Source organism: Chanodichthys erythropterus, chromosome 14, assembly GCF_024489055.1.
Source record: "Chanodichthys erythropterus isolate Z2021 chromosome 14, ASM2448905v1, whole genome shotgun sequence".
Lineage (NCBI taxonomy): Eukaryota > Metazoa > Chordata > Actinopteri > Cypriniformes > Xenocyprididae > Chanodichthys > Chanodichthys erythropterus.
In genome coordinates this window covers 15,602,051-15,674,139 of record NC_090234.1, presented here as the reverse complement: position 1 = coordinate 15,674,139, position 72,089 = coordinate 15,602,051, and positions in this window count along the sequence as shown.

Genomic DNA, 72,089 nt, shown 5'->3' with positions numbered 1-72,089 from the left:
TTTTCCAAATAGTGACAGTATACATCGGTCAAGCTCTTAAAATGACAGAGAAATACTGTAAAAGTAGTTTATGCAACACTATAAGTCTTCTGAGTGAATTATTTTAAACCTACCCAGCAGGTTGGGCAGACATTTAACCCAACCACTGGGTTAAAACAACCCAATTGCTGGATTTGTCCATTTTCAACCCAACTTGGGTCGTTTTTAACCAAACATTTTTTAGAGTGTACATAAAGACAATTGTTTTGTATTACAAGTTTTCAGAAATGTAATGTTTAAATATGCAAATTAGTAATTGTCTAATTAAATATGCACTCATTTACACCAATTTACAGAACAGAAATCAGAACATTGCATAAAGCCACACTCTAAAAAATGCTGGGTTGAAAATGGACAAACCCAGCAATTGACCTTTCGCCGGGAGTTTGATTGACAAGCGATCTAACCAATCAGAACGCCGCATCCGCCATTTTGTCCGTCAAAGCAGCCAGTAGTTAAAAGATTAACCTCGGTGGAGTAAAACTTGAAAAATGGTGTATATTGACGTCTTTCCGTGTTTGAAACAACATTGATTCTCATGTTCATGGACTAATAGGAAGAGATGGTCGTTTTTTACGAGCGGTTGAGCTGAGGATCTACAGCAATCTGTCACGACCATGGTCACGACACATTAAAGAGCAACAAAACGGTTTTTATTGTTTGAATTTCTTTAATAACTACACGGTTTGAAAGCTGGGACTTTGTTTAATATCATAAGTAACCTACTCTGTCTTGTCTGTCGATGTGTGTTCAGTATCCTCTTTGTTCCGCGATGTATTTTTCACTGCGTGTGGAGTGACAGCGCCACGGCTTGTCGGACAAAGCAACAGTAACTAAGGGGGGCGGGGCTCGGCAAAGGCTAATTGGGTTAAATGTTTGCCTAACCTGCTGGGCAGTTTTATTTAACCCAACTATTGTTTAAAAATTACTGTAGGTCTGGCTTAAAATGAACTCAAAATATGTTGGAAATTAAAAATCAGACACATAATTACTAGAGGCAACAATAATAATCAAAGGGTGATTTATTAATAAGCAATTTAATAAATGTTTATTGTTTAATTATTATTCATTAAACATGTTAATAAATGTTAATTTCCAACATACTTTTGGTTCATTTTAAGCAAGTAATACAGTCATTTTTAAACAATAGTTGAGTTAAATAAAAACTACCCAGGTTAGGCAAACATTTAACCCAACCGCTGGGTTAAAACAACCCAATTGCTGGGTTTGTCCATTTTCAAACCAACTTGGGTTGTTTTTAACCCAGCAGTTTTAGAGTGTAGGTTTTGCAACCTTTTTGTTGACATATTAGATATAAAGGTTTTACAGAAGGGATTTTCATCTCATTTTATCACTCCATAAATCAGAAAATACAGTTGACAGCCAGAAAAAAAAATAAATCAGGTAAATGATATATTTAAAAAAAAAAAAAAAAACCCCATCCAATTCTAGATAGGGATAAAATTGCAAAAGTTTGTAAGTGGAGATTTCTGGCTCAGTACAGATGAAGAAAGTTTTAAAGATATTTATTGTAATTGAAATCTACACATGCAAAAAAAAAAAAAAAAGTGTAATAAAACTAAAATAAACACTTAAATGCTTTTTTTGGATGTGGGTTTTTTTTTCCACTGGTCTAAAAAAATACAAGTTGGAAGCAAATTAGTTAATTAGTAAATTAAATAATGCCTGGGAAAAACAAAACAAAAAAAACAATGGTTTTGTCTGTATTGTTTCACCTTACTGCTTTAGCATCAGTTTTAGGGCTGGGCGATATGACAATATATGCTGATGATTTAAATGATGCACCATTTGAGACTTAGCTATATTGCATTTTGCAATGGAGAGAAGCTTGGCAATACACCCAAAAAAATTGCTGGGTTAAAAACACCCCAAGTTGGGTTGAAAATGAACAAACCCAGCGATTGGGTTAAATGTTTGCCTAACCTGCTAGGTAGTTTTATTTAACTCAACTGTTGTTTAAAAATGACTTGCTTAAAATGAACCCAAAATATGATGGAAATGAACATTTATTAATATCTTTAATAAATGGACATTTATTAATAAGTTTAATTAATAAAACAATTAACATTTATTACATTTTTTTATTAATAAATGTTCATCTTTTGATTATTATTGTTGCCTCCCTGTAATTATGTGTCTGAATTTTAATTTCCAACCTATTTTGGGTTAATTTTAAGCCAGACATATAGTCATTTTTAAACAATAGTTGAGTTAATAAAAATACCCAGCACATTGGGCAAACATTTAACCCAACCGCTGGGTTTGTCCATTTTCAACCCAACTTGGGTTGTTTTTAACCCAGCATGTTTTAGAGTGTTCAGTGCAAGATTTATAATGGACTACTTCTATTTGTCATTTTGGAGCTTGATACTATTTTGTAAATTAGGGGAAAAACATAATTTTGGAAGAACATAAAGGTAAGTAAATATAATTTCATATTATTTTATTTTTAGGTGAGCTATGCCTTTAAAACCTCTCGTACTCTGTCTTCAGGACATCTGATGACAGATACTAATAAGATTCGTTTCTCCTTGCGAAGATTCAAAGAGAAAGATTCCCTCGATCCATTCCAGGCACATTCAAAGGCAGGAGACTCTGCCCAAACTCTCTGCTCTTCATTATCATTCTCAGGTTATCCGCCGCCAAGCGAATCTGGAGCGCAAATGAATTAGTGAGAATTAAGGAGCCTCTGTGGTGTGAACCCTCTCCAAATCTCTGCTAAGATGAAAGGTACACAGCTACCGTCTCATGCACCTAAGCTCCGAGGGATCAAGCACCTTCACGAGTCTCCTACTCTTCTCTTGCCCTCTTTCTCTGAAATAGCAACAGCGCAGGCAGTTAATGTAGCCTAACGTCTGCTGACCGTGGGCTGGGCCGCTTGGGAGACGAGCGGCTTTTCATACCGGGTATCGGAGGACCGCACCTCCGATCACTGGCGATTAATTACAGACTGAGAGCTGTGCGGTGACGATCTTCTTTCTCCAGGCTGGCCTTCCGCTCATCTGAGCCCCTCACAGGAAATCAAAGACCACAACGTCACCCGGAGAGCTCAACGGCGGTCTGTTCGGCCCTGCTGCCCTGTCGTCATGGAAGAAAGCTCAATGGTGGCATTTAGCAGCAAAGATTGAGCGGACATTCACACAAAGCTTCTGTTTCCTCCTACTTAACACAAACACAAAAGAATTTAGGAGCGCTACAATACGATACACCAGTGGTTCTCAACCAGGGGGCCTCAACAAACTTCCAAGGAGGCCTCAAGATGACTTAAAATTACACAAAACAAGCATGAAAATAAGCTAAAACCACACAAAAATCAAGAGATTTATTATTATTATTCAATTATTTTTTAGAACAAATATACATCTTTCTAGTTATGCCAAGCTCAAAAATATTTTATCAGGTAGAAATAGTGTATTTGTGGAAAATGAGGAGCCTTGAAGTCAAAAAGGTTCACTGTGATACACCATGTAACTGATGGTGTCAAGCAGCGTCAACTTTACATTTTATATTAAAGCGGGCCTTGATTATGATTTCTCTTTTTTAACTTTAGTTAGTGTGTAATGTTGCTGTTTGATCATAAACAACATCTGCAAAATTACGACACTCAAAGTTCAATGCAAAGGGAGATATTTGCTTTTACAGAAATTGCTTTTTAAGGACTACAACAAACGGCTGGTAGGGACTACAACGAGCTTCTTCCCGGGTTGGTGACATCACAAACCCCAAAATTTACATAAACCCTGATGTCCAGTTTCATTTTAAAAGTTGTAACTTCTTCCTGAGTCTCTCCATCAGTGTCGACTCCGGTTTGAACAATGTAAGGCTGAACACCGTTACTGACAATCCTCATTTTGGCTGCATGAGATTCTCCAGCTTTGTTGTTGTTGAGCTGTTAAAGCTCCGCCCCTTTCTGGAAAGGGGCCGGGAGCAGCAGCTCATTTACATTTAAAGGGACACACACAAAAACAGTGTGTTTTTGCTCACACCCATATAGGGGCAAATTTGACAAGCTATAATAAATGATCTGTGGGGGATTTTGAGCTGAAACTTCACACACACATTCTGGAGACACCAGAGACTTATATTACATCTTGTGAAAGGGGCATTATAGGACCCCTTTAAAGGAGTGTTTATAATACCTACTGACTACTACATTGAGGTAGAAGTAACACACTTGTAAATGGACCTTCTAAAGGATTTAAAAGTATAGTATGTGAAGCTTATACTAAAGAAATTACATGCATTCAAACCCAGATATCCAAATTGTCTCTTTAAAATAGCATATTGTAAATGCGTTTGTCTACAATCCGTAATTGGTTTTTGCACTGAAATACACTGTTAGTTGTAAAATAAAATGCATTGTGTATTTTTCGAAGTTGTAAATAAAATTGAGGTATGTCTTTCTACTTCAAAGTTTCACGTTTAACTTCAAAAAAATGTTTCTTTGTAATTAATTGTGAAATGTACTACCAATTGAAAATGTTTTTTACACCAATTTATTTACAGTGTACTACTGACCCATAGGGGGCTGTGGAGGAGAAAAAAAAGATTGGACTAAATATATTTTAAGAGTCAGGGGGAAAAACAATATGCCATTTATGTTTTGTGGGGGGAAAAAATCTCTCCTTGCATTTGTTTTAGTGTTGTAAAGCTTCTTTGGACCAATATATCCTATACACATAAATTTGAATTAGGTTGAAAATGTCTTATATTGGGTTAAAAAAATGTTCTGTTATTTTAAAAACCATGCAAAATATTACAGATGATATTTTTTATATAAATAAATGGGATATACATATAATACCTATATTTTATGATCCTTCGAAGAAAGGCCTTAAGCATTAAACAGTCTGAAAGAGTGAATTCACTCGTGTGCGTTGCTGTCAGAATAAAAAAGACCAAAAGTAAATAAATAAATAAAACAACCCCAAACATGCAATGAAGTCTGTCTGTGTTTTGCTCTATGCCCCCCGTCCATCTCGCCCTCCTGCCAGCCCAGTTTTACAGCAGACTGCGAGTTCTGCCTTTCTCTACACCCGGCTCTTTCTCCATCACACGCTGCCCTTGTGCCGGACATCAAATGACCACTCAACCCCCCGAGGAGCGCTCAAGTTCCCACCTCCTCATTTGAGCAGCCGCCCGCTCTCCCCCGGCTCGCTCCGCACGGGGACGCACGACATCTGCCTGTCTGAGAGAGGGAGGCGTTCGCGGACCCCTCTGCCCGTCTGTCAGTGGATCATATTGGCCTGTCACGCCATCCAGCACTTATTATTCAGTACAGGGAGAGCGGAGGAAAGAAAAAAAAAAGAGTCAGGGGAAAATGAGAGAGAGAGAGAGAAGTGCGGAAAACATTTTCATGGATTTCAGATGCTTTATTGTTTGTGCCAGATTGCCCCACAGATACATGTAACCGGTTTTATCCACCAATGTTTACGCTGTAATCATTATCACATAATCTAATTACTGCTGCTTTCCACAAACCCCCAGTCCGTCAATGAGAGGCGCTGCAATCGATAGAGAGGAATTTGCATAAAAATCTATTTGGCAGCCTGAGCGAATGGCGGCCAGGATCAAGATGTGAGCTGTGGGGATGAAGACGCCGCTGGCCCGCCGAACACCTCCACAGCAGACAGAGGTGAACAGCAATGTCTTTACAAAGAGTCGGGCTGGAATTAATCATGTGCTATACATCATTTCTGTTAATGCTTTTTAGGGCTGAACCATTCTGAGTATATTCATGCTTATGATTTAATGCGCTTTTTATTCGACCATTAAGTTTCCTAAAGGCTGAATCATTAAACTAATTTCCTGATTCTTTCTCGTCTTGCCACGCACAAAAGGGGATGGGAGTGTTTAAACATGTAGCAAATGAATTCGGTTCATTTCTGTGAGTCAGTTCAAATGGTCAGTTTCAATCATTCGGATCACACCACAGCAACATCGGCTCAAGCGAATTCTTCCATACTATATAGTAGGACAAAAACAGTATGTGAGCTGAGTAGTATGTCCGAATTCATAATATTCATAAAACAATAGGTGAAAAGTACACAGATGACCTACTACTTCCGGTGAAATTCTGCATGAGGCCATGGTAGAGGATTTGTGAATAGAAGTGAAGCGACGCAACTGACAAGGTAAGTCACAATGACAAAATGGCCGATGCAGTATGTCTGAATTGTATTCATACTACATAACATACTTTCTAACGGTCACAAAGTAAGTTTCAAACTAAATGTTGAACCAAATATGCAATTTTGGATGGAGCTTTTGTTTTATCGAACCAACCAACGGCAGACGGGGAAGTATTTGGGAAACCTGTTCAAAAATAGTAATTTAGCATCTAAATCAATCAGTATATATATATATATATATATATATATATATATATATATATATATATATATATATATATAATTTTTTTTTTTTTAAGAAATTGATTAAATGTATTTCAACAGTTATATATATATATATATATATATAAAAAAAATAAAAAAAAAAACTAAATTTGCCAAATATGTTTTGTGAAAAAAATTCCCAGGCCAAGTTCTAACTCCTTTGCATTTTTACATAAATTTGAAAAAGTCTTTAACATATGTTGTAAAGCTTCTTAAGAACAATATTTATTGTGGAAAAATATGAATAAAGCTGAAAATTTGGTTTTAATATTACACTCAAAATGACCCAAGTTGGATTGAAAATGGACAAACCCAGTTTTATTAACCCAACTATTGTTTAAAAATGACTGTATGTCTTAAAATGAATCCAAAATAGGTTTGAAATTAAAAAAAAAAAAAAAATCAGACACACAATTACTAAAGGCAACAATAATAATCTAAAGGTGAACATTTATTAATAAGCAATTTAATAAATGTTTATTGTTTAATTATTATTTATTAAACTAATTAATAAATGCTCATTTATTAAACATATTAATTAATGTTAATTTCCAATTTAGGGTTCATTTTAATCAATACAGTCATTTTTAAACAATAGTCGAGTTCAATAAAACTACCCAGCAGTTTGGTCAAACATTTAACCCAACCACTGAGTTAAAACAACCCATTCGCTGGGTTTGTCCATTTTTAACCCAACTTGGGTTGTTTTAACCCAGCATTTTTTTAGAGTGCAAGTAAAAAAGATATATATATAAGATTATAAATAATATTTTAATTTATTGTGGTTTTAGTGACAATATAAAAGCCAATTATTTATTTTTGGAAGCATGTCTTCTTAATTATATCATGCTTTAGTTTTTTTTTTTTTTTTTTTTTTATTCACACAGTACACTCTAAAAAATGCTGGGTTAAAAACAACCCAAGTTGGGTTGAAAATGGACAAACCCAGCAATTGGGTTGTTTTAACCCAGCGGTAGGTTTTTTTAATCAATAGTTGGTTTAAATAAAACTACCCAGCAGGTTAGGCAAACATTTAACCCAACCGCTGGGTTTGTCCATTTTCAACCCAACCTGGGTTGTTTTTAACCCAGCATTTTTTAGAGTGTATAAATGGCATATATAAATATTTAAATAATGTCATGTCGCCAAGCCCAAATGGTCATTTAGGGACAGCCGGAAACAGCCCACTTGATTCATTAATATTTATACAATCACAGGAAAATAAGAATTCAAGCTAGTACTGCTGTGCTGTTCACTCACAACACACATTCTCAGCACAAAGCTACCGCCCATATCTTGGGCTCTGGTTGGTCTCTGTTCCCGGCTGTGGTAAGTCAAGTGATCTTGCAGGACTGGCTTTTGGCTCAGATCCATGTGTATGTTTCACTGCCTGGGACCTCAGCCTCCTGCTCAGGGTGCAGGGTGAAGGAGAAACTATCACACTCTCCTTGTCAGCTGCAAGGGTAATTACTGCTGGCTGAAATTACTCAACATTTGTTTATTAGTTCCCCAGAGCACCCTGTAAATAGATTGTCCGTTACAGTCCGATCGCATTAGAGACCGCGTAGCCCCTCAGAAGCCCCCCAGCCTCCTGTTGGCGGTGCGTCTGCTTCCTCACAGAGCGAACCGTGTTCCAGCAGAGCGTTTTCCATTAGCGACGCCGTGCTATGTCTAAAACGACACTATGGCCGATGTAATTGCTGAATTCTGTCACATAGCCTCAGCTTCATTACCAGCGCCGAAGGGATGAAGAAAAGGAGCAGAGACATCAAAAAAAGAACTACATTTGCACTTCCTATATTAAGTTTTAAGACATTTTTGTAAGTTTATGATTTAGGCTTCAGTTCTGTGGATAATAAAAAACCAACATCAGAGCCACTGTCATGATTCTAAGCATGCATCTTGTTTGCTGTCGGCGGCACATAAGAATCAACGTATAGTGTAAACGTGGCTACAAATGATTAATATTTGCAAGGAAGAAAACCAATCACAACTGAATATGCAAATATTATGTCATCACTTGTGATAACAGCACTCCTACATTTTCACTGTTTGTATCACTCTGCTTGAAGGGACTGTCATTGTGGTCGAGCAAATCCGCCGTTTTTTTTGTTTTGTTTGTTTGTTTTTTAACAAATACTACACTTGTACCACAAACTGAAGTTTTAAGAGTTTTTTAGGTGAGAATGTAGTTGTTTAGACCTGAAATATGTGATTCATATTTAATCATAGCACGTATTTTACAATTTGTTTAGACGTTTTCGGAGATGTGAGCTCCAGGCCGTCAGCGTCCGTTCAGTGCTCGTGTACCCGCCGAGAACAGCTTCATCTCGGCCAGTGCTTCAGGGATTTGCTGCGGTCTCTTATAATGGTTAGAGATATAATTCATTTTGGGTATAAAATGGGCAATGTTTGGTCTTATTAATCTATTACTTGTCCCTGAGCAAATCAAATTGGTCTATGTTTAATTTAATAATTTCATATTAAGGCTATATTTAACTTGCTAGAGCACTGCTTTTGTACATTTGACTGAATCGTACACTTGTGTTTATTTCCTATTGTCATTTATAATGGCTATTGCTGTTAATTTAAATGTTGTTCAATAAATATTATTTTACATAAATAATATGTTGTATTTGGTATTGAGAAAGGGTCCATTAGTGCATAATATGGATTGAGTGAAAGTTACATTAATACAGCATTAGATGACAGCAAACTATACGAGTGAATGATTCAGTTGCAAAAGACTTTTAAATTGAAAGGGACTTATGTAAACAAAGGACGTTGTTTTAGCGCTGTATGTTATGGAAAATTCCCTAAACTGTAAAAAGGACAAATACAAAGATTGTTTTCCTCAGCGGACAGATTTTTATGATGGATATAATATTAAGGACATCGACCTGAAGAATGAATGTTGTATTAGACACAGGTAATGCTCACTCAGAGCTCTCTCTTTCTCTTTCTCTCTGAACATTATATCATTGTATTTTGGAATGTTTGCAAAACAAAAGACCAAAATTATCTGCAAAACAAAGTTTGAAAGATTTCTGCTATTAACATGTCAGAATTATTAATGTATTCATTTACAGTTTAGCATTATTGATTCCATACCTACAAACAAATATATATATATATATATATATATATATATATATATAGCAGTGCTTCCCACACAGACTTTACTTGGGTGGGCCACCCACGTATAATAACGGCTGCCCAAGTATAATCGGAGACACATTTTTGCTGTTATTATTTTTATCCTCTTATACTTTTATATCAAGATAATGAAACCATTTGTGATCGATTAACTAGTCGTTTCGTACCTACTCGTTATGTGTGTTTACTGCCACTGACATTTCCACAGGCACTGCAAATTGCAAAGTCACAAGGGGGCGCTGTTGCGCGTTCTACAAGCTCGTGCAAAACTGCTTCAAAGTGATTCTCAATCAATGAAAAGCGCAGATTTATGTCAAGCGATTCCTAATGAACTCAAGCTGTTGAATTATTACAATGTCTACTTTATGGCCTTTATATAAAATGTTTTAGACAACTGTAAGAATCTGAAGGATCAGCCAGCAATAGATCAGACATTTCAAAATAAAAGTCCCAGTGTATATCAGGCTTAGTGAAGTTCCTAAACGTAATTTAGGGAGGAGCGAGCCCATCTAATCTTCCAATCAACAGCCAGAGTATATAAGCAGCTGCTTACCTCTCTTCAGTCTCAGCTGTTTCAGCATCCCTCCACCTCCCCAAACTCCACCTTCATTTCAGGTACCTTGCCCTATGTAATCACATCCTATTTATTCACTGGGGGGTGTATCAGAGCTCGAGTTGAAGATGCTTCATCGAGCCCCTCCTCAGTGGACAGCAAGCCAAATTAGCTAACCTAATACCCTAAAGATTATATGGGCAAACAAACTCGTTAATTTATAATTAAAAGGCACAAGCTAAGTTTTTTCTTTTTCTTTTGGGCATTATTGGTATTTTGGTTACACTATAAATTGTATTTAATTTGATTTCCATTTAATTCATAGTAAATTATTAAAGTCTACCCCACAGAAAGAAAAGACTAAGAACATTATTTGACACATATATTATTCATTTTATAAATTTTACTAGTAAAATCTGTGTCCCATTCACTGAGAGACACTATATGACAGCAAGGAGAACATACGAAAAGGTGAACCATTTAAATGCTGTATTTTTGCATCATTTTCAATGCATAATAATGCATAATATTTGTATGTAATTAAATTTAATATGTTATTTAATTAAAATTAATATCAATAAATAAAAATACTGTTAAAAATCACACATTATTAGTTTGTCACATGTAGTAGACCATTTTTGTGCCTTGGGAAATAGGAGGATTTTTCGCCTGGCTACCATATATATATATAACACTATATAACACTAACTTGATGAAATTTATAGTTGCTTTTAGTAAATAGAACATTACATAGAGTAAAAATACAAATTAGAATTGTATTTGGTCTCTCTTTATATGTAATGATGATATGATGATGCAATAAATGGGTCTACACTAGCCAATCTCACTAATTGACTAAGTCAAGACCTTAATGACCCATTTCTAATCAGTACAGTGCTGTCTTGCTACAACTATTAAAAAATAAATAAAATCAAAAAGATACTTAAAGGCTTGAAGGGACTTTTTCATTAAAAAGGTTCTTCACAATGTACAGCCTCATTGGCAGTTACACAAAGGCGAGGTTGAAATATGTCAGTCGTTCTCTACATATAAATTTTCCCTGCTTTGTGGTATTTTATTGTGGTTATTTTCTGCATTCTGCCCACCATCGAGTGGACATCTTCGTGGCAGAGGCCTTGTATTTGTGTATTCTGTGATGGGAGGATGAGGCGAGCCAAGGTCTGTCCCTGTATTCATCGTGTTGGATGGTTCCTGTCAGAGATGACATTCTGAAACACTTGACCCACAAAAATGAATTCTCGGCCAGAGCCCAGTGACAGCGATGGGCAATTCATTCTCCTAAAATGTGAGAAGATAAAAAGGAGGAGAATGCAATAGCGCTGTCAAAGGGGGAGAGAGCAAAGCCAGGGAGTAAATCTATGTTTGAGAATGTGAAAACCATACATAAAAAGTGTTTTACAGGGAAATGGCTTTAGTTTAGGAGACTATCTGATATGACTCCCGCTTTGATCAAGAAGGAGAAGCGTAGCCAATAAGATGGGATTATGGAAAAAAGCTGCACTCTAAAACAGTGTTTCTCAACTGGTTTTACTTCAGGACCCAGAAAAAAAAAACATTAAAATGTTTACTATATTAATATAATCATCGTTTCATAGGCTTTTTTTTTTTTTTTGTCTAATTTGACTGGATTCCACCCAGTGACAAATAAAATGAATTTGCACCAAAATACTGTAGTGTTTGAAAAAAACTATGCATGATTATTTGGTCATTTTTGCATTAGCATTGTTTTTCTTCTCTGTGACAGACCTGCAATCATTTCTGGGTGGAGAAGCGCGGTGCCATCAGTGATGGGTTGAGTCCACCTCTGTGGACGTTACACTAATAAAAAGCCATCTTTCCATTCCTCTGCCTCCAGCGCTGGCCTAATAACAGCCTGTGTGCAAATAAGGCCCTCGAGCCACTGGACATCCATCATGTCCCTCCTGAGTCACATTACAGCACCCTAATGGCCACTCTGTGTGTGCTTATGATATTATTTTTTAGTGTTTTCTGAAGAGCTTTAATCAGTAATGTGACATTGTCTCACCGCTGTGGAGACTCCTCGGCCATATTGCTTTTCCGCATGGAGTCCCTATGACACCCCCTTCTCATCTCTTCTCGTCTCCTGTTCTTTCCTCGTTTCTCTTCCCCTCTCCTTAGTTCTCCTCTTGTCTTTTCACCTCTTATTTCTATTTTTTTCTCGAATCCCTTTCACATTGATGCTCTTTTCTCCCTATTCTCTTCTCTCTTTTCTCCGCATTTCTACACTCCCTTTCACCTCTGTCATGCTATTTTCTCCTCATTTCTCCTACTCTGTCCTCATTCTTTGCTGTTTTATCCTCATTCCTTGTCTATTCCCCTTTTCTTTTTCCCTAATTTCTCATTTGTTCTCATTTCTCATCTCTTCTCCCTTTTACCTCTTTGATGCAAATTTCTCCTATTCTCTCCTCATTTCCCTTCCTCTTGGCTCTTTTCTCAACATTTCTATTCTCTTTCCTTCCCCCAATTTCTCCTCTTGTGTGTATTCCTAAGTTTTTCTCCAATTTCTCCTTTTTCTCCTAATTTCTGAACTTCCTTTCACCTCTTTGATGATGCCATTTCTCCTGTTATCATCTGATTTATTTTTTCTCTGCTCATTTCTCTTTTCTTCCCCTTTCCTGGCCAAATTTTATTTATTTTCTCCCTATTTCTCATATTTTCTCACCTTTTTTCTCTTTATTTCTACACTCCCGTTTTGTCATGCTTATTTCTCCTATTCTGTCATTTATACTCTGCTCTTTTGTCCTCATTCTTCTTCTATTCCCCTTTCTTAACTTCTCTTGTCTTTTCACTTTTTCCCTAATTTCTCATTTGTTCTCCTCATTTTTATTCTCGTTTTCACCTCTGATGCAATGTTCTCCTTCATTTCTCTTCTCTTTCCCTCTCCCAATTTCTCTTGTCTTTTCTCCTTTGTTCCAATTTCTCCCCTTTTCTCCTAATTTCTCCCCTTCCTTTCACCTATTTTCTGCTCTTTTCTTCCTTTTTTCTCCTGTTATCCTTTGATTTCTTTTTTCTCTGCTCATTTCTCTTTTCTTCCCCCTCTTCTTTTCTCCTTTTTTCCCAATGTTCTATTTTCTCCTTATTTCTCCTATTCTGTCCTCATTTATCCTCTTCTATGCTGCTTTGTCCTCATTCCTCTTCTATTCCCCTTTCCTACCTCCTCTTATTGTCTTTTCACCTCTTTTTTTCCAATTTCTAATTTTTTCTCCTCATTTCTCCTGTTATCCTCAGATTTCTTTTTTCTCTGCTCATTTCACTTCTCCTAGGCTCTTTTCTCCCCATTTCTCTTTTCTCCTCTCCTGATTTTTCCCTTTGACTCCCTTCCGCCTTGTTGATGCTCTTTTCTCCCTACTTCTCCTACTTTCTCCTATTTTTTTCTATTCTTCTTTCCTACCTCCTCTTATTGTCTTTTCAGCTCTTTTTTTTTCAATTTCTCATTTTTTCTCATCATTTCTCCACTTCCTTTCACCTATTTGATTATTTTTTCTCCTTATTTCTCCTGTTATCCTCTGATGTCCTCAGCTCTTTTCTTCCCATTTCTCTTTTCTCCCCATTTCTCTTTTCTCCTCTCCTCTCCTAATTTTTCCCTATTCATCTTTCCTACCTTCTCTTAATGTCTTTTACCCCCACCCCATTTCTCATTTGTCCTCCTAATTTATCTTTTTTCCTCACCCAATTTATCCTCTTTATTTTTAATTTCTCCTTTTTTCTCCTCATTTCTACACTCCTTTTCACCTCTTTGATGCTCCTTTCTTCTTATTTCTCCTATTCTGTCCTAATTTCTCTTCTTCTCTGCTATTTTCTCCTCATTTCTCTTCTCCTCTTCTAATTGCTCATTTTGTCTCCTCTTTTCTCCTCCCCTCTCAGAACGTGAGAATGTGTACAGAGGCTCTGCTTCGAGTCCTGCCAGATCTCAGCTCATGTGACCAGATCAACAGATGGCCGGCTACACTCAGGGTCTAAGGAACACACTAGCACGCAAACACTAGATGTCATTTTGCATTTTTAAATACACGTCGTCACATCCCCCCACCTGCAGAATGTCAGAGTTTGATAGCATCAGCCGGAGGCGCAGCTCCCTGTAATAGATGTATTTTAAAATGCCTCCCGCAAAGAGCATGTTGGGAAAACAAGATGAATCGGCCAGATATTCTGTAGATAGACCAGGCTTTTAAATGTTTAGGCTAGACAGTTCGGCTTTTACTACACATCATCTTGTCTGGATTCAACATTCAAATATCAATTCGCTTTTTTAGGTCAAACCGTTAAGCTTAAGGAGTGCTTTTTTTGATCAGGTTTTGTGGCATGAGAGGATGTTGATGGATCTAATCTTTAACCATGGTGAGGAAGATTTCAAACACTTAAAGTTTTGACAGGAAAAAATATAATTTTTTTATGCCAGTCAGTTTTTCACATCATTTCTCACTCCAGTTTGTACGATAACCTTCTTTTTACCAATTGACCTCTCTCATTTTATCATGTATCTTAAAAAATTTCAAGGAAATTCTGTCGACTCTTTGAATGTCTCACATCTATCTGGTTGTCTTTGCATTTAAACGTACAGGTCGTGTTAAACCTGCCAACACATCAGGCTGTTTTGACAAGCCTCAGTTGTTTAAGTATTTTGCCGATCATATAGATCACAGGCTTTTTTTGGATCGCAGCACCTTAAAATCCTCAGCTGAGAAATCAAATCATCTGTGCAGCTGCATGACGACGCTCAAAATAACACGGAGAGATGGCGAACGGAGGGGGCAGAGAAAGAAACAGAAACAGGAGCGTTTAAAATGCAAGAAAACTCTCCTGTGCTGTTCTCAGGGCTCGAGGATTTGGAGGACGGGGGCGACAGAGGGCTACGAACGAACAGCCGTCACTCTCCGTGTGCAATTTCATTCATCTAACGAGGCTCTGGAAGCACGCGGCAGAGGAGCGGGGCGATGATAATTGCCTTTAAAGACTGAGGAAGAGAGAAGAGAGGAGTGCAGATAAAAGATACGCACCAAAGAGCACATTAGGACATGGGAGGGGTTGGCAAGACCGCAGAGGCTTCTGGTATAAATAGTCATGAAATAAGAAGTTTCTGCCAAGGATTGAAGTGAAGAAATTCTCTCGGAGGGGCCAGCAGGCCACACCAAATAATCCTTGACTTAGCGTCCCATTCTGAATCCCATATTAGCTACAGAGATTTAAATGTAAATATGCCATTAGGCTGTCATTACAGTGATCAAACTGTGCACGGCACAGGTCAGGCCCAGCCACTGTTAATTTTGCAGGCAAAAGCTTTTTTTTTCTCCTCTCTTGAAATGTTAATAACTTTCTATTAGTTAATGTACCGTGACTAAAATTCAAATTAGACATAATTTATTTTAATATCTGTGACTAGCTAGCCTGACAATTTAGCAATGGTCTGCAGAAGAATACACGATTGTAAATCGGACTAATTTGCATTGGACGGTTTTAGCACGCCTTGTCTCTCGCTTTCTTCGCCGTTGTGATGAATCATCTCTGATCCTTGAGGTACAACTGTTCTTTAGTGAATATTGCCAACCGTCACATTTAATATACGTCTTTATGAATGCGCGTCGTGGGGGGGTGGAACTGGAAAATTACCAGAGGACTCCAGACAATTATGTTAAAATGATATCATTTCATATTTGGACTGGAATACGGTCCTAAATTACAAGATTGAAATGTCACAATTGTTGAAGCAGATCACTCTTTTCGATAGTCGTCTTCTGAGAGTTTCCAGAATAAGTATATATATATATTTTTTTTTTTTTTTTGCTCATATTTTGGTATACACTTTAAAAAAAAAAATTGAGGTTCGAAATGAATTCGAATTGAAACAAAGATTATTGGAGTATGTTTTACAAGAAAATACTATTTCAGTCAAAATTTCATGTTTAATTCAGTGTGTTACTTGCCGTTTCTTCGTGAAATTTACAAGCAATTTCGGCGTAAGTAAATCCAATTTTTGTTCAGTGAAATATAATTTAAAGGTGCCCTAGAATCAAAAATAGTTGAATAACAAGAGTTCAGTACATGGAAATGACATACAGTGAGTCTCAAACTCCATTGTTTCCTCCTTCTTATATAAATCTCATTTGTTTAAAAGACCTCCGAAGAACAGGCGAATCTCAACATAACACCGACTGTTACGTAACAGTCGGGATCATTAAAGTGCATATTGCAGGTTTAACATTTTTTTTGAGATGAATATATAACCTTGTACAAAAATACCATATAAAAAGGTACTGCAGGGTTTAAAAATGTTTTGCGAGACATAAGGGCATTAATTTAGTAGATACTAAGTTACGGTCTCTGTAAAACCACTTTTTTTTCAGCGTCGCGTCATTTTACGTCACTACAGGGAGATGTTCGCAGAGCTCTGTGTTGATTCAGTGCAGAATATATTGGTATTTAGCAACAGCGGGCGTGAATCAGTGTGTTTTCGGTAGTTTTTGTATTCTATTTATCATCGCAATGGTAAATTATTGTGTTTGTGGAGGTTTCACAAACTTCAGCCTGTCAGGACATCGAGTACAGAGGTTTACTAACAAGAAAAACTACGCTGCTATCTTCTGTGCCGGGGTTTGTTTTGTGCAGGCGAAGAGACGGGACTTCACTTCTGCATCTGCGTCGAAAAACGCGTTCATTTTAGACTGGAGGATCATCATCCTGGCGATATGATGGGAGTTCAACATTGTAATACTTCTGTAAATGATTATAATGAATAAACTTACACACGCGATGCTTCTTCACCGTTTTTACTTGAATCAGTTTCACCACTGATGAATACAAATGATGTACACATGCATACAGTCTCACACTCACACAAAACAGTTTTGAATGATGTGATGGTAATGTAAATACTCCAATTTCATGTATGCCATGTATGTAAACTTATACATTCAAGTTCACACAACTACATAATCATGGCGTCATGATTCCTCACACTATCAGTGAATGGGCACAGAATAAAGTCATAACACAGAATTAATGAATAAAAGATAACATGAAACACATACAGTAACACTATATGTTTGGCCGGCGGCGGGAGACATGATCACGGATCCGTCAGAGATGCAGCTCGATGAAGACTTACGGTGCACATTTTAAGTTTTGTGTTTGATTATTACATTTGCTAACTACCAAATCAGTCGTGATGAGAAACGGCTATATCACGTAACGTTAGTGTGGACGGATATTAACGCGTGTGACATTCGTTTATTCGTTTCTGTTAGTAATCAGTTAGGCCTACTCCTAGATGACCAATAGCTTTGCTATTGCCTGATTCATGATAATAATCTGTACAATATTGTGATCTGAGCACATGTCGTTACCTAACGTTATATATCTATAAGCTAACACCGGTCTCTGTCCTGTTCTCCACTGCTTCTCCTCACACAACAGCTCAATTTGTCTCTTTTGACCGTTATTCTGTCTAATTCTGGCCTGTCCCTGCTCTCTTGACCACATAGCAGGCTAATTGTATGGCTGTGATTAGTTATACGAGAATAAATAAGCATTTACAATTTCCTCAGCATCCGAACTGTCATTGCGATCCATTGTTTTCCTAGAGTTTACATTGATCGCGTTCCCTTCAATGACGTCACGTCCGATTAGGCATTTTTCAGATGCGGAAGTAAAATTTTCTCACAAAAAACGACTCCAGAAGCCTATGTAGCGTATTTATTCGTGTTTTTTCAAGAAAATCTATTTCATACATTATTTTTCCTACACATTGAATCACTAAAGCTCTAACCTGCAATATGCCCTTCAATATGTTCACCCCCAATATTTGCATATGCCAGCTCATGTTCAAGGCATTAGACAAGGGCAGCCAGTATTAACATCTGGATCTGTGCACAGCTGAATCATCAGACTAGGTAAGCAAGCAAGAACAATAGCGAAAAATGGCAGATGGAGCGATAATAACTGACATGATCCATGATATCATGATATTTTTAGTGATATTTGTAAATTGTCTTTATAAATGTTTCGTTGACATGTTGCTAATGTACTGTTAAATGTGGTTAAAGTTACCATCGTTTCTTATTGTATTTACAGAGACAAGAGCCGTCGTTATTTTCATTTTTAAACACTTGCAGTCTGTATAATGCATAAACACAACTTCATTCTTTATTTATCTCTTAACAGTGTGTAATGTTAGCTTTAGCCACGGAGCACTATCAAACTCACAGAATCAAATGTAAACATCCATATAAATACTATACTCACATGATCTGACACATGCATGCAGTATGCACGAGGAACATCTTGTAAAGATCCATTTGAGGGTTATATTAGCTGTGTGAACTTTGTAAATGCACTGTATTATCATCGAGAGCTCGGGGGGCAGGGAGCGCGAGATTTAAAGGGGCCGCAGCCTGAATCGGTGCATAGTTAATGATGCCCCAAAATAGGCAGATAAAAAAATTAATTAAAAAAAATCTATGGGGTATTTTGAGCTGAAACTTCACAGACACATTTAGGGGACACCTTAGACTTATATTACATCTTGTAAAAACTGGTTCTAGGGCACCTTTAAAAAACTGATTAGAAAAATAAACAAAATGGATATGAAGCAAAAATGTGTTAATTTAAAAGTGAAGCACCAAAGCAAAGGTTTCCAGAACACTTACCCTTTCTGCTACTGGTCTGAAAAACCATTAGTCCCACCCCCAAACGGACGCCATTGGTTGAGTCACTGCTGCTGTGTTGGGCTGATTAGAATGACAACAAACAAACAGATCGCTGTTTTCAGGAACAAAAAATACACATTTCACCTTAAAATAATCACATATACTAATCAAAAATACCTAAATAAAATATATTTTTAAAATATATTTGATATTTTAATACTAACATTGTTCGCTGATGTCTTGGAGCTGATATTTGTATTTGGTGTTGCTGATGCAGCCCAGTTGCAACTCCTGTGTTTAGAGAGAAAGAGAGAGAGAGAAAGAGAGTGAGAAAATATGGGCCAAGAAGAGGCCAGCTGATTGGAAACAGCTGGGGAAAAAGAGGTAGGCCGCCCACTTTGGAAAATCTGGGTGACCTCCGCTGGCATGTGAAAGCACATCTCTTCAGCTGCCAAACCTAAAGCATGCAAAGAGGAACCCTTGGGCCACAGTGCAGGATGGTACCAACAGCCCTCCTGCGATAGACTACGGGGATCAGATGACGTCCGATCTACTTCAAAGACGTCCAGATACCTGAAGGAATGATTTTCACAACCCAAATAGCCAAGTCTCTTGATGCCTAATTAAGACATACTCAATCATTTTATGTTTTACTGGCTGATACAGTCATTCATGATTAAAGTCAAAATTGACAATTCTTATTTTTTATGGAATATTGCAGTGTTTATAATAAATGATTTATACTTTTTTTTTATTGATGTGCCTAATAATCTTTAATCAAAATAACTTCCCCTCCCTCTTGCAAAATAATCAAAATAACTTGCAAAAAATCAAAATAACTTCCTCTTCTTTGATGAAGTGTTTACTGGAGTGAGGGCGGGGAAACCTGTCACTCACATGAGATCCACCAACAGCAAACCACAACCATCCAATCAATTACCAATGGACAAAATAAAGCCCCGCCCTACATTTTTTTGTAGTTTGAGAAGCAGTTTCATTCGGATATACTTCACAATAGGGAAGAAAACACTATTGAAACTTCCATTTCATGCCTACTTTAAAGGGTTATTTCACCCAAAAAAGAAAATTAACCCATGATTTACTCACCCTCAAGCAAGGTGTATATGACTATCTATTTTTAAATGAACACAATCTGAGATATATTTAAAAATATCCTTGCTCCTCCAAGCTCCAAGGCTCTAGCGGGTTAATAAAGGCCTTTTGAAGCAAAGAAAAGAAAAATATCCAGATTTAAAACTTTAATAACTATAACAACTAGCTAGATGGCCATACGCATCAATTTGCGGTGGAAGAGTGACCTCTGACTTGAAGCATGACGAAATGACAAACGTGGAAGCACAGAGGATAGAGCAAAACAAAACACCGGTCATGAGTTTGTTGCACAGCCAATTTTTTTTGGCTTCAAAATCTGGCCCCTCATTACAAAGCTTGAAAGAGCAAGGATATATTTAAATATATCTCCGATTGTGTTCCCTTGAAGGAAGATAATATTCATATACACCTAGAATGGCTTGAGGTTGAGTAAACTATGCCTTTAAGACTCTAAAGGTCTTGCATAAAAGAAAAATATGAATTACACATTTCAAGAAAAGCAATATTGTTTATAATGGCAAAATGTAATGCCTTTTTCCTCTATCCTTTCAATGTCTAAATTAACCTCTTCAGATTCTTTAATATGTTCTTCCAACCTAATCAATACCCATTTAACAGATATTATTGAAGCTTTAGCCCTCTGTTGTTAACAACTGTACACTTTTCAGATGACCTTGTTTATGATAGACTAACATTGTTCTGTTTGGGCTCAAAAACATTGTAGAAAAAATACAATAAATGCAAACTGGCAGAAGAATAAATAGATGTAATTCAAACAGCATGCCATCACATTGAAAGTTTGTTTATTATCAGTTCTCATAAGATTAAGAAAAGTCATGAAGTATCAACTAGATTCTTTGATGTTAAATGTGTTTCAGAGATATTAAAAGGGCCTCTGTGTCTGTCGGACCCCCTACAGAACATGAGGGTTAACTCATATTGATTGCTCAAATGAATTCACTACAGCTGCTCTGACAGTGTGTGAGTTTAATGCTTTAACTAAACAGTATGTCTGTTAAATGATTTTAAGATGTTATGATGGAGAAGCTGGGCTATATAATGGAGGCTATGAAAGGCCTTTAAATGTCACCTGACAGCTGGAGAACCAGAGCATCACGTGAACATGCATTACTTACACACACACACACACACATGTTGGGTTTTCATGTTTTATGGGGACATTCCATAGACACAATAATTTTTATAATGTACAAACTGTATATTCCAACCCCTAACCCTAAACCTATCACAGAAAACTTTCTGCATTTTTACATTTTCAATAAACATCATTCTGCATGATTTATAAATCAAAAATGTCCCCACAAGGTAAAGGATTTTGGATACTGCCATCTTTATGGGGACATTTTGTCCCATTATTCAGGGAATACCAGGACCACACAGACACACACACACACACACACTTGTGCTTACCATACACATGCAAACACTCATGAACTCTCACAGGTAAGGCTGAAAGTGTATTAAGCTACCAAAGAGAGCTAATGTGCATAAGCAAAGTATAGGGTGTTGGCTACAGATACGCACCTAAACAGTCAAATAGCCTACACACAAATATGTCGAAATGTCGTTTTGGTAATGATCCTCATAAACACAGTCGGTTATGTCTTAAGTGAATGTAAACACTGAGAAAGAGCACGTGTGTAACAGTATATTGGATCCGTGCATTTTAAAGTGACAGCAGCCTAATAAACCTGCTGAATAATCTGTAGCTTTAATAAGGATTAGTCTATATTTAATGTATACAGCAGAGTTATTTTACATTTGAAAATTAATTTTCTATTGTAGGCTATTACTTATCTGAATACCATTGTTAGTACATCTTCTTGAAAAACCTAAAGCAATATTTATTTAATTTGTTTTTGTTCTGTTGTATTTTTTGTCGGTTATGTTTGTAATTTAGTTTCTTTGTTCTTATTGAATCACTGACTGATTGTAACTGTTTTGAGGATTTGTCTTACATTAATTAACCTAGAATTAGTTTTTGCTGAAGTATTTTGCTGAAATTTCACTGACATTTAAAGTTAGTCATATCATGAAATAAGACTTTGATCATATCACCCACCTATAATCATGTTAAATAATCATGATTTCAATATTGAGCAAAATAATCGTGATTGTGATTTTTGCCATAATCGAGCATATAATGAGAGACAAAATGGAGACTCCAGAGATAAAGACCAGAGTTGCCATTCACAGTCTTACTGTTTGACAACAACACTCATTTAATGTCTATTTATTTCACCTTAGGAGTAACACTTTCATTTATTTAATTTAACACTTTCATTGCAAGTCAAGATATATTGTTATATATAACAACAATAAGAGAGAATATGGAGACTCCGGTCAAATCTCAACATGAAAATTTCAACATTTCTCAATTCTCAATTTCAAGACCAAAATATCACATTATTTGAGCTATGCTTTTCATACTCTTACTGTCTGACAACAACTGTCTCGCTATTCTCCTGTGGAATTTTAGAAGAAACACTTATTTTAAAACACATTGTGCATTTTACAATTTTATCATTGCCTTCAATCACTGCATTTTATCAATACATCCTGTAGTCAAAACAGTACTGTTTTCACTACAGGAATGCACACATTTCAGACAAATTATATACTTAAATGAAACATAATTAAGAGCTCATTTAAGCTCCTGATCAATGAAATGTTCACACATATTCAAATAACACACACTCAAAGCTGAAAGTGCACTCCTCATTTCTTTCATTATTGTATGTATAATAACCCAAGTGTCAGAGAGAGCGAATGGTCTCAGTTGCTCATTCTCCTGCGGACGGAGTCAAAGGGTTCCCACCCCTCCTTCTGGCTGGCTTCAAACGAGCCGTCGAGGCATAGCACGCCCTAGTCTGATCTGCATATGAGTAATATTCATGTGTGAGCCACAGCCAACACGGTCACCCTCCTCTGTTGATTCATATTACGTAAACCACACATTGCAACAGCAAAGATTACTGCGTTTAGCATTTGGGAGGAAGTTCTTTGTATTTGTGAATGCAGCCTTCACCTTAACACAAACCTGCATTGATATTAATATTAATGTGTGACGAGCAGGGCGGGCGAGAGCCGTGAGGGAACGGCGCGAGGCCGGTGACGCGAGTGATAATGAGCGTCACCTGCGAGGCGTGCCGGCCTCGAGTCTCTCACGGAGGAGCTCCGGAGGCATAAAAGGAGGAGCGACATCAGTGAAGGACGAGAGAGGACCAGGCCTGGACTTTATTTTATGTTTTATTATGTTTGTGTGGCCGGCAGACGTCCGCGAGGGTCTGCCGGCATTACTTTCGTTTTGTTCTTTGTTTATTTTGAATTAAAGTTTTGTTGAATGTTCGCCGGTTCCCGCCTCCTTCTTCCCATATCTACTAACCGTGTTACATTGGTGCCGAAACCCGGGAGGAAGGAGGGACATGCTGTCGGAGAGCCCTCGCTGCTGAGGGGGATCGCGGTGCTGCGGAGTTCGGGCAGCGCGGAAGTGAAGACCGCGAAAGGCTGCCCGAGGCGGTGGTGCTGGAGCCTTGTGAAAGGTGGGACGGAGACCCGGATGCCGTGCTCCTGGGACGAGGTGGGGTGGCTGCCGTCCTGGACCTGGAGGGAGCGGAGGAGTCGCCGCCGTCTGCCGTGGGCCGGAGCCTGCTGCCGTCCGCCATGAAGGGGAGGAGCAGGGGACGGGGGACTCGCTGCCGGCTGCCCTCAGTCGGAGGAGCCATCGCCGGCCGCCAGGAGGCGGTCGAGGATCGGGCCGTCCACCGAGCGTCCAGTGCCACCGCATGGCACCGCGAAGAAGAGCCTCTTGGCAGGCTGAGGACCGAGCGGCAGTGTGTCTGGGAGCCGGACCCAGCATTTTTTTTTTCTTTCTTTTTCCTCTCTCCCCTCTCTCGTCCTGTCGCTCCCCTTGCTTCCGTCTCCTTTCTCTCGTCTCGTCTGTCCTTACCCCCAGGTGCTGCGGCCGCCGAGACAGGCCCCCGGGGGGAGTAAAGCGCAGTCTCGGAGGTACCCCCCGGCCTGCGAGGGGCGTTGGGGGTATGTGACGAGCAGGGCGGGCGAGAGCCGTGAGGGAACGGCGCGAGGCCGGTGACGCGAGTGATAATGAGCGTCACCTGCGAGGCGTGCCGGCCTCGAGTCTCTCACGGAGGAGCTCCGGAGGCATAAAAGGAGGAGCGACATCAGTGAAGGACGAGAGAGGACCAGGCCTGGACTTTATTTTATGTTTTATTATGTTTGTGTGGCCGGCAGACGTCCGCGAGGGTCTGCCGGCATTACTTTCGTTTTGTTCTTTGTTTATTTTGAATTAAAGTTTTGTTGAATGTTCGCCGGTTCCCGCCTCCTTCTTCCCATATCTACTAACCGTGTTACATAATGACTATGCTAATGAGCGCGGCTTGATGGGGGGACACTTATTCATATTAGATTCATTAATGTAATGAATGCATGGCATTATCAGATACTGTGTTCCAGTGTCCTTGATATGCAGTGAGGGTTTAAAGACCAAACGTACGGGAAGATAGGTGTGTCTAAGCTAAGCTTATATAACGTGCCGGGCGGGCTGAATGTAGATTTTCATAAAACACGTAATGTTTGACATTAAACAAAACAGGCCGAAACTGAGATAATTTGCATCGGCCTCCGCCTGTGAGACGAGCTAAACTGCTTACCACCATTCAAAAACGATATCTCTGAGAAAGGGCCCAAATATGAGGGTGAAACCAATTTAACTAGTGGCCACCAAAGTCGTTAGCGGAGTGATCAGCATTGAGATTCGGCCCGTGTAAGCCTCTTATCAACGGCGCCGTAGAACTCTGCCTCAGTTCTGAATTTCAGAGATATAGCAATACAATAAATTTGACATTTTAAAGCTTTGGCTTTACTTGTTAATTAGAAACTCATTTCAAATTGAACTTAGGGAACTTAATAAGTGCGTATTTGGATCGAGGACTGTTTCGAGCAGGAAATAGGAGAAGGGGGGATGGAAAAGATCTGAGCGCCTACTTTCATATGAGATTGACTAAAGGTCTAGAATTCTGGGTCATTTTATTTAACTCCTAATCAAGAGGTATTCCAGGTGGGTTCCTTTTTAAGGTGATTTATGGCTGTCATATTGCAGTTTAATTTCTGTGTGGTATGAATCCATGCTCTTTTCATTTAGCTTAATATCACGGAGCCCGTGCTGCATTATCTCTAACCATTAAACAAAACGTGCACGGAAGTCAGTCTGGTAAATTGACAGAGTCGGGGAGGAAAAGAAATCACGTTTTTGTAGCCGACGAAGGCCAACGAGCGTGAGGCATTTGGCATGGAGGAGACGCTCGCTGCTTTGCATAATATCCCACTAACAGGCAATTAAATCACTGTCCCTCCTCATCCACAGGTGACTGTGACGTCCCACCTCCAGCAATAAGATGAAAGTCATCTGAACTGCTCCGAACGGACTCGACTCTAAATGGCGGTCTTTGAGAATGCGAGATTTTCGGTTCTAAAGTTGAAAATTAAAGGGGACCTATTATGCCAGTTTTTACAAAATGTAACAAAAGGTGACCCCAGAATGTGTCTGTGAAGTTTCAGCTTTAAAATACCCCACAGATCATTCATTATAGTATGCACATAATGCCCCTTTTTGGGTGGAAGCAAAAACACGCTGTTTCCGTGTGTGTATCTTTAAATACAAATGAGCTGCTGCTCCCGCCCCCTTTCCAGAAGAGGGCAGAGCCTTTACAGCTCATGCCTCGGATACTAGGGGTGTTTGATTAAAGATTGCCATCATTATTACACACTAAATGGAGGCTATTCTTTTTTTTTTTCCCGACACAAAGCAATTAGACAAATTAGTCTAGTTTATAGATGACATTACCTTGAAATGATGCGTTACCTTGTATCTAATTTTAAAGAGGGAAAGTCACAAGAAAAAAAGCTTTGGTCAAATATTATTTTAGAGTTAAATAAACAATAGAGAAGGTAATGAATTATTTAACCAATTCATCTATTTCATCTAAATGGTCAGATGAGGGTGATAAGAACATTGTAAACTCTTGTAATAGTGCAATAAAAAGCTGCTTGGACAGAAGAATTCAAGATACTAAAAATAATAGTCTAAATTACATACAATAATGTACACATATGTAACTTTACCCACACTTAACAGTACATTAGCAACATACTAACGAAACATTTAGAAAGACAATTTACAAATATCACTAAAAATATCATGATATCATGGATCATGTCAGTTATTATCGCTCCATCTGCCATTTTTCGCTATTGTTCTTGCTGCTTACCTAGTCTGATGATTCAGCTGTGCACAGATCCAGACGTTTTGCCCTTGTATAATGCATTGAACATGGGCTGGCATATGCAAATATTGGGGGCGTACATATTAATGATCACGACTGTTACGTAACAGTCAGTGTTATGTTGAGATTCGCCTGTTTTCTGGAGGTCTTGCTCTGACCGCAGACGTGCGCATGTGCTCGGATGTACACGGATGCCGTGTGTTGTTCACACAACTTCATCAATGAACTCCGTGACATTATTCTGAAGTTTTCTCTTCTCCAAAACACTAAAATCTCTCAACACAACTCGCTACGCAGTCTCTGTACCGTATCTTCATCCAGGCGGCGCGAAGAACACGAAGGCAGATATGCAAACCCGGTGTTGCGATGTTCATCATGGTGCCATGTAATATGTGGTACGTGCATAAAATATATTTTGAATTTGATGTGAGTAGATTAAAACAATGGCCGGTAACATGCATACTGTATGCCTATCTGAGTGTGGTATAAACATGCTTATTAGTGAATAATCAGACTAATGAAAAACTGCATGTAAACTGTAGTGAAGAGTTGTGCTCATGTCATTTAAACATCTTACTGCGATTAAGACCTTACTCTGATTATGAGAAATAATCATATTATTGGTGCACATGTAAACGTAGTCATTGTTTCTGTGACAGCTCCACAGCAATGGAGTCAACGGAGTATGGAGTCGACTCCAACTCTAGGACTATTAAGAGTCAAGGAATCGACTCGTTTGGAGTCGACTCCCCATCACATACTCTGCCACCAACAAAACAGAAGGAACATTATATGGGGCAGTTTGTACAGAACACGTTTTTTGCATTTCACTGTGCTGCTTTCCCATTATTTTAAATGTAAACGCACTAGAAGCACGTTTACATAAAAGCAATGGAAAAGTAGTGCAGTGTAATGGAAAACTGTGTTCTGTGTTCATTGATGCAGCCAACAACAGAGCACTTTGATAGTTTATCATGTAACTGAGACATTCTTGTGTTTCCACTCCCTGCTCTGGTGAGGAGACAAACATGGCGGACTGTGTACAGCCCACTCAGGGGAGGAGCTACGCTAATAAGGCAGATTTTGTCACCAGTCATGGGCGGGGCTTGTTACATTGTGATGTCACAATAATACGAAGGAATCATTTTGAGACACTGTTTATGATTTATAGACAATATAAAAAAGTAGTGGGTGGATTTTTACCATTATAGGGTGGCTGTGTACACACACTGCCAACACATAATTCATGTTCAAACACTATGTAAAAGTGAATTTTGCATAATAGGTCCCTTTTTGTATTGTCAAAACAACAGGGCTCAAAATTAACTTTTTTTTACTTGGTAGCACTGGTGCTCCCAACTTCAAAAAGTTAAGAGCATCAGCAAAAATTTAGGAGCACCAAAACTAAGGCTTGACATTAAGTCTTGTCATTTAAAAAAAAAAAAAAAAAAAAAAAAAAAAGGATTTTTGTGTTGTAAATAGAATTTATTCTGAAGAAATATTCTCATCAGTTTTCTATCAGCTTTGACATATTTAAATCTGCATAATCGGTGATATTTACCCGAGGGCATTTTTTTAACCTTTATAAATTTATTTAACCTTTATTTTTTTTATCTTATTAAATGTATGCTTCATCTTTCATTTTAAATTCCTAAATTTGATCCATAAATTCTAGAATAATAAGACACTATGGTGCTGTTACCAATTAAATTAAATCATTTACACTGAAAAATTAAAACTGCATTAAATGATGTTATGAGTTTGTTTAAAAAATGAATATACAAATAAGAAATGTTGGAAAGAATGCTACTTTCAAACATGAAACTAAACCGCCAGTAGGTGGCGGCAGGTGACCGTCTTATTGAGTGAGTCATTGAGTCATTCATTCAAACGGTTCGTTCAAACAGACCGTTTCATTCAGTAATGAAAACACAGCTGAGTGTTTCTGTGTGATGCGCGATGGTTCTGCTGTGATCTTTGTTTTGAACTATTTTCGCTGCTGAAACAAAACAAAAAAGTCAATATTGCATCTAAAATGTAAGCGATTTAATTTTAACTACTTGTTTATTCAACTGTTGAATGAAATCAGTGTCACATTTTCAATCATGATGGTGGAAGTCAGTGATCTTCTTGGTTGTGTGATGTTGCTTAACTGTATCATATCATATATAAAAACTCCACATTTTGAATTTTTACCGCAGTATGTTAACTGAGTTTGTGTGCTGCGCTCATTTGTTTCCATTTCTCCTCGAGAGGCTGCGCAACCTTGTTACCGTCAGTACATATACATTATATATTATTATTTGGATCACAACTTACACTAAATGTAATAAAATCAGAGTCATTCTCGCATTTTGGTGACTCCCTCGTTTTTTTAAACGTTCAAGTGTTAATGTAGAGCCCTGCTGTAACTGTTCTTTTCATCTTCTCTCTTCAGCTCTTTACATTTTGCGCAGTAGGTAGCTCCCGGTCACATGACAACGGAGCTCAGTTAAAAGGGAGATTGACGGCTATATTATGCCATGTTCCAGGCAACCCGTAACCCGTGTTTTTCCAACCTTCTACCCGTGAAAGTGCACTGGAACGGCAGTCAAACCTGTGACTTCCCACCCGTGAACTCGTACTAGATTGATGTACTCCCTGTTCCACGCTCTGACGTCACATAGCCCGCGAAACATTAATGGCAGCCCCTACGGATGCGGTATTTATGCAAGTGCATGGTAAAATAATGTAAAATAAAAGGTATAACAGCTTCTCTTGACTTATGCACCATTTTTCCTCCTTCGTTTCCCTCAAAAAATCAAGGAGTAAGCACCTTTGGCAATAGAAATAATTTTAAATGAGCATAACTCCCGTACGGTCCGCCATGCTGGTTTGTTTACACTCAGGCACTTTATCGTGACTTTGCCTGGAATGCTACAAAGTTATGAGTCGTGGTTTGAAGTAGTGACTTACAGGCTCAAAAACCTGCCTGGAACGCAGCATTAACCAGCCTAAAGTCTGCTTTAAAGAACTGTAAAAACATACAGATGAAGTTTAACCGGTTGTGTGATAGAACGGTGGAGCGGTAGTAATTAACGAAATGAAAACAGGTCGCACCTCAACGATTATTTGCACTCACACACATACTCCCAAATATATTTTGAGGTTGCACACATTAAATTTAGGGAGCATATGCGACTAAAATGGTCGCAATTTCAAGCCTTGTACAAGATCTTGACCAAAAAAATGATGCACCTCTTGATGGTCACAACATTTATTTCCATCAAGAGGTGCATCAATTTTTGGTCAAATTCTTGTATTGACCATGCAAGAGGTGAGCACTCTGTAAAGTCTATCAAAGACTTTCAATGAATTTAAGGTCTGGACTCAGAGGTGCTAATTCATGTGTGAAAATGATTCTTCATGGTCCCTCCCAACCATTCTTTCACAATTTGTGCCTGATGAATCTTGACATTGTCATCCTTGAATATGGCCATGATACATCTTCATACATGGTTGTTTAAGAAATGAAAAGCTACACACTCCATAAATTATGCTTAGAAGAACTGTTCCCAAACATATACATGCTAGAAAAACATAAAATAATGATTTAGTCATAGTAAAAAACAAGCATTACGTACCAGAATGGAGCCCAATGACTGTAAGAAGTTGAAAAGTAGGAGAAATTTGTGACGTCAGATGGGAAGCAAGATATTTCAGAAAAGGAGAAAGTCATTACATTTTGACATTTTTACACAGAATAACATGTACAATGAATCATACACAATAAAACCAGGAACGCGTATTAGAAAAAGTAAATAGTGTGAGTTTTGATTTCATGTTTAACTGTTGAAGAAATTTTCAGATTAAATGCTCCAGTAAGTTCGGATAATAATATCACAGCCAGGCTGAGCCAAGTGTGCTGAAAAATGCCTAATTAACACAGATCCCTCCTGTAGTTTCTCAAACTGCCATCAGATGTAGCATCGCTGGCCCTGCTACCCCCTCGCAGGGATCATCCCACCCCACAGCGAGGGCCTCTGCATGGGGGGAGCTCCATCATTTTACCTCAGCACTCCCCACCACCTCCTCACTAATGGCTGCTGGGGCTATCCAATCAATCCTGTCTCTATTACAGTAAGACTTTAAAATCAGCTTGTATTATTATTACACCAGTCAAATTACACAGGCACAATCTTTTACCTTTTCGCAGGCCTGTTAATGAGTCAAAATTCAATTGACCGGTCTTTCATAAGTGAAGCAAATTAATTGAGCTGATAGGCTATTTTAAGATAAGAAAGATAGATATATGGCTCTTCTTTAAATTTATTTGAGCTAATGTAATTACACAATGTCTAAACTTGTGTAAAGTGTCATTTTATGGATGCCTTATGAATATTTATGTTACTTTAATGAATATGGAATGTTTAATTTGAATAAAGGTTATTAAAACAAATAAAAGATAACTTACACTCAAATGGTTTTTAAAGTGATACTAAATATGTCTAGCTGATAATTAAAGGGTTAGTTCACCCAAAAATGAAAATTCTGTCATTTATTACTCATCCTCATGCCGTTCCACACCCGTAAGTTAATCTTCGGAACACAAATTAAGATATTTTTGATGAAATCCGATGGCTCCGTGAGGCCTGCATAGGAAGCAATGACATTTCCTCTCTCAAGATCAATTAATGTACTAAAAACATATTTAAATCAGTTCATGTGAGTACAGTGGTTCAATATTAATATTATAAAGCGACAACAATATTTTTGGTGTGCCAAAAAAACAAAATAACAACTTATTTAGTGATGGCCGATTTCAAAACACTACTTCAGGAAGCTTCGGAGCGTTATGAATCAGCGCATCGAATCATAATTCGGATCGCGTGTCAAACCGCCAAACTGCTGAAATCATGTGACTTTGGTGCTCCGAACAGCTGATTCCACACGCTGATTCATAACGCTCCGAAGCTTCATGAAGCAGTGTTTTGAAATCAGCCATCACTAAATAAGTTGTTTTTTGTTTGTTTTTTGGTGCACCAAAAATATTATCATCACTTTATAATATTAATATTGAACCACTGTACTCACATGAACTGATTTAAATATGTTTTTAGTACATTAATGGATTTTGAGAGAGGAAATGTCATTGCTCCCTATGCAGGCCTCATGAAGCCATCGGATTTCAACAAAAATATCTTAATTTGTGTTCCAAAGATTAATTTACAGGTGTGGAACGGCATGAGGGTGAGTAATAAATGACAGAATTTTCATTTTTTGGGGGAACTAACCCTTGAAGACACATCCCTCTAAAATACATGATTATGATTGGCTAGTTGGCAGTGGCATTAAGTAGAAAAACATTTAGGCTAATATAATAATAACATAATAAAATAATATAATGACCAGGGTAATGTAACTAGGAAACCTGTTTGATTCATACCTGTGGTGTGTTCCTGTTCTGTCTCCTCACAATTTCTGTAAGACAAATATACAGTCTGTATAGCAGCGATGTGAAAAGTGTGGATCAAAATAATAGGGACTGAAACGAGAACAGGATTTTGTCCAATTTGATTAAAATACATGTTCTTTTTGTTTTTTTGTCACGCCAGAAACGCTTTTAAATCAGTAAATAGTGTCCGTTACAGAGCTCCTTTGTTGCTCTGCCGCCCTTAACAATAAAATTACAGTATCTTCCCGCGCATTTACTCTTGAGCGCGAAATATATGATTAGGGCAGCTTGTTAAAAATGGCGGCCTTCACAGAGAGTGAAAAAGTGACTCTCATTCTTAAAGATGGATGGGCGGCACTTCGAAGCCACTGAGCGCTTTGTTTATTTAAAGCCGTGGGATTGTTCGTGAAGGATATTTCTGGTCAGCAGTTGGTACCCGGTTCGGAGGGAAAGGAGGACCACCGCCAGGCGCCTGACAGTGATGGAGCGCGCGGGCACACACGCGCAGATTCATCTTGAGCTCTGCAGCAGGGGTGAAGTGGAGACGCGCACACGCGCGGAGAACGGGTTGTGACCGCGCACAAACACATTGCGTTCATGACATAGTTAGAGTAACTTGTAAATTAACATGACTGTGTTGTAATATACCCACTAACGCTGCATTTATTTGATCAAAAACACAGTAAAACTAATTCTATTGTGTAATTTATACATTTAATATATATTTAATCATTTATTCCTGTGATCAAAGCTGAATTTTAAGCATTATTACTCCAGTCTTCAATGTCACATGATGATTTGCTCAAGAAACATATCTATTATTATGTTGACAACAGTTATGCTGCTTAATATTTTTGTGGAAACTGTGATTTTTTCAGGATTCTTTGATGTATCCAAAGTTCAAAAGGACAATATTTATTTAAAATAAAAATATTTTGTAACATTATAATTATAAACAATCTTCTAAATCCCATAACTCAAGCTTAAACATTAACAACTCTCATTTTCATCTTCAGAACATTTAATTTCAATATTTACTCTCCTAATCCAGTCCCACATAAAGCATGCTGGGAACTAGAAACCCCCTGGCCAGTTTAATTTAATGCAAACAAAAATGTTCCATGTAGTCCCAAAACAGATGGATTAAGTAAACTATCCATCCTCACTCAAAAAGTGCTTGTTTTGCTGCTTGCTCAATTTGCTTAAAATGAGCCAATTTTAATTAAGCAAATTGATCAGGCAACAAAACAAACATTCTGAGTAAAAATGTATTGTTTTAGAGTGACACAAACCAACAGACACCACAGAATTAATCAAATCCATTGCTTATACTCACTTACCGAAATTATGTCACTTCCTGATGATGTCAATAAGGAATTGGCTTTTGTTTTGTTGAAGGACTAACAGGATGGAAAGTTTTACACATTTAAGTGGATTGCACACAATAAAATTGAAAAACTTGCTTTAGCCAAGGAAGTCTAAAAGATTAGAACAAGAAAAAAAATAAGTTTCATGTTTATAAGGAGAATATTATTGTCTCAATCATGAATGTACTACCAGGAACATTGCTGTTTGTGGAGTACAGCAGACATGAACAAAGCTTTGTGTGTGTGTGTGTGTGTGTGTGTGTGTGTGTGTGTGTGTGTGTGTGTGTGTGTGTGTGTGTGTGTGATAGAAGTATGTTTTTGTGTATTCAAGCTGCCCTCTACTGTTGATTGTCTCAATGACAAGACAAAGGCTGATAACAATAGAGCTGAGGAGACCTGTTGTCTCTCATCAAGCTGTGTGGAGACAAACACTCGCGGAGAAACACAAATGAGCACATGGACAGCATCATTACTGACACCTGCTCCTCTGCTGTCATTCCGCTGTGTGCAACATTAATCTTTTTGAGTAAGCATAACTGTATTGGGGAGACCAGGGCTATAGTTGTCACAAGATCTATTTCAGGTTTGAGTCGAATTACACAAATTCTTGTTTTGTTTTTGTTTTAGAAGTGCTTTTGCATGTTTTTTTAGTTAATAAATGCCAGGTCGTGACAAATTGTCGAATGCGTTTTATTTGATTTTATACAATATATTAGTATCTGTCAGTGAAAACAATGGTTTGTGTTACCTTTTACGTTTTTGCCATTTCATAAATAGCACAACTTTGTTTAATTGTTGCTGAATGCAATGTAAGTCACTTTGGATAAAAGCATCTGCCAAATGAATCAGTCGTCAAATTTATTTTAGATGATGTGATTCTATACAATATACCATGTAAATAGGTAGATAGATTATACAAACCTACTTAAAGGTGCAATATGTAATATGTTCTGTCCGCTAGAGGCCTATTCAAAACAAAGGTGTAGCTTGATGCCACCAAGTTTGAGTGCGGAATCTTGGGACATGTGGTCTTCACTTCACAGACGGTGGAAAAGAATTGGGATGGGACTGAGGAAGAAATCATGTTCATGGATGTGATTATTAACGTTACTGTAGTATGAAGAAGAGCAGGAGCGAGTGTTGTGGAGCTGAACGAGGAGCTGGAGCGATTGATCAACACACGCCTCACAAGCAGCGGGACTTTTATTATGACAGTTGCCGGCACCGCTGCCGCTTTTCCGGTCATGAGTATGAGGAAACGCAGCTCTGTTTATCATATTAGATACATTTGAGAGTGTTGAAAATGATGTTATAACATTACTCTGTGCGTTCTCTCGACGGCTGCTGTGAGACACTGTTACACACTGCAGTAAGATAGATCCATTTTACAATATCATATTAAATGCTGGATGGCTTGTGTTGATAAATGGCATGCAATTAATTTTAAAATGTATCGTATGATGGAGAAAATGCTGTATTACTGTTACTAAAAATAAAGCTGCATCTGATTATGCTATGTTAGCTACTTCACAAAATAGTGTTTTTCTCTGAGGCATGGTAAAGCATGAGACTCGCAAAACATCAAGAAAATTAGATTTAAACAATAAGACTAAACATGTTGAGCTATATAACAATAATTCGTTTTCTGTCTATAAATATATCAAAACAGTTGTTCCCTTGTCTATTAAAACATGTAAATATTAAAGCATCTTTGGTGTTTCCATGGTTTCTACAAAATAAAACCGGAAACCAAGGGTAACGCGGGTATGACGCAATTGACAGGCGACTCCTCACACGTCCTGGAGCCTTGGTTAAAATTGCAATTTTCTCACGATTTACAAATAGTTGCAAACATTTGGGATATTGTAAGTACTCAAGTGAACAAAATATATAACACTGGCCTAGTGGTTTTTGGATATTTTACTGCAAAATTCTTACATGTTGCACCTTTAAGTACTAAAATCTGTTTTTTACCTTTACTGACAACCATCTTAAAAACACAGATGGTAAAGAAAGCCACATGTAGAATAAAAAACTAAGAAGAAACAGTTATTTTAATGAAAAAAACAAAACAAAAACAAATGTGAGCTGTCATACACACTTAAAAATAAATGGGTTGCTCTAAAAAAAATACTGGATTAAAAACAACCCAAGTCGGGTTGAAAATGGACAAACCCAGTGATTGGGTTAAATGTTTTAAAAATGACTATTTGTCTGGCTTAAAATGAACCCAAAATGCAATAAAATGAAAAATCAGGTACATAATAACTAAATGTAACAATAATAATCAAAAGGTGAACTTTAATAAGCAATTTAATAAATGTTTATTATTTAATTATTATTCATTAAACTTATTAATAAATGTTCATTTCCAACACACTTTGGGTTCATTTTAATTAAGCAATACAGTAATTTTTAAACAATAGTTGAGTTAAATAAAACTACCCAGCAGGTTGGGCAAACATTTAACCCAAACGCTGGGTCAAAACAACCCAGTCGCTGGGTTTGTCCATTTTCAACCCAACTTTGGTTGTTTTTAACCCAGCATTTTTAGTGTTCCATGAAGAACCTTTAATGTCCACAAAAACTTTCCATTGCACAAAAGGTTCTTTATAGTGGAAAAGATTCTTTAGATTATTAAACACTAAGAAAAAAAAAAAAAAAGGTTCTTCTATGGCATTGCTGTAAAAACCCCTGTTGGAACCTTTATTTTTAAGAGTGCAGGGAATTCTGGGAATGCCAATTTACGGTTTTCACTGTAAATTACAAGATGACTTGCTCTTTTTCACTTTTCACAAAAAATATCAAATGAAATATCCCATTAGATTTTCACTGTGCATAGACTTTGGAATACACATCTCTGAACCTTGGAGAAGCGTGAACGTTGGATGCTTTTTTGTCCTCGTTAGGAATGTAAATTTGACCTTAATAGGTGCCGTACAGCTTTTTTTTTTCTTCCACACCTGACAATTACATTAGTATTTTCGCTGCGCCGTAGCGCGCGCGCGCTGAATCCTAATCGCGGCCCGGGACTGCGAGGACCGGTTCCATATGCTAACTAGGCCAGCGTCGACGATCCGGCCGCCTCTCGCCATTTCCATATCATCAGAATTCAGTTACCTGACATAATAACAGAGATGTGGGGCTCTGATGTGTCAGCTTCATGTATACGTTGGCAGCAAGATCCAGCCACACTCAAAGTCAAGTGGATGTTAATGCCTCCCACACTCAAAGTCAGACTGATTTACCTCACAAAGCTTTGTGCGCTTTAATATGATGACTCCTCCACACAGAACCCTCTTTAAAGAGGAAATTGTGGTTTTTAACCTCAGAATATTATCTTCTTTCTTCTTTTTCTCTTTCTGCGGGCTGTGGGCAAACGCCCGCGAGGTATTTGGCAAGGCCGGAACAGCCCCGACTCTGATAATCCCAGCTCTTTAAGTGCTGATAAGACAAGCAATTTAATGTAATTATAAACCTGGTGGCACAAATGGAACGGCAGTATTTTCAAATGGCGTAATACGCTAAAGTACACTTCACGATTTGAATCGTGCTCAGAGCCCGCTCCTCCAATTACCTCCTAGATGACAATACAGCCATAAAAGTAATTTTGCTCAAAATTTGACATTATCAACATAATTGGCTCTTACTGAAGGCTTGCGTGACACATTCATCAAATCGCCGGCTATAAATACAACAGCGCAACGCGTTAAGAGGCTGAGCAAACACAGCTCATCTCTCAAATAAACGTTGTTGACTAACACTATCATTACCTCGGCGCTTAATTACTTTTTGCTTTTTTGATTTAATTGCTTCAATAAAAAGAATCTGTAATGCATTTTTAATTACACTGTCCAAGTGACCTATGTAGAGAGAATTTTACAACAGTGGGCCAATAATTAGCCTGTCATAGCTCAGTTAGCGAGTATTGTGAAGCTGTCCTCTCGCTGCACTGCCTCTGGCGTGACGGCCACGCGAGGCTCGAGTATTTTAGCTCTCATTCTTTTTTACAATAGTCTGACAATAAGAGCTGTACCAGAAGATGTGGGTTGTCTAATTTGGGTGGTGTCAGCCATTCAGAGGCTCCGACGTGGCCGAATCTCTCGGGATCAACGGGGAAAGGCGCGAGCGTTCGGATTTAAGACGACCCCCGGTTGAGCCTCGGCCTCTCGTGAACTTTGGAAAAGTTGCCAAGCTTGTATTGTTGGGAACATTTCTATTTACGTAGTTTGTCATTTGGATCAATTCATTTTTTTTTTCTTCTTTTTACAAGAAAGTTGAGGAGCAGCTATCAAAAACCAGTGGTTTCTTTGCTAAACTCTGATTGCATCAGCAAAAACCTATGGAAGTCTGTTTCTATCTCAGCGTATAAGAAGTAAAACATCTAACTGTGAAACAAAGTTTACATTAAGAAAAAAAAAAAAGTGTGGGTCACAATTTACAAAAATAAAATTGCAATTGTGAGAATAAAATCCCTTTGTGAAATTTAAAGTCACAATTGTAGATCAATCACAATCACAATCAAGTAAAAGCTAAACTAAAAAATTTGTTTTTAGATGAGATTTAAAAATGCATAAATTCTGTGCATCTCTAATATGAGAAGGGAGTCTAGGAGCATAGGATGAGAAAGCCCTGCAAGTCAAAAGACCAGCTTGGGAGGAGTGCAAATGAAGCTTGGGAGTATATAAAGTTAAAAGCACAGACAGATACTCATGGGCCAGACCATTCAGTGCCTTATATGTAAGCATAAGGATTTTAAAATCAACACAGAACCTGACTGGGAGCCAGTGCAAGGACTTCAAAATCAGAGTAATGTGCTCATATGTCAGGATCCTAGCTGCTGAAATTTGCACACATTGCAATTTGCTAAGTGTGGTTTTAGGGACCCTATATAGCAAGAAGTGCATTGCAGTAGTCAATGTGAGTAAAAAAACACAAAAGTATTGATAAGCCTTTCAGTCACAGTGCGTAGTCTAGCAATATTTTTGAGTTGAAAAAACGTGTGAATTGCACACGTGGATCAAAAGACAAAATTATGTCAACTTCATAACAGAGACATCCACATTTAAAATTAGTAAACCAGCTTTACGAAGCTGATATGGAGAGCCAATGAGCCTGACTTCAGTCTTATCACTATTAAGATGTGAAGATTTTGGGTCATCCATATTTTTTATCTAACAAATGCAGTGTGAGAGAAAAGCAGCATCCATATTTTGACCAGGCTTAGAGTGGAAATAAATATGAGTTTCCTCTGTGTAAAAGTGATAATTAAGCATGAATGATGTTAAGAGCAATCCAAGAGGAAATATATAAATGCTAAAAAGTAATGGGCCTAAAATTGAACCCTGGGGGACACCAGTAGGGACAGAGCCAATCTCAGACCTGAAACAACTCATAAAAACAAACAGGCAGTGATCAGAGAGATGAGATCTAAACCAGGCTAAAACAGTCTCAGAAACACCAAAGACAGTTCAAAGACAGTTAAGTAAAAGGTTGAGATGCAAAAAAAGTGACAGTAAGAAATTCCTCTTATATTTATGAAAAGCAAAGTTGCAATTATGAGAAATTAAGTCACAATCAAGAGTTATGAAGTCACATTGTGAGCAATATAAAATTGCAATTGTGAGATATAGTCACAATTGTAAAAAATAAAATCACTTTGTGACAAAGTCAAAATGATGAAGAATAAAGTTGCAATCCTGAGTCAATGCAGAGATGGAATCAGGATTTTTTTTTTGACCAGGCTTAGTGTGGATATATACACAGATAATTAAGCCTGAGTGATCTTAAAAGCAATCCAAGAGGAAACATATAAATGGTAAAAAGTAAGGGGCCTAAAATTGAATCCTGGGGGACACCAGTAGGGACAGAGCCAATCTCAGACCTGAAACAACTCATAAAAACAAAAAGGCAGTGATTTTCAAGACAGTTGAGTAAAAGGTTGAGATGCAAAAACGTGACAGTAAGATAAAATCATCTTATAATTAATTATGAAAAAACAAAGTCACAATTGAGAGATATAAAGTCACACTGAAAAAAAATGAGTGATATAAAATTGCAACTGTGAGATATAAAGTCAAAATTATGAAAAATAAAGTTGGAAAAAAGTTGCCATTGTGAGTCAATTATGAGATATAAAGTTGCACTTATGAGGAAAAAAGTTACTTAAGATGTCAGAATTATAAAAAAAAAAATGCAATTATGAGATGTTGATTATATATAACATAAACTTGCAATTGGTAGAATGTTTCTTTTGCAAGAATATGCTTTTTTTACTCTTCGGTCAAAAGGGCTTCAATAAACAGCTCTTTCTCAGAGCAAAATCACTTTCATTGTTTTATTTCATCAGTGGCAACTCACACAAGTCACACATGAAGCACTGCTGCTTGTTCTTAAAGATGTTGGAGGGTAAAGTGCAAAACAACGGTGCTTGTGGCTTTCTTTCCACTCACTGAGTTTAATATACTTCTGGCCGATTGCACCTCACGGTTATTCATATTCATACAAAAAGCAGAGAAGAGTTTCTCCACATTAACCTGCGTCAGTGAACAGACACACAGAGAAAACGCCACACTGGCCTGACCCTTCCAGCTCTTCATTGGCAGGTATTATTTCTGATACAATAAATAAAACAGGAAGGGGACCAGCAGCATCGCTAGGAAACAATATGTGCTGCTCCTCTCAGTACTGACTATTCAACACACTCGAGTCTCAGATCATTGCACACAATCTCTGCCGAGCAGAGCCTCTGTGTGCAGCCATGTCAGCGTGCGGTCCAAGTAGTGTGCGTGTGACAGTCAGCAGGAAACATGGTGATATTTGTAATATGTCCAGGACAAATGTCTCTTCATTTTATCCCTCGCTGAGAGGATCCCGGTGGCAGGTAGTCTGTCAGTCTTCAATAGAGATCAATCAAAGACCCTAATCAGAGCGGTCTCATGTGGGAAAACATCGCTGTTGAGACCTTTATCCATGAACCATCTGGAAGTCACAATGGTGACGTTTGCACCTCGTTCTCAGGATCCCATCTTCAATGATCTGAATGATGCAAAAACAGTTCATCAGCACTTTTAATAATGCCTACTGTTCAAAAGCCATATCAAAATACACAGATGTGCAAATCAAATAAAAAAATGACTAAAATGAGGCACCATTACTGTAGTCCAGAAAACTCTTGTGAAGCCATGCAATAGGTTTGTGTGAGAAACTTTTATGCATTAAAGAATGCAAAGAAAATTTTATGCACTTCTATCACATTTGGTCACAAGACACTAAAGCCAATGGTGGCGTTTTTTTTTTTTTTTTTTTGCCAGTTCATTTTTTGACTATTAATCGCTGCAGTGTCTTCAGACCCAAATATATCATTTTGAATGATGAACCAAAGCAAGATCATATATTTTTAACGCCTGTTGCTATTCCATAATATAATAAGTAATATAAGTACTAAGTAACTCAAATCTGTTGCAGTGCATCTGCCATAAGTTTTGCATGTTTTAATAAATGGAAATGAGAATTGAGAACTATAGCAGAGAGAAAGATTTTCAGTGAATAATGTCATAAGTTAGGGTCTGTTCCTGACATAAAACAATTTATGGCTTCTAAAGACTTCAAAAGTACTATAGTGCACAAGTTTTATGGAGGCCCGTTCACACCAAGGACATTAACTATAATCATAACGATAAAGATATTTTTCAAAATCATTCTAAAATGTAAAAGAATAAGAGTCCATACCACAGCTATAACTATAACTGCAATCAACTGGAATATATTTTTTAACCACAAATGGTCATCTTGCACTACTCTGTGATGTGCCACGCATTACGTAATCATGTTGAATGGGTCACGCATGACATAGGCAGAAGTATCGATCCGATGTCTACAAAGCGAACATGCAAAGACTAAGTCAAACGCTCTTTACAAAAAAAAAGTAAAACAGCGCCGAAAATTAGATTATGCTTACGTCACATGTGACCTTTCCAACATGATTACGTAATGCGTGGCGCATCGCAGAGCAGTGCAAGACAAGCATTTATGAAAAAAAGTGTATACATTTTTATTTATTTTAGAAGATGACAGATCGTTTCACTAGATAAGACTCTTATTCCTCGTCTGGGATCATGTAGAGCTCTTTGAAGCTGCACTGAAACTAACATTTGGACCTTCAACCTGTTGATCCCCAGTGAAGTCCACTATATGGAGAAAAATCCTGGAATGTTTTCCTCAAAAACCTTCATTTCTTTTCGACTGAAGAAAGAAAGACATAAACATCTTGGATGACATGGGGGTGAGTAAATTATCAGGAAATTTGAATTATGAAATCAACTAATCCTTTAAGAAATATGGGAAAAAATGCATAAAGACTGAAAATGTAAATTGGGTGTATATATATGGGTGGACTACTGCTTTAAGACTTACTTTGTTTATTTGTTAGCTTGGTTTGTAACTTAGGCTGTGTATTTATCAGGGGAGGTGTCTTTTCTATTAAAGCTGAGACTCAGATATGAATACAAACTGTGCTTGAGAGCGCTTGTCCTTTGGGCAGCGCAGAGAGCCACAGCAGCACTAGTGTGGAGAGCTCTGACCTTCTTATTCTGCTATGGCACTGGCAGACAGCCATATTGATTGAAGTATTTCTGGACTTCTCTCCTGAATCTCCAGGTGGACTTGGGGGCCTCGGTCCCTAAGAACCTCAAACCAAAGCTCTCCTTTTTAAATCTCTCCATCCAATGAGAGAAGGAGAGGGGGAAAAAAGAAAGAAGGACCGGTGCTGCCTTGGGAACGGTGGAGGAAGAAGACGAGGGGGGAGTGTGCGTTTGGCGCTGAGCTGCTCGAGCGCTGCTGAGAGCATGGACAATTAGACGAGTCCCCAGTGTCTCTTTGCTCTCTGGCTGCCTGGTGGGTTGCTCCATGGGCTGTGAGCCGAGGGATCGGCGCCTGGATGGGCCTTAGGCCGAGTGCTGGGGGAAACCCGTAATCCGCTTCCCCCACCTCCGAGAGCCTCGGGAGAGTGGGGGAGATAGACCTCTATTGGACAAAGACTCTCTCTTTCCACTAAGACTGCAGATTCTGACACTCACACACACTGATTGGTGTCATTTCAAGCGGATTTTCCCTCGGCTGGATGTCAGGCGACTTTTTATCCGCACTTGGAGTCGATTTGGGGAAACATGTGACATGTTTTCCGATGTAACTGTAGAAAAATGAATCTTTGGACACATCCATTCACGGCTTTAACCATCATAGATGTTTAGTGGTTGTCAACTGGATGGTTGGTTGCAGCGAAAAAATGTGAATAAAATTACTGAATTACTAAATTACAGTCTGTTCCTTGCATAAAACATTTTATGGCTCCAAAAAACTCAGAAACTGCACAAGTTTTATGGACTATTTTAATGTATTTTGTCATTTTGGTGCTTAAAAGCATTTCTTTTTATCCCACACATATGTGACCCTGGACCACAAAACCAGTCATAAGGCGCACAGGTATATTTATAGCAATAGCCAACAATACATTGTATGGGTCAAAATGATTGATTTTTCTTTTATGCCAAAAATCATTAGGATATTAAGTAAAGATCATGTTCCATTAAGATATTTTGTAAATGTCCTACCATAAATATTTCAAAAATGTAATTTTGTGAGTGGATATGCATTGCTATGGACATCGTTTGGACAACTTTAAAGGCAATTTTCTCAAAATTTAGATTTTTTTTTTGCACCTTGAGATTCCATATTTCCATATTTTCAAATAGTTGTATCTCGGCCATTGTCCTATCATAACAAATCATACATCAATGGAAAGCTTATTGATAAATCTCAATTTAAAAAAATTGACCATTATGACTGGTTTTGTGGTGCAGAGTCACATATATGAATGATTCGGGTGTGCAAGGCATTATATTTTTTAATGTAATTAACAAAATGAAGAACCATATAGTGCATGATCAGTACTGTAAAATTATTACATTTTGAGAGAAGACACTTTTGAGATAAAACAACATGTGAATTTTTTTACATCCAAACAAACTATTCTTTTGTTAAAATAACTAAGTTTTGGCAAAAAGTAATGTCACTTGGACGCATTAACACATTAATACATTAACGCTTGCAATTAATTCAAAATCCTTAACGCGTTAAAATAATTTAATGCAAATAATTACTGAAACACTGTGAAATACAGACTGAATAGAATATGTCAAAACATCCCACAACTGTATGACCTGTCAATATGCAAACTACGTTTCTCTACTTGATAAAGCAAACCAGCATCTTGCTAGTAAAGTTTTAATGTAAGAAGACTGCAATCAAGGTAAAGACGATTGCAGTGATGTACAGGAGTCGTACAGTATGCAACTGTGAGTCCGTTATTTTGATAAGCAAACAAACTGTGTACAGTATGTGCGCTCTCGATGCACTGATTGCACATTGCATTTATGCACAGACACATTTCACGTCATTGCCACACACATTCATGATAATGTTTTGATTTATCATGTGTATGTAGCTGTGTTTAATAATTCTGTATGTATCTGTGTACTGGAGTAGGTATATGTAGTCAGGTCAAGGTGGTTGGTGTTTTAGTTTTTTTTTTTTTTGTCATCTCCATGTGGTCTTGTTCAGTATCACAACTTGACTTTTTGCTGTTGCAGTTGCATTGTACAGATACTACACACATACTGTACATGTTTTTTTTTTTTTCATGGGTGCTTTGGTGTGCATAAATTAATTATATGGACTCCTTACATCCTTTGCTTATTTGGTGTCCTTTTGGAGTCTCCAAGTGTCCCATTTTTGGAAAGACTGAAAGTTACATACCTTGCAGAAAATATAGTTTTGGAAGAATCAGCCTTCAATATGATGGTTTACTTTGCTGGATATAGAAAATGATGACAAAATGAATGTGTTAAACCATATACATGGTGTATGCTTAATTTAGATATAAATATATTTATGGAATATGGGAATTTAGTCATTTTTTTTGTTTGTTTTCTTCTGATGCTGTGACTTTAGCAGTTCTATAATATCTCATTTCCCATTTTGAGTGTATTGCATTATACTGAACGTATGTTTTTCTAGTCTGAAGAGCAGGTTTAAAGTAGTCCCCGTTGGCTCTGGAGCGTACAAAGCTTAAAATGAACTGTGGCGTCCTCCCTCCTGGAATTAAGGCAGCGTCTCTCTTTGAAATTCCCCCAGCCCGTGACATAATTTAACAGTTCACCGTCTTATACCTATAGATTTGTTGATGTGATATAGAATCAGCGAGTTGTACAACACAGACCAAATTGCCCCGGCTGAATATGACAACAGGCGAAACTAGCAGCCTAATTAGGAGGCTACATGCCTGAGAATGCTCAGGCGAACTTAGCACAAATAGGAAAAGGTGCTTTCAGCCCGGCATAGCCAACCGCCTCAGTCCCTTAATGTATTACCACCTGCAACCGCAATCACCGGAGCCAAATTTAAATGCTGATGATTCAGGAGAGACGGGGCGCGGGCCGGCGAAGAGCCGTGCGAGAGGTGATTTAAAACATTGGCCCTAATGAGGCTGACCGCTGGCCGTCTGATCTGAATGTGATGGGGGAAATTAGATGAGGGAAGAGGTCAGTGACGGCGTCGGAAAGGCCACGGCGCAAATGAAACACAGAGGACGACGCTACTGTCAGACGTTCTGTTTACTTCATTTCAAGAAAACAGAAGCTCGTGGGCTTTCAGCGCCGTATAGATAAAATAATCAATGCGTTCGTATCTGGTTCGGGAACGTGTTTTGTGAGGATGTGTGTGTGTGTGTTTAGGAGTTTTCACCAGCACGAAGGGTCCAGGTTGCGAGGCCACAGCAGGTAAAGAATAGATTGCCTCACTTCTTACTTCTCACACTGCATACAGCAGCACGGACACCTCATGCGCTCGCATAGAGAAAAACAACCTGTCATCCTCAATCAAACAAACATATGCCCCCTTTTAACGGCTCGACTCTCAAAAGTTGCACAGCATTGCTAAACCTAGTGAGCTGCCTTGCTGTCTACTGCCTACTAATGCAACGGTTTGAATCCTAATAATTGACTGATATACATGAGCAATGCCTCTGCATGATACACAAACTTGATTCGACAATAAAGCTAGCTATTAGTATACTGCTCAGTTAAAGGTTTAGTTCAACCAAAAATGACAATTCTGTCATTTATTACTCACCGGCATGCCGTTCCACACCCGTAAGAGCTTTGTTAATCTTCGGAACACAAATTGAGATATTTTTGATGAAACCCGGTGGCTCCGTGAGGCCTGCATAGCCAGCAATGACATTTCCTCTCTCAAGATCCATTAATGTACTAAAAACATATTTAAATCAGTTCATGTGAGTACAGTGCTTCAATATTAATATTATAAAGTGACAAGAATATTTTTGGTGCGCCAAAAAAACCCAAAATAACAACTTATATAGTGATGGTGCCAAACGACTTATATATGTTCGGAGCGCCAAAGTCACGTGATTTCAACAGTTTGGCGGTTTGACACGCGATCCGAATCATGATTCAACACGCTGATTCGTAATGCTCCGAAGCTTCTTGAAGCAGTGTTTTGATATCGGCCATCACTATATAAGTCGTTATTTTGTTTTTTTTTGGCGCACCAAAAATATTCTCGTGGCTTTATAATATTAATATTGAACCACTGTACTCACATGAACTGATTTAAATATGTTTTTAGTACATTAATGGATCTTGAGAGAGGAAATGTCATTGCTGGCTATGCAGGCCTCACGGAGCCACCAGATTTCATCAAAAATATCTTAATTTGTGTTCTGAAGATCAATGGTTTTACGGGTGTGGAACGACATGAGGGTGAGTAATTAATGACATTATTTTCATTTTTGGGTGAACTAACCTCTTTAATGTCATGATACTTTAATAAAAATACAGAAATATTGTTGAAAAATGTATTATATATATATATATATATATATATATATATATATATATATATATATATATATATATATATATATATATATATATATATATATATATATATAAATTAAAGTATAAAGTAACAATTATATATCACATCATCTATCATCTTCTATGCAGGCAGCACTCTACAGTAAGTTAGAACAGAGCCTTTTGAATTCCAAATATTTAAATGTAAAATTTGAGTGGAATGTCAAAACACACACTGTAGTCCAAACATATGAGGAAGTCTAGTGAAAAATCAAGCCCTCAGCCAAATCCATTAGGAGCAGTTCAACCATATCGTCTCAAACACCAGATGAGAGAGGAGAGCCTAGAATCTAACACAGGGCTTCAGGATGATGGAAAGTACCTGATCCCTGGCATTGTGATTGACAGCTACTGACCACCACTCAACTGGCCTCGACGTCTTCACACCGCTGAGCGCAGCGGGGGCCGCCGAGTCTCGGGGAGCCGTGCAATCAACTGGGCCTTACAGAGATAAACAATGCTCACGTATGAGAGCTCCACACCAAAGGCACGTATCGCACAGTTCCATCACGCGGTCTAGCAGGGTTCACTGACTCCACTGTTTCAGAAATTGCAGGATGGATTCAAACAGAGGTGTGGACTTCATTGTTCTGCCGGCTGGTAAAAGTGAAGATGGAAAGCCGGATTCCCGCAATCCTCAAGCATTATTTACAGTGAGAGTTGACTTAAAATGCTTTTATTCATGAATTTGGATGGTAGCTTTTACTAAAAAACAAACAGGACCGAGTCAATCAGAATGTGATGTATGGAAACTATACTGCTCTAAAACCAGTTTGCTTTCAAACCACATACAGTATAGTATTCTACTTGTCTTCAATAAGTTAAAAGGGGTGATGAATTGAGAAATCTAATTGTTTTTGACATGCAAGAGGTCATTGTATTATAAAAACATCCTGTAAGTTTCAGAACTTCATTAGATCAGAATCACATCAACACCTACTTCTACTTCGTCACGTCTTTGGCCCCGCCCACTGGCGCATTAGTGAGATGAGACGAGAGATACAGGATCACTGGACTAAAAATAACATAACCTTCCAAAGGATCCTAATGCTAGGAAAGTGCTTATTTATTTTCAACTATGTGAATGCTATAGAACATTATTTGTTTGTTCGGTACATTTCACTGTGGATTCTTCGGTAAATCAGTCGTAGTTTCAGCGCAGGCTTTGCAAACAGACTTTTACTGTAAGATATGGACCCCACAGTAATGCAAAAACATGTTACAAGTAACAGTGTTAATTCTAATGCCTGATCTGTGATCAGTGATTTCTGATATGTAATGATTCATGTACTGTCAAACGCTCTTTGTCTCAAAATCATTTATTGCTGTTTATGCGTCAGTAAATCAAGCTAGTGACTAAACGGTCAACTTCTCATTGTTTCTCTTAGTAGCATGAAAATAATCTGTTATTTAAATTGTAGAGAAAGCAATTAAAGAAGCCTCCCTTTAAAATCGCTGGAGCTGTCAATCAGAGTGCGAGTTTATCAGTGACTCTCGCCAAAACTCCCGTTATAATCAATAACGCTGTCTACACTGCACAATGAATCTCTTATTCACATGTCTGCACTATTAGTTATGATGAAAGCATTCGTGGGAGTGCAGAAGTCGAGTTGCGATGACAAGATAGTAAAAAACAGTAAAAGTTTGAGAGAGTTCCACACATAATACTTTTCATATACAAAGATGTTAGCCAATCACAGCAGTGGGCGTTTACATTAAAGTCTCACAGCAGACACGCCCCTTCAAACAGAGCGTTCAAATCAGAGGGCTACATTTCTAAATTTATTTTTAAAAAATAAAATTTTTTGATGTAAAAAAAAAATAAAAAATCACACTAACATTATAAGTGCACCCCAGGAAAAATAATAATAATAAAAAAAAATAATTTAAAAAATGCATAACCCCTTTGAGTAAATATATGTAGATATTTTCTGTGCATACCCTTGTAGAAAAAAGTGTGCTTAATTGTATTGAATGTGCACTTGTAGTCTACTTCAAATCTTAAAGCTATATTTTTTAAAGAACTGTACTTGCAGATAATATAATATTAATGAAACAAAAGGCCACTTGAGTGTACTTAAAGAGAGTACACTTTCATGACTATTTCTTAACACACTTAAAGGATTAGTTAACTTTCAATTAAAATGTTCCTGATAATTTACTCACCCCCATGTCATCCAAGATGTTCATGTCTTTCTTTCTTTAGTCGAAAAGAAATTAAGGTTTTTGATGAAAATATTCCAGGATTATTCTCCTTATAGTGGACTTCAATGGCCTCCAGATGGTTGAAGGTCAAAATTACAGTTTCAGTGCAGCTTCAAAGGGCTTTAAACGACGAGGAATAAGGGTCTTATCTAAAGACCCTTTCTGCCAAAACTACATTTTCGTATTTTTCAAAAAGCTTACGCTGTGTGTCCTACACCTTCCCTACTCTACTTACGGAAATAATGGAACTGGCGCTGCGTTTGTTCCGTAAATAGAATAGGGAAGGTGTAGGACATACAGCGTAAGTTTTTTGAAGAATACGAAAATGTAGTTTTGGCGGAAGCAGTTGGAAGCAATGTTCCCTCTAAGCTGCGCGCGTGCACGGCCGCGCACTTCTGAAGCCGCGGCCGCGCAGAAGAAATAATTGCCGTGCAGAGAACAGACATGAAAATGATTGTAGTAGTTTAAATGAGAAATAATTGCAGTGCTCTGGACAACCACTATAGAGTTATTGTCGCTATAGAGTTGGAACCGGTGAATGCGGTTTACAGGTTTCATAGAAAAAGAACGATTGAGCGCGTGTGAGCTGGCTGGCCCTGAGCCAAATCAGTCACGGTAAGAATACTGTAATGTTTGCGGACTAAATACCTCAATACGAGAGGCAATGCGAAAAGAAATGTGAAATAAAACGTCATGTTTTAATGAAAAGTGGCGGAAATAACGGATGATGGGCACAGAATGCTAACAAAACTCTGAGACATTTACAATCACACTCCCACCACAGGTGTAGCTTGCAAACTCAAAATACATCAGTGATATACCTCAGTTTAAATAGATTATTGTGTGTGGTGGTGGTGTGGGTTTCAGGGATGTTTAGATAACTATAAAAGAGTTAACGTTCACTTTTCTTAAAAATATTTAGCTATCAGTTTAAATACTTAAATATATTATATTTTATTATATTATAATGTAAGCCTATAAAAAATTTATCTCACAAGGGATTGTTTAGGGCTCCTTGCCACAAAAAATCTTAACCTCCTGGTATATAAAATCTGGGAAATTCATAAGCAATAAACATGTAATTTTGATGGTCTGTTAATTGACTGTACAAAAACACATTATGGTTGTCCCAAACCATCATTGTAACTGCTCATATTATATTATTGTAAATAATTGAACTGTCCTGCAGGAGGACAGAAATTAATTTTGAATAGAATTTCTTGGTAAAGACTGGTACAGTTAATACAGCAATGTGAAAAAATCTCAAGTAACCTAAAATGTGTTAATTTAGTGACTGAACTGCTTGTTTTCAAACATATTATTTAATAAATCACTAAGTTACATCAAGGGTCAAATAAAATAGAAATGGCACATTAAAGTTAAATGTTACAGTTGCATGATAAATGTGTGTGTGCTTACATTCATTGTACAGGTCTGATATAAAGTATGTTTTTGCTTGGAAGGCGATCATTTGTTTATATAAAGCATATACATTTAATTTTTTTTTGAAAATGACAGATCGTTTCTCTAGATAAGACTCTTATTCCTCATCTGGTATCTTTTAAAGCCCTTTGACGCTGCACTGAAACTGTAATTTTGACCTTCAACCGTTTGGAGGCCATTGAATTCCACTATAAGGAGAAAAATCCTGGAATGTTTTCATCAAAAACCTTCATTTCTTTTCGACTGAAGAAAGAAAGACATGAACATAAATAGTAAATTATCAGGAACATTTTATTTGAAAGTGAACTAAGAACACTTTCAAAAAATGCACTTTTAAAAGTTTTACTTTAAAGTACATTATAATTCAAATGAATATGAAATCAAATTTCATTTTAAATCATTGCTTTAATAATCTTTTGTTGTTCTGTAAAGAAGTACATTATATTTTTAAATATAATTCAGTGTGTTAACTTTAGTGTGTTATTTGATAACATTTAAAGCTGACATATATTAAATTGCAAATATAATACAGGACATACCAGTGACATTAAGGTATATTTTGGTTTACCATAAATGCTTGAATATGTTCAGTCAGTCCACTTTAACCATATTTCAAAGACACTAGAGGTAATTATGAAATTACCTATGTACTTCATTTTCATTCAATTGTAAATTACACGTGTCCGAAAACATTGCATTCAGTTTGCACTGAAGTATATCATTTCCATATTAAGAATTCTTTTTAAAAGTGTGTGCTAAAGTCACAAGGGTATATGCATTAGTTTCAATGCTGTAAAAAGTTTGCACAACTGCATGCAGTGCTGAGCAAAGCCCCAACCCGAGCCATGACAGATACTAACCAGCTTCGGATAATTTCTTTAACATATTTTGCCACGTCCCAACATCCATTCTCATTAAATGACATATAGGAAGATGGCAAAACTCAGTGTCATTTGTTCTTGTCCTTCATTAGCATACCAAAAATAGTATTCACAAGCTCAAAACAAACAGTTAAATAAATAAAGAAGCCTCGTATAATGCAGGTTATGTAAGTGTCATCTTTATCTGGTAAACATTCCCACGAGCAATGCAAAGAAGCACCCAAGAGCATTTACATCCCTAATTTACCCATCCATTAAAGAGACGGATGCTTTGATACTATTGCCGTGTTTATCGGCCGTCTCGCGGGATTCATTAGGTCCAACGTTCCCTTCAGAACGTAATCTATTGCTTAATTAAACTTCCCAAATATGAAATTTGAACCCATGAATAAGAAGAGAAGTTATTGCTTTGTTGTTCCCTCATTTGCACAATATTTTAATGAACACAAACTCCAGATATATTACCATTTGCATGTAAATAAAGCTTTTCCTCAAGCACTTAAGGGCTTTGATTTGACTGTGGCGGGCCGTAAGTCATCATTTTTTTCTGCTTGATGAATCTCTGAAGGATACGAAGTGAAGCTCATTGACTGCGTTGGGAAATTTCACAGCTAGTGGCTCCATCGCACATCATTGCAAAGTGTGAAATTTTAATCAGAGATGTTGTGAAGAAACAAGGATCGTCTGACGACCATAATTAATGACTTCTGTCATAGAGATTACGCTGGCACATTTGAATGTGCGACTGTTTTAAAGAGCAAGAGAAAACGCATTAACTAAATTGTATAGCATGAAGCGCTTCTGAATTAGAGACGTCGTGCCGCCGTGTCACTCTGTGTACGCGTCCGTATTCTCTTTTGCATTGGACGCCGTTGGTTTGCGTTTAATTGAACAGCGTTTCCCGACGAGCACCCGCCTCTTGTTTAGCCGTGCATTAATTTCACGCGTGGCTTATTGACGCGTGATGTTCTCAGAATGATTGGAAACATGAAGCTTTAACGTTCAGTAAGTTTGTCTACATACTGCAGATGTGCATAACTATAGCAATATATGTGTCATTATTACTCCCATTATAAACACAGTGTAGCCTATTATATATGGACAGAATATCCATCTATCTATCTATCCATCCATCTGGGTGATCCTGGATGTTCCCAATATATTAGTGATGATTAAAAAATTACACAACAATAATAAAATTGTGTCTTTAAAATTTAAAAATGGCATTATGATTAAGTTTCAATTCACACATTTTTGTGAACCAATTTAAATTGTCCATGACAATGAATCAATTAAATGATTAGTTTGTGTCATCATTTAAAAATGTTCACAGAAGTGCTTGTGTGGCATTAAAAAGCAGATCTTTATATATTGGGTGCAAATATCTTTACCTAGACATTTTTTTTTCTTTCCTGAATTAATTTGAAAGTATGAAGTTTTTATTTTTCATAAATAGAAATATATTTATAATTATTTGATGCACATACACATTATTTATATTTTTATATTTATAGTATTTTATAGCTCAAGTTTTATAACACCATTTTATGCCAAATTCAAGATATATATAAAATGGCTAAAAATGATTGAGATATAATTTTTCTCAGCTATATCGCCCAGCCCTTCTAACCAACATGGTCATTTAGTGTATTATTCAGACCCGAGCTGTTGTTGTTTATCGACTGTGCATTTGGAGAGCCATTTATTTCTCAGACCTCACCAGCTCATTAACATGCAAATAGCGCATATGTTTTCATTTTCCAGCACAGTAATCTGGTGCTGTTTATCCAATCACCAACTTTTATTTTACTAGCCAGCACTGGAGAGCGAGAGAAAGAGAGATTGTGCTTCGAAGCATGCACACATTTTGAAGTGGCCACTAATCACAGATTGCAAACTCAAGTGTAGTCTGGAAGTGCCTGGCCCCCATTATGGCGCGCCGCTGCCCTCTCCGAGCCCCGAGTTGTGTTTCTGGCCCTGGGCTGACCTGCGGGCTAATTCTGGCAATCAATATTTTAAGTGCTTCCTGATTCACTTCTATCACATCCTGTGGCACAGATTTTGATATGTGATTAAATTAATAGTCCGAGAATCATTGCGGAAAGTAAAATTTGTAAAACAGACTGATTACTGATTGTTAATTGCTAAGTGTCTTAATCTCAAACAAAATGTGGAAAGTGTATTCCAGAATACTTCACCGTTATGAATATCATTGATATGATAAAAAAGGGGGAAAAAAAACAACAATAATAATTAGGCGCTGGTGCCCTCACTGATTTGTATTTAAAAGGTTCTAATCAAATGCAGCATTGCTCGGACCAAAGCTCTGAGATGTTCTCACTCGGCTTGGAATCCTTAATTGTTAGTTAAAATAAGGAAAATCATTCCAAGAAAGGCCTAATAGTTGCCTTTATTCTATGAGACCTGATATAGTATGCTGCAGTGGTTGTAAATGGTTGAAATAACAGACTTTTTTTTTGCGGAAATCTGCAGAATGAGTGCTACACATTGGTAGCAGAAACCACACTCAAAATAGCCCAATATTTAATTAAACAAACATGCAAAATGCATGTCAATCTCACTGTAAAAATTTGTTGGTTTAACTTAAAAAGTAAGTCCACTGGTTACCTTAAAATTTTGAGTTCAGAGAGAGAGAGAACAAAAAGGATGAACAAAATCTCTTTGTATTAACTTAAATCTACGATGGAGGATTAGGAGGATTAGGGCCAAGCAATAATAAAAAAATAAAGATAGGTAGATTAAAATTGTTAAATTTCGAGAAAAAACTCGTTAAATTTCGAGAAAAAAGTCAAAATAAAATGTTGAGAATAAACTCATTAAATTACGAGAAAAAAGTCATTAAATTATGAGAACAAATTCGAGAACAAAAAAGTTTTTTCTCATAATTTAATGACTTTATTCATTTTATCTCGACTTTTTTCTCGAAATTTAACATTTTTCTCATAATTTAACGAATTTGTTCTCGTAATTTAACAACTTTTTTCTCGTAATTTAATTATGAGAAATATTCTCAACATTTCATCTTGACTTTTTTCTTGAAATTTAACGAGTTTTTTTCTCATAATTTAACAAGTTTATTTTCAACATTTTCTGTCTATATTTAAAATTTTTCTCATAATTTAACGAATTTGTTCTCGTAATTTAACAACTTTTTTCTCGTAATTTAATTACGAGAAATATTCTCAACATTTCATCACGACTTTTTTCTTGAAATTTAACGAGTTTTTTTCTCGTAATTTAACAAGTTTATTCTCAACATTTTATCTCGAATTTTTTCTCAAAATTTAACAAATTTTTTCTCGTAATTTAACGACTTTTTTCTCATCATTTAATGACTTTATTCTCAACATTTTATCTTGACTTTTTTCTCGAAATTTAACAACTTTTTTCTCGTAATTTAACGACTTTTTTCTCATAATTCAATGACTTTATTCTCAACCTTTTATCTCAACCTTTTTCTTGAAATTTAACAACTTTTTTCTCGTAATTTAACGACTTTTTTCCTCGTAATTTAATGTTTATTCTCAACATTTTATCTCGACTTTTTTCTCGAAATTTAACGACTTTTTTCTCGTAATTTAATGACTTTATTCTCAACATTTTATTTCGACTTTTTTCTCGAAATTTAACAACTTTTTTCTCGTAATTTAATGACTTTATTCTCAACATTTTATCTCGACTTTTTTCTCGAAATTTAACAAATTTTTTTCTTGTAATTTAACGAGTTTATTCTCAAATTTCGAGAAAAAAGTCGAGATAAAATGTTAACACGTTTTTTCTCGAAATTTAACAACTTTAATCTCGAGATGGTTTTATTTTTTTATTATTGCTTGGCCCTAATCCTCTTCCATATAAATCTTTAGTTTCAATGAACTCAAAATTTAAAGGCAACCAGGTTGCTTATTTTTTAAAGGGTTAGTTCACCCAAAAACGAAAATTCTGTCATTAATTACCCACCCTCATGTCGTTCCAAACCCGTAAGATTTTCGTTCATCTTCGGGAACACAAATGAAGATATTTTTAATCTGTCCCTCCATTGACAGTCTACACAACTACCACTTTCAAGCCCTGTGCGTTGAAGATAAAGTGGTAATATATATATATATATATATATATATATATATATATATATATATATATATATATATATAATAAATTTTTTTTTTTTTTTTAATGAGCACAAACAAATCACTCTTGTCGCTTCATAAAATTGAGGTTAAACCACTGGAGTCACATGGATTACTTTAATGATGTTTATACTACCTTTCTGGCTTGAAACTGGTAGTTGTGTAGACTGTCAAAGGAGGGACAGGAACCTCTCAGATTTCATAAAATCTTCACTTGTGTCCTGAAGAAAGTTTTACAAGTTTGGAATGACACAAGGGTGAGTAATTAATGACAGAATTTTCATTTTGGGGTGAACCTTTAAGTTAAACCAATAAATCATCTTTTACAGTTATGTAGAGCTGTCCTGCGATGCAGATTCTGTTTGGGCCCGGATGTAACCATTAAGGATCTAGTCTGCAAATGCAAATGCTGCAGGTTCAGTTCCATGTGGTAATCCACAATGTGAAGATTTCCTGTAAGCAAAGTCCAGTTCTCCCACCATCATCCCCTTGAGCAAGCCACTTAACCCCAGGTTGCAACTGCAGGACTTTCCCAGAAAAATCCCTGTAAATTATTTTGGGGAGAAAAGGTGTCTGCTAAATACTAGCCTTATGCATACTTGCAGCCAAACATCTGGTCCATATTGCAGCTTATTCTGGTCAAGCATCGTCCACTTATATGGGAGGAGAACATTTGTGCACACCGTTTAGGGAAATACCAATCATCCATGTAGCTGCACATCAATGGTCGGCCACTACTGGATGAAAAACATAAATACAGTGATAATGAAAAACGTATGTATGTATGTATATTCAAAAATAAGAAGTACTGATTATTCCACAAAAATAACACAAAAAAACTGCAGAATATACAGTTCTACTCATGGATACTGGGTTTAAAGGGTTAGTTCACCCAAAAATGAAAATTATGTCATTAATTACTCACCCTCATGTCGTTCCACACCCGTAAGACCTTCGTTCATCTTCAGAACACAAATTAAGATATTTTGATTAAATCCGATGGCTCAAAACACTGCTTCGGAGCTCTGAGAATCGAATCAGTGACTCAGAGCGCCAAAGTCACGTGATTTCAGCAGTTTAGCCGTTTGATAGGAGATCCGAATCACTGATTCGATTCGTAAAGCTCCGAAGCAGAGTTTTTAAATCGCCCATCCCTATATTGTTGAAAAGTCATTATTTAGTTTTTTTGGTGCACAAAAATTATTCTCATGGCTTTATAATATTAAGGTTGAACCACTGTACTCACATGAACTGATTTAAATAAATCTTATGGATCTTGAGAGAGGAAATGTCATTGCGGTCTATAGAGACTTCACTGAGCCATCGGATTAAATAAAAATTCCTTAATTTGTGTTCTGAAGATGAATGAAGGTCTTACGGGTGTGGAACGACATGAGGGTGAGTAATTAATGACATTATTTTCATTTTTGGGTGAACTAGCGCTTTAATTGCTACTAAGAGCCTTAAATAAAACTCTGAATGCTTTGTTTTTTTTTTTTTAAAGATTTGATTTCACTAACCTGGAAAACTTTGGCAAATCCAGTGATTAGTTCTTCATTAAAACTGCAAGGAGGAACAAGAACAAATGTGACAACAGAAGACCCGATTTAGGATCAGAAGTAATTCAAATAAATGCTTTTCTTTTGACCCTTGTTTCTGAAAAAAAAAAAAAAAAAAGTATCACAGTTTCTGAAACAAAATATGAAGCAGCACATTGATAATGATAAGAAATGTTTCTTGAGCATCAAATCATCATATTAGAATGATTTCTGAAGGATCATGTGACACTGAAGACTGGAGTAATGATGCTGAAAATTCACAGGAATAAATTACATTTTAAAACATATTAGAATAGAAAACAGCTCTTTTAAATTGTAATAATATTTCACAATATAACTCCCAGTTTATTTTTCAACTAATTCTTTAATATATTTTTTGACTACAGAATTACCCGAAATGCTCACACCCATCCTAAACCATAAACTGAACAGCAAAACTAGAACATGTTCCTGCAGTTTCACCAAGTATAACATGTTCCTGGAGCAACATCTTTTTAATCCTGGAACATCGTTCCAATCCATCAGTCAGATTTGCTTTTACAAGTTTAGGCTTACAGCCATGGTTAGGTGCTTCTACATCAGTGTTATTAACATTTCCCTCCGGTATAAGTTATGGTGAGGGGTAGGGAATGGGATATGTTTTCGATAAGAATGTTGTCTTGCTGGGCAAAATCACGGCAGCCAAATTCAAAGACGCTAAAGCAGCATATCTGGCAGTTTCTCAGACTCTGGGATTTGTAGGCCTCACAAAGACTGTGGCTTTAACCAAGAAGTTGACTTTAAAACATTCTCCATTCACAGCTGCCACCGTAGTGCTGGCAGAACGTTGATTCGGCGCTGACTCTGGCAACGTTCCCAACATTCACCAGCGGCACGTTTCCCTTCTCTAACGGGTTTGTTTCACAAGCCGCCTAATCAATTGGAAGGCAGCCCTTTAGAACGGAGCCTGGCACGCGGATACATTCCCCCATTGTGTCGTCTGCGGCGAACACAAATAACATGCGTCACTCGCTGTCTTGAAACGGGAGGGACATTAAACAAATTGTACATTATTGTGCGGCACCGCGAGAAGGGCAGCACACTCTTTGTGTTTGTCATCTACAGTAGAGCGCGTGAATGAGCACGTTTATTTGTGTCCGTGCTAAAATGCTGCCAGGTGGGAACCCCATTGTGTTTGGCTGACAAGTGGTGTTAATGAAATCACAGACGCCTGTCCGGCAAATAACAGGAAAAGCGCCAGAGAGACGCTTTTACACCGAGGCACAGTGTGCCGACGCTGATACTAATTTACTCCACACAGAGACGAGAGGGAGAGAGACGCCGTTTACGGCACTAAAGTCATTCATTACCCCTCTGATATCGGCCCGGAGGATGCAAATGACTGATTCTTTTCTCTGCGGTAGAACTGTAGATAAGCAGGAGGACTGATAGGCCATCACAGACACAACAACAGCGGCCCCGGGATGTTCACACGTCCGCGCAGACAAATTAAGGCCGCATCGGTGCTGCACGTCATCGTCTCAAGCATGTCAAGAGATTCATCACTGCCTGCATTAAAGACGGAAAGCAAACACTTATTCACACATACTATGCGAAGGGTTTATAATGTTTGGGGGCCCCAAAGACCCTCACACTGTAGAAAATTTCTCCCTGATTCAATTTTAAAAGTTAAAAGGATAGTTTACCCAAAAATGAAAATTTTTCCAATGATTTACTCACCCTCAAGTCATCCTAGGTGTATCTTCGAACACAATCAGAGATATACAGTGGGTACAGTGGGGTATTCAGACCCCCTTACATTTTTCACTCTTTGTTATATTGCAGCCATTTGCTAAAATCCTTTTTTTTCTCATTAATGTACACACAGCACCCCATATTGACAGAAAAACACAGAATTGTTGACATTTTTGCAGATTTATTAAAAAAGAAAAACTGAAATATCACATGGTCTAAGTATTCAGACCCTTTGCTGTGCCTCTCATATATTTAACTCAGGTGCTGTCCATTTCTTCTGATCATCATTGAGATGGTTCTACACCTTCATTTGAGTCCAGCTGTGTTTGATTATACTGATTGGACTTGATTAGGAAAGCCACACACCTGTCTATATAAGACCTTACAGCTCACAGTGCATGTTAGAGCAAATGAGAATCATGAGGTCAAAAGGAACTGCCTGAAGAGCTCAGAGACAGAATTGTGGCAAGGCACAGATCTGGCCAAGGTTACAAAAACATTTCTGCTGCACTTAAGGTTCCTAAGAGCACAGTGGCCTCCATAATCCTTAAATGGAAGACGTTTGGGATGACCAGAACCCTTCCTAGAGCTGGCCGTCCGGCCAAACTGAGCTATCGGGGGAGAAGAGCCTTGGTGAGAGAGGTAAAGAAGAACCCAAAGATCACTGTGGCTGAGCTCCAGAGATGCAGTCGGGAGATGGGAGAAAGCTGTAGAAAGTCAATCATCACTGCAGCCCTCCACCAGTCGGGACTTTATGGCAGAGTGGCCCGACGGAAGCCTCTCCTCAGTGCAAGACACATGAAAGCCCGCCTGAAGGACTACAAGATGGTGAGAAATAAGATTCTCTGGTCTGATGAAACCAAGATATGACGTGATGTGACCACTGGATTCACGTGTATTATTTTAATGATGTCTTTTCTACCTTTCTGCGGCTTGAAAGTGGTAGTTGCTTAGGCTGTTAATGGAGGGACAGAAAGCTCTCAGACTTCATTAAAAAGAGCTTCATTTGTGTTCCGAAGAAAGTCTTACAGATTTGGAACGACACAAGAGGGAGTAATTAATGAATTTTTAGGTGAAATTACCCTTTAAGTTCTGTTGCTTCCTTCAGTTTTTAACTGAAATCAAATTGGCTGTACAAGTCATTCCAACTCTTTTTTTATTATTATTATTTTGCATGGTTGAATCTTGAATAACTTAAAAAAGAAGTTGAAATTGGTTGAATTATTTTGATGAGTTAAAGTAATGGAAAAACACATTGCTATGACCTTTACACTGACATAAAATATAATACACTCTAAGAAAAGTCCATAAAACTGCATATACCATCTATGAAATGTGCATTTTGTGGACAATAAATACATTCATCCTCAGATGACCAAAATGAAATAAACTTTGGGTTTTGGGTTTAAAATTTTGTGCACGAAACTGCTGACTTTACCATTCCACCGATACTATGCAACTGACCTTTGTCTTTCTGTGTACATGCATTAAAGTTTAACTGCATTTTGTATTATACAATTCATTCAGTCCACAAATTTAGTCAGGTTACAGTTGGCACCCTATAGTTAACAACACCCCTGTACTTTCTGTTCGTGTTAGTGAAAGCTCTGTCCATGGTGCTGATTTGAGTTACATAAACCCTGTCTTTTACTGGCCGAAGTGAAGCAGGGTTGACCTGCAGGGTTAACAAACATCGTCTGCGCTGTGTGGCCATGATCAGGTCCGCTCCGGCCCTAGCATTGTAATGGCCCAATGTCCCGTCTCTACATTCCAAACCTCCACACCTTTGCTAATTGCTGGTGGTCGACATGCGTCGTGTGCCTCTGCTGGTGGGCTGAACACTTCTGGCCCTTAACGAGGGGTTTGGGCCTATGTGTCCAAAAACAGCAGTAATGGGGGGATGTGGACAGAGCAGCATAGAGAAACAGCATTAATTGGCACGAGTGTTTCCTGTTTCTCTTGCAGCATTAAGATCACTGGAATTCTTCTGCAAACTTTCATAATACCTCTAAAGGCGTCTTTTATTAGCTGGGACACATTCTCTTATTAGATGACTGTGCAGATCACTTGTTCTGCCATCCAGAATCAAGCTTACCTTCACTCCAATTAGAGGCTGATGGAAGGCAGGTTTCGTCTCTTGTCAGTCTCTCTCCCTCTCACTGCCACTTTCTCTTGTTTTCTGTGTAAGAACAGATATATATATAGGTATTTAAGGGGATCTCTCAAAAGTATATCACAAGAAAGTTAACTCACTTCCCTCCAAATTCATATTAGCGTTACCACACTGCCATTCAAAAGATTTTTTAAAGCATTATTTCTCTTCAGAACTAAAATTTCCTGATAATTTACTCACCCTTATGTCATCCAAGATGTTTATGTCTTTCTTTCTTTCTTTCTGTTGAAAAGAAATGAAGGTTTTTGAGTAAAACATTGATTTTTCTCCATATAGTGGACCTCACTGGGGTTCAAAGGGGTGAAGGTCCAAATGTCAGTTTCAGAGCAGCTTCAAAGAGCTCTGCACTATCCCAGATGAAGAATAAGGGTCAATGTGTCATTTTCCTAAAAAAATATTAAAAATTATATACTTTTCAACCACAAATGTTTGTCTTGCACTGCTCTGCGATGTGCAACACATCACGTAATCATGTTGGAAAGGTCACATGTGACAATGTAAAAGTCATAAAATTGACAGAAGACAATGTAAAAGTCTTTACTGTCACTTTTTTATCAATTTAATGCATGCTTGCTGAATAAACATACTTATTAATTTCTTGATGAAAATGTTTTTTCACTACGTATACATTTGTGTGACGTGTGTAACTATTATGAAATTAATGTAACAATGCAAAAACAAACAAACATATGATTTTGGTTTAAAATATAACATGTTCCAGACCAGTTTAATGAGATTTTCCTGTAAAAATGTGCATTAAGAAATCTACTTTAAAAAAGAAAAGGAGGAAAAAAAAAACTAATACCAAATGCAGCTGGTTTAAATCAAAGCCGCTCTGAAAGCCAGCAAAGAAATTCCTTTCTAGCACAAGCCCGGATTCTCCAGCGTGGAAATAAAACACCTGACGGCTGAAATGAAGTTCTTTCATCGCCTGGCTGTATATGAAATCCATTTATTTGTGGCTTTCGGTGTAAAGTTACCATAGACCACACGGCAGGTCACCTTTGCAACATCTTCATTTGTCCTAAACATCTCCCAGAACTCTTTGCAGGTCTCCTCACAGACCACTATTAGAGGACATACAGCATTGCCCACCCTGCAATTATGCATTACAACAGCATCACAAACAACAAAATGCATAAGCAGCCCAGATGTCATCACATATTACCAAATGACATTTCTGTGCATTTCATGAGTCTTGTCATCTAATGAATGTCATATACTTGAGCTTTTGTAAGGGGATCTGATCCCGTGTGAATATATATATGCCACATGTACAATCATGGTCAGTCGGCTCTGCTATAAATCAACCTCAATGTTCTTTTAGAGTGATTTGATTGGCATAATATTCTCTGCTTCCCAGATTCCTGGAGTCCATCTCGCACAGTGAAACAGTAATTATGGGATGTGGATCCAGCACAAACAGAAAAAGGTCTGTTCCCTCTGCCTTATTGGACAAATTTGCTCATATTGCCTTAAATAAATGAGCAAATCAATTCAGTGACTGGCTCTGGACTGAAGCAGTGCACACACACACACACACACACACCACTGTTATAAGCACTTTGGAGGCGCTGAAAGTTCATGAGCAAAGCCAGCTAACATTAATCAACCTACTGCAGAGACTGAGGAGATCTGTGTGTGTGTGTGTGTGTGTGTGTGTGTGTGTGTGTGTGTGTGTGTGTGTGTGTGTGTGTGTGTGTGTGTGTGTGTGTGTGTGTCCATCAGTGTCGACTCCGGTTTGAACAATATAAGGCTGAACACAGTTACTGAAAATCCTCATTTTGGCTGTGTGAGATTCTCCAGCTTTGTTGTTGTTGAGCTGTTAAAGCTCCGCCCTCTTCTGGAAAGGGGGCAGGAGCAGCAGCTCATTTGCATTTAAAGGGACACACAAAAACGGCGTGTTTTTGCTCACACCCAAATAGGCTATAATAAATGATCTGTGGGGTATTTTGAGCAGAAACTTCACAGACACATTCTGGAGACACCAGAGACTTATATTACATCTTGTGAGAAGGGGCGTTATATGTCCACTTTAAATAAAGACACACTTGAGAGACAAAATGACAAAATATTAAGTCTTGTTTTCTGAAAAATGTGTTAAAATGAGTTTATGCTTAAAACAATTACAAATATCTGTCGGTGGGGTCAGAAAAATAAACTTGTTTTCCCTTGGCAGATATTTCTTGTTTTAAGCATAAACATTTTGACACATATTTGACACATATTAATTTGTGGAAGGGCAGGTGTGCACCAGAAATGAATAAAAAATGTATTTTAAATTCCTGAATTTGAATTGCATTTGAATTGATTTAGGAAACAGGATGCAGAAATGTAATTTGAATTTGAACTCAAGAAAGTAGAATTAGAATATATGTATATAGTGTTAGGGAAAGTTACTTTTAAAAGCAATGCATTACAATATTGCATTACTCCCTTAAAAAGTAACTAATTGTGTTACTTTTTATGGAAAGTAATGTGATGTGTTACTTTTTCTAACCTGGGCTGGGCTTGCTTGTAGGTTTTTGAAAAGAAAACAAAAACAAAAAAAGTTCTATTTTCGGCAAATTAAAAGCTATTGAAGGCCCTTTTACACAAAAAAAATGAAATGAATAAGCCTCAGACTTAAGGAAATGCAAATTCATGACATTCTGGACTGCAGTTGATGCAGGAGAAGAAAGTTCAACACTCTTAAGGGGCGGTCACACTGCACTTTTCGTTCAATTGACTTCCATTCAAACACATGCAAATGCGTCAGACCGGAAACGCAAGCTTGTGCAAAAAAATTTTGCATTTCGCTGCGTTCCAAAATTCAAGTTTGGTGAACTGACCTGCGAATTCGCATCACGTGAAGACGTGCGACCAGTAGAAGATCGATTCATCACGGCATTACCTCTTGGCTGAATTAAAAGAATGATATTTTTGCAGTGAAGTCGAGTAGGTTCTATATTTTTACATTTTGAATGTATTTAAGTTAAATGTTGAATTCATGTTTATAAAAAAGACGCTGTAGACCGTGACGTCATATCACGACCGTTACAGCGTCTGTAGAAATTTTGCATGTTTAAAGTCTAGTGTGACTGCGGCTTTACTTCAGTAAAAAAAAAAAAAGAAAAAAAAAGAAACACAAATGTGTTTATCTAAAGTCATGCTTATTTGTACACAGCAGAAACACTGGTTAATAAAGTGAGATTAAATGCATAAAGTATATTTATGTAATTTAACATTTAAATATTACAGGTTTGCATATAATTCTGAGTGTTTTTATTATGAGGAATACTTACTTCTTGTTCATTTAAGTGAGATGAGTAAATGCTCACATTTAGTCTAGAACTACAATATCCATCATGTTTATCATGTTAACATATATATATATACAAAACTGCATTTATTTGAATATTCTTTTAAATGTAATTTATTCCTGTGATCAAAGCTGAATTTTCAGCATCATTACTCCAGTCTTCAGTGTCACATGATCCTTCAGAAATCATTCTAATATGATGATTTGCTGCTCAAGAAACATTTCGGATTATTATCAATGTTGAAAACATTTGTGATGTTTCATGTTTTTTGTAAAATATTACAGTAAAATATTTTTAGGATTTATTGAAGAATACAAAATTCAAAAGAACAGCATTTATTTGAAACAAATCCTCAGACTGTAACATTTTAAATGTATTTACTATCAATTTTGATTAATTTAATGAATTCTAGCTGAATAAAAGAATTAATTTAAACACTCTATATAACTGTGTACTGTATGTGTAATCAGATATATATATATATATATATATATATATATATATATATATATATATATATATATATCAATGAATAAACAGGCATAATTGCTCAAAATTATTAATGTAATTATTTACTAAATGTTGCAAAACAGCCCTGTGGTGCAACTTGATTTTCTTTTTAGTGAATTTCTCTTCCTGTCATTCCAATTCAAGTCAAAATCACACTGAGCTGATTCTTCCATTCTGAATCTGGCCTGGTATATATGTGTGTGTGTGTGTCTGTAGGAAGAGCCCAGTGTGTGTTTGTGAAGCAGATGGAAAGGCAGGTGTCACGTGAATTGTGTATGTGTCAGGCCAAGGAAAAAGACAGGAATGAAATAAAGAGGAAAGTAGAGAGAACGGAGGAAGAATAGATAGACTGATGGAGCCCCAGGAGTGTGCTGTGGTCCGACTCTCACCCTGCTCGCGGGCACGCTGTTCTCACCAGACATTATTTACCAGCGGCCCCTACAGCAGACAACCAATGAGAAGAGAGAGAAAGAGAGAGAGAGATCTTATTTACTGAGAGTCTTTCCCTGGTCAATCACCAGGTACTGAGAGAGAGAGAGAGAGAGAGAGAGATGGTGGTCATGCTCTCATATTTACTCACAGCTTTGGAAGATAGACTCCATCAGAAAAGCTCCACGTCCAAATTGGCTCAAAGCTGCTCTCACTGTAAACTCATCTGATGAGACATGACAAGAAATTAGAGGAGATGAGAAATGCATGGAGAAGGGAGCAGAAAATGAGAGGGAAAAGAAAAAGGGAGGAGAAAAATGAAAGAAAAGGAGCAGAGATGAGGCAAGAGGAGAAGGGGAGAGAAGGAAATGAGAAGAGAAGAGAGGGGAGGAAAGAATGAGAGGGAAAAGAGAGGAGAGAAAAAACTAGAAGAGAAATGCGAGTAGAGGAGCAAAGAGGATTATGAGAGGAGAAAAGGAAAGTAGAAAAGCAGAGAGAAGACAACATGAGACGAGAAAAAAGAGGAAAGAACAAAGTGAGTGCAGCATAGAGTAAGAAAAACTGATGAAAAATGAGGAGAAATTTGATATATATATAATCATTATTTTTATTAAATTGTTAGCACCTCATTGTAATAATATTTTTTTGTTATTATAATATTGCATATTTATTTAAAATTGTTTATATTAATTTAATAGCCTACTATATTATTGTTATTGTAATATTGTATATTTGTATATTGTTTGTCATTACTGGTTTCATGTAAAATGATTTCTATGTGAACCCAATCATGCCAATAAAGTACTTGAAATTGAACTGAGAAGAGATATGAAGAGATGAGACGAGAAGGACAGTATGGTTTCTGTCTGTTGTTAATCGTCTGACGCTCCTCGTCTCGTGTCGGTCTCAGTTCTGAGACGCAGACAGACGGACGGAAGATGTTGAGAGGTAAAAGAGGAGAGAAAGAGACAGAGCGAGCTAATGACCAGCTCTTATGCATCAGTGCTCGTACTAATGAGCTTCCAGGGAGAGAGAAAGAGCACGAGCCTGAGGATGTGAAGGTCCGGCCGCCTCTCCCCCACCGAGCTCTCTGCCTCCTCACTCTCAGGGAACCCCCGACTCCAGCCGCTAATGAGAGAGAGACAGAGACGGAGAGAGAGAGAGAGACAGGACGAGAGGCTTCAGTCCACCTAGCAGCCCGTCTCTCTCTCTCTCTGTGTGTGTCTGTCTGTCTGATGGCGGTGAGGGGTGGGGGGGTGCATTCCTCCACTCTTAATAATTTACATGGAATCGATTTTCCTCCAGCACTTCCCTCACTCTTACTTTCATTTAAAATGGAATAATGCACATTCACTTGGAAAAGTAGAGATTATGATCCAACAAAAGAGATTTGTCGGATCTTCACGCTCACAATCCAAACTAGTTGCAAACCATAACTGCCCTCCCTCCATCAAAATTCCCACAGTTTTCTATTTGAATATATTTAAAAATGTAATTTATTCCTGTGATCAAAGCTGAATTTTCAGCATCATTACTCCAGTCTTCAGTGTCACATGATCCTTCAGAAATCATTCTGATATGGTGATCTGCTGCTCAAGAAACATTTATGATTATTATCAATGCTAAAAGTTGTGCTGCTTCATATTTTTGTGGAAACTCTGAAACCGTGTCCTAAACAGACATGCATAGCAAGCAATGACATTTCCTCTCTCAAGATCCATTAATGTACTAAAAACATATTTAAGTCAGTTCATGTGAGTACAGTGATTCAATATTACTATTATAAAGCGACGAGAATATTTTTTGGTGCGCCAAAAAATAAAATATCGACTTATTAGTGATGGCCGATTTCAAAACACTGCTTCAGGAAGATTCAGAGCGTTATGAATCATGATTCGGATCGCATGTCAAGCCGCCAAACTGCTGAAATCACATGACTTTGGCACTCCGAACCGCTGATTCGACACAAAAGAATCATAACGCTCTGAAGCGTCCTGAAGCAGTGTTTTGAAATCAGCCATCACTAAATAAGTCGTTATTTTGTTTGTTTTTTGGCGCACCAAAAATATTCTTGTCGCTTTATAATATTAATATTGAACCACTGTACTCACATGAACTGATTTAAATATGTTTTTAGTACATTAATGGATCTTGAGAGAGGAAATGTCATTGCTGGCTATGCAGACCTCACTGAGCCATCGGATTTCAACAAAAATATCCTAATTTGTGTTCAGAAGATTAACGAAGGTCTTACGGGTGTGGAACGACATGAGGGTGAGTAATAAATGACAGAATTTTAATTTTTGGGTGAACTAACCCTTTAATTAGAGTTTTTGTCCTAACTAGCGTGATTATTCTAATTTAGAAATGTTTTTTATTTTACAACAACACAAAGTATGATAACAATAATCTCAGGTACTGTTTATGTGCTTTATTTAATGTTAAAAGCATCTAATGTGAGTTTGAATATCATTTTGTGTCTTTTATAGTCGAACTGAAAGCAACAATGGACAATTCACCTCAGATCTTCAAAATAAATAAAAGGAAACAAGAGCGTTAAAGGTGCCCTAGAATAGAATTGAATTTATATTGGCATAGTTGAATAACAAGAGTTCAGTACATGGAAATGACATACAGTGAGTCTCAAACTCCATTGTTTCCTCCTCCTTATATAAATCTCATTTGTTTAAAAGACCTCAGAAGAACAGGCAAATCTCAACATAACACAGACTGTTACGTAACAGTCGGGATCATTAATATGTACGCCCCCAATATTTGCATATGCCAGCTCATGTTCAAGGCATTAGACAAGGGGCAGGATGTCTGGATGTGCACTGCTAAATCAACAGACTAGGTAAGCAAGAGCAAAAAATGGCAGATGGAACAATAATAACTGACATGATCCATGAATATCATGATATTTTTAGTGATATTTGTAAATTGTCTTTCTAAATGTTTCGTTAGCATGTTGCTAATGTACTGTTAAATGTGGTTAAAGTTACCATTGTTTCTTACTGTATTCACAGAGACAAGACTGTCATTATTTTCATTTTTTAAACACTTGCAGTCTGTATAATTCATAAACATAACTTCATTCTTTATAAATCTCTCCAGTAATGTGTAATGTTAGCTTTAGCCACGGAGCACCATCAAACTCATTCAGAATCAAATGTAAACATTCAAATAAATACCATACTTACGCGATTAGACATGCTGCATGACGAACACTTTGTAAAGATCCATTTTGAGGGTTATATTAGCTGTGTGAACTTTGTTTATGCTGTTTAAGGCAAGCGAGAGCTTGGGGGAATTTAAAGGGGACGCAGCCTGAATCGGCGCATATTTAATGATGCCATAATAAGCAGTTAAAAAAATGAATAAAAAATCTATGGGGTATTTTGAGCTGAAACTTCACAGACATTCAGGGGACACCTTAGACTTATATTACATCTTTTGAAAAGACGTTCTACGGCATCTTTAAAATTCATTGTGAACAGACAAGTGTATTTGATGAAAAAATATTGTTTCAGTAACTCGGTATGTATTTTAATAATTTTAAAATGCTGTAATATTCATGAATATACTTATCCATTTCATTGCGAGTACGAATGTTGAGCTGATTTTAAAACACTGCTTCGGAGCTTCATGAATCGAATCAGTGATTCGGATCTAATATCAAATGGCTAAACTGCTGAAATCACGTCACTGATTCGATTCGCAAAGCTCTGAACTCTGAAGCAGAGTTTTGAAATTGGCCCCATCACTATATTGTTGAAAAGTCGTTATTTTTTTTATTTTTTTGGCACACAAAAATATTCTCGTCGCTTTATAATATTAAGGTAGAACCACTGTAGTCACATGAACTGATTTAAATATGTTTTTAGTACCTTTACAGATCTTGAGAGAGGAAATGTCATTGCTGCCAAAAGAGGCCTCACGGAGCCACCGGATTTTATCAAAAATATCTTAATTTGTGTTCTGAAGATGAATGAAGGCCTTACGGGTGTGGAACAACATGAGGGTGAGTAATAATTGACATTATTTTCATTTTTGGGTGAACAAACAGCATTTATTTGCAATTGAAATCTTGTGTAACATTATAAATACTTTTGACAGTAATTACTGCATAAATGTGTCCAATAAGACCATCAACCATCACAATAAATGCATATTAACTATATAATTTCCATTACTTTTCCAGACCTGAAAAGGACTATTCCCTGACACCTCCCATTTTTCCATGAGCATGAGAACTGTTCTCCATACACACTTCTTCCTGCTGGCTACTGTGTTTACCCATTTACAACACAAACTATGCATCCACAGCTAGATTAAGAGCAGACACACATGGGCTGGAGACATTTGATGCTTCCGTCTGTGTTTTGCAGGGAGGTGAACTTTATCTTCATCTGAATTGTTATGTAAAACACACTCTACCTGTCTGATCTCTCATTGACATGCCAAGATTCCAATATATTAATATTTCAGTGGAAATTTTTTTTTTCTTCTCCCTGCTGTTTTTCAGATAAAACAGTAAAATATACAGGAGTGGCCTGACCAAAGGAAGCCTATCAAAGGTACGAAAATAACAGGAAGAAAGGAAATGAATAATGTATCCAGCGTCCAGTTTAACCCCTCATCAGATACCGGCCGTAGGAAATTAGTATTCGTCCATTGTCAATGTTTCTGATCTGTAAACTCCACATTTTAAATATTCATAAACTCGCACCGTAGTCTTTACCTTAGACTGATTTATTATTTAAATGATATGAATGTTACATACCTTGGCATTTTGCTCCCCCGCCTGCCTCTTTCTCCATCATGGCTAAGAAAAATCTGGATTTAAAATTTTTATAAAATATTACCATAACCCTGCAGATTTCCTTTTGGTGACATCTGGGTTTGTTCAACTGTTGAGGAAAGAAATTCAACACACTTTATTAGTGTATGGGACTCTGAAGGAGAAGACACCAAAGGGGACATATAAGGGCTCCATAACTGTGGTTTTGTTTACCAAGCACTGCCCCCTTGTGGCAGAAAATAAAACATCACAGTTATGGAGAACACACAGCTAGGCCTCTGTGAAATTCAACTAACAATCATGCATAGTTCAGGTAGCAAAATAAACAGGCTTATCAATTTTTAAAAGACTAAAAAAAACTGTATTTTTGCTGAACATAAGACACTTTTTTCAAAAACATTTGATGGTACTGTAATTAGAAATTAATTAACCCAGATTAAATGCTATAAAATAATTGATTATTGCTAGTTTATGATCCCTAATGCATTAAATAATCTTAACTAACTGAAGCATTACCTCACTCTTAGATGAAAATATTAAAAGGTTCTGTCAGGCACTTCCATCATGGGGTAATTTTATGGATTTAGTTTTAATGAATTAATTTTGCTTTCATTTAATTTTGATTTTGATTACATTTTATGAATCAAACCACTCGTAAACATACTTAATTACTAGAACATTTGAAAATAACCTGTTAAATATGAATGTAATATGCAATTATTTAAAGGTACAATTTGTGATATTTTTTTTCCGCTAGAGGTCGCTAGAAGCCTATTCAAAACAAAGGCGTAGTTTGATGACGCCAAGTTTTAGAGCGGAAACTTGGGACATGTGGTCTCCATCTCAACGGACGGTGCAAAAGAACAGGGATTTGAGTCTGGAAGAACTCATGTTCGTGGATGCGATTATTAACGTTACTGTAGTATGAAGCAGAGCAGGACCGAGTGTTGCGGGAGCTGAACGAGGAGCTGGAGCGATTGATCAACACACGCCTCACGAGCAGCGGGACTTTTATTATGACACAGCCGCCGGCGCCGCTTCCGCTTTTCCGGTCATGAGTTTATGTTCCATAAATAAGTAACACAATCCACCATAAAACGTGCAAGAAGTAAATAAGGAACTGCTTGAAGCAAGCTAGTGGTTTGCTGGATGCTACACTCTACTTCCGCATTTGTCCACGACACTGTTGTCATGTGTTTTCTACGTCAGTAAAGGTGGTAACAAAGGTAACTGACGTCATTGACAGGCGACTGCACTGCCCCGTGTCACTGTTTAGAATGGGAATTTTCTCATGATTTACAAGTAGTTGAAAACATTAGAGATATTGTTAGTAATCAGCTGGACATAATATATAACACTAGCCTAGTGGTTTTTGGATATTTTACTGCAAAAATTTTACATATTGTACCTTTAAGACATTGCTCCCTATTAAGCTTTTTTGGCCTAAAGGGTTCTTTAAAATTTTGTCAAGAATCCTAGGAGAACTTTTTTTTTTTTTCTAAGAAAGAATGTTTTGGCAAAATTTGTGCATAAAATTTAATTAATTTCTTTTAATTAAATTCTAGTCACCAATTTCAATATCACAAAAAAATATATATACATATTAGCCTAACTCAGGGGTAGGCAAGTTCAGTCCTAGAGAGCTGCTGTCCTGCAGAGTTTAGCTTCAACCTTAATCAAACACACCTGAACAAGCTACTGTAATCAAGCTCTTCAGGATTACTAAGACTGCGTCCGAAAACTGGAAAATGCTGCCTTCTGAGGACACATTTCAAGGTAGTAAGGCATCAAGGCACATCCGAATCCAATGTTAGCTTCACTTCCTGTCTCTTGAGATACCTTCCTCAGATCGATTTTTGAAGGAAGCATAGATGTATCCTTAGCTGCCTTTGATATCCCACAATCCTGTGCTTTCCATTCTGTGACAGTTGAGCTGGAAAAATAAAGATGATGTCCGAAAGTTGCGTTTGCTGCTCAGTTTGTGTAAATGTGCGATTTTGATCAACATATTTCAATTTTGATATCATTTCTATCGAGAAATTACTACTGTAATAACTAAATATTTGTTTAGTTCTCACCAAAGCTCGCGCTATATTGCTGTAGATCATTAAACTGTTACGCTGTCTCAAAAGTCTGTCTGAAATCAATTTTGTGAGGTACCTTCATGCACAAATGCTGCCGTACAAGTCATTCTCTTATAAGACAGTGAGGCAGCAAGACAGCTACCTAGGTTTTTGGACGCAGCCTAAGGCTAAAGGCAGGTGAGGGTTTTTTTCAGGGTTGGAGCTAAACTCTGCTGGACAGCGGCTCTCTAGGACCGAACTTGCCTACCCCTGGCCTAACTAATAAAAAACCTCAAGTTTACTGAAGACAAGTAAACAGTCACTGATAAAATAAGAACAAAGAAACTATTACAAGCAACAGGCCAACAAACTACAATAAAACAAATAAATAGACCTACCTTAAAAAACTTCAAGCACAAGAAATAACAATTATATTGAATAAAGTATTCAAGTGTATATAAAAAAGCACTGCATAGTCTTTACTATGTAAATTAAATATTCTTAAAGTTACAAAAGTGATTCAGTCAAGAGCAGTGATTAATTTTCTCTCTTTTGATGTTTGATTAAAGGTGCAATATGTAAGAATTTTGCAGTAAAATATCCAAAATCCACTAGGCCAGTGTTATATATTTTGTTCACTTGAGTACTTACAATATCACAAATGTTTGCAACTATTTGTAAATCATGAGAAAATTGCAATTTTACCCAAGGCTCCGGGACGTGTGAGAAGTCGCCTGTCAATGGTGTCAACACATCTCAAA